We start from the raw sequence: 63,099 nt of genomic DNA, 5'->3' as shown, positions 1-63,099 counted from the left end.
GCTATTATCCATGCTAAAGGATTTACTTTGAAAAGAATAGTTCATTCATTTACAAAAATAGCTCATCATCAATAAAATCATTAGGCTAGTGATCGATTTTATGGTTACTAAAACTTAATTCCTTTCTTATCCTAAAGAAAGTATATGGATTGAAAACTAACATGTCAAGGAAATAGTTTGTTCTTAACAAAGCCTGCTTAGAGTTATGTCAAGGAAATAGTGACAGATGTCTACGCGCTCAAAGACTCAAGACTACCGTGGCTAATTTTCACTAACACAGCTAGGTTAAAAGCTTTTTACTCATAGTTGTGATCTAAATTCATGAAGAGCATTTATATTTGCTCGTTACATTTATTTACTTGTTCTTTCTTTTGTCCTTTTTCGAGAATTGCTTGTTCTTTCTTTGAAAACGATATTGAAGCTATCCACGAGGGGTTTTCAATACGGGTGGATAACTTGAGCATTAAATGTGAAAACTGGTTGTGACACGTTAGCAACGCAGAACACTTATGTTAGTACTCCCTCCGTTCCACTTTGATAGTCCTGTTTCTTTTTTTACACAGTTTAAGAAAAAATAGTTAACTTTATTGGAAAAGTAAATTTAGATTGCTATTTTTCTAAAATACCCTCATATTAAATATGGTACAACTTTATGAGAACTTGAATTGATGGTAAAAAAAGGATCAACTCTCATTAAATGGGGTAGATTTATAGTAATAACTACTTACATTGAATAAGGGTATTTTAGAAAAATTAAAATACAACTACATTCTTCAATTGGAAAGTTGACTACAATTTGGGACAGATGAAAAAGGAATACAGGACTATCAAAGTGGGACGGAGGGAGTATATAATTTATGAAATACACAAGTCTTAAAATTTTTATTCCTTTAACAGCATGGATTTTTTTTTTTCAATTTTCAACTGCTATTCATAAAATGATTTAGAAATTCAGATTGAAGAGATAACCGATTCATTTTGTTGATAATTAGATTTTGAAAATGGATTTCACAGCGAGGCAACAAAACAATCGTCCAGTGGCCAAGGCAGGACTTTCAAGGTGTTTTCCATTATTAAGTTCAACATTCGAATATTGGGTCTAACAGTCGAAAGAGGGAGGGTGTGGGGTGTGGGGTGGCAAGGAGGTGGGAGGGAAAAAAACAACAAAACAATCAGATTAAGCAAAATTAGAAAAGCATAAAGCTCATAATAATAAAATTCTGGACTAAAGTGCATTCATTTAGGTTGAAGAATATTCATTTACGTGAACAATGTCAATAAAGTTTTAGCTATATCAAAAACAGAGAAAAGAGACTAGAAGTCAGCAATAACAAGTGATAACACCCAGTCACCAAAGAGAATTTTTTTAATAATTGAATGGAACTATGTTTGAAAAATACTAGGGTGTAAGCAATTGATTTGAATGGTAAAAGATGGGACATCGAAAACTTAAATTCTATAATATGGATTCAAATGAATTTAGAATGGAAATACAAAACATATAAAACTCAAAAAGAATTTTTCGATTAGCTATGAAAATTAGGAGAGAAAGGTTGTATGAAATTGCTATAGCATATTAAAAGTAAAAGTATTTTGAAGGGATAAGGTAAACAAACTTTTAAAATTAATTTTTATACTTTTTTTGGGGCCCATCGGTAGCATTTATATCATTCCTGCTCTTACCTGTACTATGGGAAGGCCTCATTGAGCAAAGTTGAAGGAGGAGCAAGGCTAAATGGAGAGGAACTAACTTCTAGATCATAAGATTACACTACTAGATCTTTTGATTTTATTACAAATATAGAAATTTGAACCTCTAACTTGTAAGCTTACATATTATGTTTTCCATGAAAGCATTAGTTTAGTGGTTAAAGTTAAGATTTTAAAAATTCGAGGTTCTAGATTGAAATTCCTTTTGACATCTCTCTTTTTAAATTTCACCTTTTCCTTGCTAGAAAAAATAATTAAAAAAAACTCACCTAAAGTGAGTTTAATTTCGATTTGGATCAGATAAGTTTCCCCTTAATTTTTTTTTTTTTGGAAAGGATGGGATGGGCTCTGCTAACTTGAGTTTAGCTTATGCCCGACAAACCATCTAGTACGGTCAAGTCCTCTAAAATTTTGACATAAAAGCCAACTCGTCTTAATTATTTAACTTGGTTTAATAGTTAAGGTTGAGATTTCAAGAATTAGAAATTCAGTACTAAAATCACCATTTTCCTTCCTACTTCTTAAATCTTACTCCTTTCTTGCTAAAAGAACTTTTTTAACAAAATGTCTTAATTATTCAAAACTAGAAGGTCATACAATATTGACCTGGGAGCCGTGGTGGATTAACAAAGTACACTATGACTTAATAAATTACTCTTTGCAACTTGTTCCAAGAGCTAATAATATGTGAGGACGTTCAATAATTCAAGTCAAAGATTTAATGAGCAAAACTTTTATCGCCGAAATAACATAGGTAATCAATTGTACATATTAGAGCTTTTCAACAACACAAATATTTACAGCCAATGATTTCTCCAAGTAAAAATATTTGTATACGTTAGAGCAAAGCATGAAGAACAGAATTGCCACTAAAATTTTTTTTTTCTTTAAGTAAGATCATTTTAGAATTATGTTCGTATCACACGGATTACTCTAAAAAAAAGGGAAAAACAATTTGTTGCATTCTTCTTAGATGGTTCGGATTGAGCAACTCTCTTAAACTAAAATCGCCAACAAAAAAAGGACAGTTTCAGTAACCAGATCAACTGGTATCAAGTGGTTGGAGAAGGCATAATTAGATAGGGTGATGTTAGTTTGATATCACCAATTATGAATATCTTTTCCATCTTCCAAAAAAAAAAAAAAAAACCAGTAAGAAAACATTTTTCCTGCTTTCTACGACTAGCCTCTTGTCAATTATTGGTTTGCTAAGTTGAATGATAATATGCACAAATTGATCTAAAAACTGTATTGAAACAAACAAATTCCAAACATTAGGACCAAAAGCAATATTAAAACAAACTTACGTTCATTTCAAACTGAGTTTGACCAATCAAGCAATATGTGCACATCAACTTGTAGGCAATAGGTCCCAGATATATTATTGAGGTCAGGTCGGGCTGCTGCAGTATACAGGGGACTTCAAGTTCAATGTTTACCAGTTATGAGCTTTATATGCTCATTCAAAGGATGATTTTGTGGTTCCAAACTGTACACCTACCTATAAATAATGTTAGAGCCAATTCAACAGAAGCATTGATTGGAGATATTTTGATGCCATGGCTGTCTTAGGTCTAGTTCTCTTTTCTTGTTTCGCCCTTTCATTGCCACAATTGTCTTGCTCCAAAACTCATACTAGTTTAACAAAAGGTTCTTCCCTGACTACTCAAGATGTTCTAATTTCAAGCCCAGATCCTACTTTCACGGCTGGCTTTTTCAGCGTTGGTGGAAATGCTTATTGGTTCGCTATATGGTATACAGATGCACATGATGGTAACTATACCACAGTTTGGATGGCCAATCGAGACCAGCCGGTTAATGGAAAACATACTAAGTTTTTCCTGCAAGATTCTGGTAATCTGCTGTTGACAGATGCAGGGCAGCTTATTGTCTGGAAAAGCAATACAAGATCAAATTCGTCGTTACGGTTGGAACTTCGGGAAAATGGTAACCTGGTTTTAAGTACTTTTGAGGGTGAAAATCTTTGGCAAAGTTTTGATTTTCCTACCGACACACTCCTTCCTGGGCAATTATTCACAAGAAACACGATTCTTGTCTCTTCCAGGAGCACAACGAATCACTCTTCTGGCTTTTATAAGTTATACTTTGATGGAGATGGTATTCTTCGTCTTAGATACGAAGGTCCTGAAATAACTAGTGTCTACTGGCCCAACACTTGGATAACTATTGGGAGTGCTGGGAGGACCTCTTCAAACGGTAGTAAGATTGCGGTTTTAGATTCATCAGGCTACTTCCAGTCATCGGATCTGTTGCAATTTAATACCAATGATTATGGCATTGGACCCCAGAGAAGAATGGTTCTTGATGTTGATGGGGACCTTCGAGTTTATAGCCTAGATAAGCAGAGTCGGAGTTGGCAAGTTACATGGCAACACAGTTCTGAACCATGCAGGATCCATGGGATTTGTGGCGCCAATAGTTTATGCATCAATGATCCTGAGATTGGCAGAAGATGCACTTGTCTTCCTGGATACAAGATGAAAAATCGAATGGATTGGACTTATGGCTGTGAACCAGATTTCCAGCTCTCTTGCAATGATGAAAGTGCTTCAGGTTTCCTCCAACTCCTTCATGTGGAATTTTACGGCTTTGATCTTACCTTAATTCCCAACATCTCCTTTGAGGCATGTAAAAATGAATGTCTAAAATATTGCGAGTGTAAAGGTGTTCAATACAAATTCAACATAGACATTGGCTACTATCAATGTTACCCAAAGACTATTTTATTCAATGGATATCGTTCACAGAATTTTCCAGATCCCATGTTCATAAGATTGCCCAAAGTTGATCTAACCACAGTCGAAAATCCCAACCAAGACTTCAATTTGCAGTGCGCTAGTGTTGTCACGCCCTTATACAGGACGTACAAAAGAAAGAAACAAGATTGGATGAAGCCTTATCTATGGTGTACATTGGGAGTAGGGTCTTTTGAGATCATCTGTGCACTTGCTTACTTGTTCAAAACTCGAAAGCACTCAGATTCAAGAATACAAGGTTACTTGCAGGTTGCAACTGGATTCAGAAAATTCAGTTATGCTGAGCTTAAGAAGGCATCACGAAATTTCACTGAAGAAATTGGAAGAGGAGGGGGAGGTGTTGTTTATGGAGGTATCTTGTCAGATAATCGAGTTGCCGCAATCAAGTATCTCAAGGAAGCCATACAGGGAGAAGCTGAGTTCCTTGCAGAGATAGGCACAATAGGCAGGCTGAATCACATGAACTTGATAGAAATGTGGGGATACTGTGCGGAGGGGAAGCACAGACTTTTGGTTTATGAATATATGGAGAATGGGACTCTGGCAAAAAATCTGTACTCTAACAAACTTGATTGGAGGAAAAGATATGAAATTGCTCTAGGTACAGCTAGAGGGCTTGCTTATTTGCATGAAGAGTGCTTAGAGTGGGTGTTGCACTGTGATGTGAAGCCTCAGAACATACTTTTGGACTCCAATTATCATCCAAAGGTAGCAGATTTTGGGCTTTCTAAGCTATTGACTAGAAGTGGCATCAACACTTCAAGCTTCTCCAGAATAAGGGGAACTAGAGGGTATATGGCGCCTGAGTGGATTTTCAATTTGCCCATAACTTCCAAAGTTGATGTTTATAGTTATGGAATTGTTCTGTTGGAACTGATAACAGGAAGAAACCCCTCAGGTGGAAATGGAAATGATGACAGCAATTCAGTGGAGCCAAGGAGACTTATCAGTTGGGTGAAGGAGAAAACGCGGGAAGCTGATGTAAGAGAATCACCAATACCAATCATGGGAATTGTAGACCCTACCATGAACGGAGAGTTTGACATTGACAGGATGAAAATCCTGGTTAACGTGGCTCTGAAATGCACAGAGGAGGACATAGATGCAAGACCTACAATGAGACAGGTTGTGGACATTCTACTTCATCAAGAAAGTGTATAAGAATAAGTCTAGTTGCTCAAAGTTGATGCAGACGACATTTTTTTGCATCTTATTTTATCTCTAGCTAATCTTGTAAGGAATTTTCGTCCTACAAAGCTCACGCATGATTTATCCGACTTTTTGTGTAGAATTCACTGTACTTCTTTTCTCTTCAGTTAGTAGTTTCTTGGATAACTTTATAGTGACCAAATCATTTAGTTAGTAGTTTCTTGAATACCTTTATAGTGCCCAAGTCAGTTTTGTTGTCTAGATTTTGACAAGTTTATAAAGACGTGGCTTTTTAATCTCCTTCTTACATAGTCATTCAAATGTCGTATTCCCCATATTTCTCTCAAAATCTAGCTAGAAATGACAAAATAGAAAAATTGGTTGCTTTGGTCAGTAGTATTAGAGCAAAATGCATACACATTCCTTGGGGCAAACTCTTTTTTTTTTCTTCTGGGAAAAGCCACCTGTTGTGTGTAGGATTTGAGATGCATGGATCCCCATCTATTTATTTATAAGTTATAGAGTTAATCTTATATATATTGATAGTGTCTAATGCATCTAATGGTGAAAGTGTACATACTGTTAATGTGTAGAAGATTAATTCTAAATTATAACCAAGGATGAATAAAAGAAGGCAACATGAATCCATACCTCAAATAAGTTAAATAATGCAAATGTATGCAATTTGGGTGTCACCTAATCTAGCGAGCCCCCTAATATTACTAGGCAAGATTTGAGGGACTAAACAACCGTACTATGTCTCATATAACTAGCTTTATTAGCATGGAGGACACCATAACCGGCAGTGACTCGCTTGAACTTGGTCGGGTCGGAGACTCAAAAAATCAATTAACTCATTCATGCTGATTCGTTTGCACTCCGAAGTAGATCAAAATAGGTGATTTCTGGTTGTCTAAAACTGAGGAAAACACAACGAAAATTACCAAAAACTTATCAAAAACATTGTGTTTGGTTCTTGAAAGCAATTGGAGAATATGAAGTAAATTCATGGAATTAGTATTCTCATGCTTGGTGTCGTGGGAAATAACTGAGAGAGAAAGAAAGCGCATGAGAAAGAGGGAAAGGGAGCGATTTTGTGGCCAGAAATGTTACAGCTCTAGTTCAGATAAGGTTGTAGAAGAAAGCAGTTTCAAAAACTATAAAATTATATAAAACCCCATCAAGTTTTTTTGCAGGATTAATTTTTTTTTTTTTTTTTTTATGTTTGAATTGAGTCCTGGTTAGGTTTAACAAACATTATACCTAAGCCTAATTTACCACTTTGTAGCTTTAACATGGATATTTTACCACCCAATAACTAAAATCTCATAGGTCTTACTTTTATTAGTTGTTGGTAATCCAACCTATTTCATGAGAATTAGCACTAATATAGAATTTTACTTGGCTATTTGCCTTTCAAATCTCATATTCAAAACTATCATATAACCAAGTTATTAATAATTTAATTCTATACTCAGCCAACATATACAATTTTTTGATTGGATTATTTTAGATGAACGAAAGGATTTTTTCCTTTGTTTGATTTGTTTGTACAATTCTAAAATAGAAGAAATATGTGAAAAGTTACTCACACCACACGTATTGACCATATTTTAGTCCAAATCCATTTGGTCTTAGTGAAGAATAATGAAATCCATCTGGTCTTTAGTCCAAATCCGTCTGCTCAAGGAGGGGTTGGACAGCTATTCGCGAGTTATTGCTTTCGTATCAGTCTTTTTCTGGCGAAAAAGTGAATATTACCAAGCATTCGTTTATTTGTCCCAAGAAGATGTCATTGCTAGGATTCGTACCATTGGTTTGATTTTGGATATTAGAAGACAAAAGGTGTCCTTTACTTATCTCTGTATTCCTCTTGGAAAGGGTAGGCCACATAGAGTTTGGTTTGATGGAATTTTTTTGAAAATTCAGGGGAAGCTTTTTAACTGGAGTACCAAGTTTTTATCTCCAGGGGGTAAGCTGATCTTGATGAAGCATCAATTGTCTAGTATTCCTGTCTATTTGTTTCAAGTCTTGTTTCCTTCTAATGCTGTGTTAGTGAAATTCGGGAGGTTATTCAATTGCTTCCTCTGGAATGCGAATGTTGACCGAAAAACCGGATTTCAAGTCTTTTTTATCAGATTTGACCGAGTTTTATTCAGCCGATTTTTTAGAGTAACTCAGATCGGATACTTGACCGATTTTCGATTCGATCGATCCGACCGACCGATCCGGTCCGAGTTTGGAAACACAGATCAAAAGTACTTGCAAGGACTGCATTCAGTGCATCTTCAAGGGCAATTGGTTCGTTAGTTTGGAAGTGGCTTTAGTTTGTTTGTGAGCCTGCTGAGCTATTTGTTACATGGAAGTTGGGCGGTGGATTGGCTGATTTTTGGTTTGATAGATGGCTTATGGATGATCCTTTATATGTTTTTTGCTCCCTAAATGACCTGCCTCACGTGTTGGTAACTAAAAGTTTTTATATGGTCATGGATGGAATTTGGACAGAATAAGGCATTAGCTGCCCCCCAATTTCGTTTTACTTGTTTTTGGAATTTGTTTCTAGTATTTGTTTTGATTCTCACGAGCACATTTATGCCACCTCATTAATCATCTTCAGGGATCTATTGTTCTGATTGTCTAGCTGCTTTGTCACTTCAAGGCTAACATAATTTTTCCACTCAAGACTTGCCAATTAGGACTAAATCTTTTTTTTTTTTTTAATTTTTTAGTATAAGTGAGAGGTTTCGAACCCAATACCTCTTACTTGCACTCCCTGCCCCTATCATCTAACCCATCCTTCCCTTCAATTTAAATTGAATAAACTAGATAGTTCAATTTATTACTCAATTTAAATTGAGTAAACTACATAAGGAATTATATCTTATGAGATAAGATGTACCATGCAAGTTTACTAAAATAATTTTGGGGTTTGTCCTACATAAAATTGTATCCTATACAATAAATCTCGTTCCATACATATTTGTTTTCAAATTATACTATATGAGATATGGGTATTAAAGAATTCAAATCTTTGTGATAATTTCTGATTGCCTTGCCTATGAAGTAGGTATAATTAGATAGGTTGGAGTTAAGATCTGATTAAGACCTTTTGTAGAGCCTTCTTGAGAAATGAAAAGAAAAGAAAAATCATCCTAAAAGAAGAAGAGCAAATTTGTTCTCTCTACTTTATTGGTTTGATTTCTTTTTGCACATATACTAGAGTTTCCTTATTTAGTTCTAGAATTCTACTTCTATAATTCTATCAATTTCAAGAGTAAAAGTTTTTTTTTATCTCTAAAAAGGATAAATAGTTTATACTAAATAAAGTAGTGGGAGTAAGTTAGAACTTAACCTTGAAGAATTTCAAGTGCCATAAAAGAAAGTTGCACAAATGCATGGAACTGGAACTCGCATTTCATGATGATGTGGAGCAGCTAAACTCCTAGAGCAAGGTTTCACAAGTCTCAGAAAATATAAATCTCTTATGGAGAATCATAATGTTTGATCATGGAGTCTCTAATGACTTATGAATAGTTTTATAATTTACATAGATGGTTACGAATCATAAATCTAAAATGGATTCCATATTTGACAAAAGGAATTAATTTTTATCAATTCACCTAAGAGTATAAAAGCCTACTAGGTGCAAAAGAGTTTTTAGAGTAAAGACCAATATTGAAAGTAAAGTGTTACCTAAAAAGGATAATTGGTAGAGAGGTTGCCATGAAAGATAAGCGATTATTTTAAAAAAATGTCTTTGTTAGTCAATAAGTTTAAATCCATCTAAATTTACTTGGTCTAGTTACAAGTTATGGTATGGTAAATAGATGTTAAAATCACTTTCCTTAAATGAAAACAATAAATAGTTGTGCATGTGACGTAACTTAATGGTGTCTACATCTTGTGTGCCAATAAAGCATGTTTCCAAGAATTGTATCATCTGTTTTGATGAGATAATCAAAGAGTTTGATTTTATTAAAAGTGTGGATAAACCTTCTATTTATATATGATTTATGGGAGATATCATAGTATCCTTATTATATATGTGGTAGACATATGTTATATAGAAAGAGTATACCTATCCTCTACAATTATAGGTATAGATATCAAAATTTTCTCCATGTAATTAAAGAGAAGCAATCTTCTCTTTGGCAATGAAGATCTATGTTGATAGATCAAGACTGCTAGACCTTTTCAAGTACATAGATAAGATGCTAACAATGTTTAGTAATTTAAAAACGGGTTTTATCTATTTTATATAAAATATATAATCCTTTCAATGTCTCGAGCCTAATATCTTTTTTTTATTCGGCGAGAACGGGAAATTCGAGAATATACTAGCAAATAATCTTATAAAAATAGTTTACAAGTAATTATGTATTTACTCGTAATATTGGTGTTGTATGTTGAAAGAAGTTTCAAGCAAAGCCTAACATTTTAACAATTAAACCTTAACAAGTTGCTACTTGAGAAGTGCCAAAGGAAGCATTTGGATTTATAAGTTCAATTTTAGAGCTTAAATTGGTTCTTTCCATTAGAAGTCCTTTATTTTGTATTGTGATTATAATGGAAATTCAACCTAGCAAAGGAATCAAGATCTCATCATAGATCCATGGACTTGTTAAAGTGCTACCACAGCATCTTTTGGCAATCTTTATTAGCATGGATCCATAGACCCATAGACCTAATAGCCAGGCTCAAACACCATTTTTTGGCAACCTTTATTAGCATGTTTGGCATATTGCGCTGTGCATTTTCTCAATATTGGAACGGACCTTATCATGTAAATGTCTAACAAAATCTGCTCGTTTCTTACCATCCAAGTTAACACACTCATTCATAGGTAAAGGAACTAAATCTAGATGTGTCAAAGGATTAAAATCATAAACAATTTCAAATGGTAAGAATTGAGTGGCAGAGTGAATAGCACGATTGGAAGCATCCTCAACATGTGACACCCCCACTTCTCCCTAAGGCGAACCAAAGGGTATCGGCGGGACGCCTGCCCAGCTTCGCCGGGACTCAGTACAATTCCAGTTCAAACTTAAAGTATAACTGCAAGTTACGTGACAAACAATTAGCAAACGACTCGACACAAGAACTAGAAATTTTGGACACTAATTCTGGACTTTAAGGATGAGTTTAATGGCTGGAATTACTGGAAAAATAAGCTGAACAACCAACTCAAGAAAGCTATCAAGATTAGACTCAAGATCAATTGCCTAAAGAATTTACCGACACTTGTTCTTGTTGCTGTAATTAGAAGGCAATAATCAGCAGAAAATTCTTGGAATAAGCTGGAATTAAACCCCTTTTCCTATCCCAAACAAGGATTTAATAGGTTGAAATCATGAAATTTAAAGGAAATCTGGATAGCTTTATTCGAATTGGACTAGACTAGTCAAATTCAAATAGAACTTGAAATAAGGTTGGCGGCTACTGTTTACTGCTTTGATGGTCTAGCCATTTTCAAGATTCTTTAAGCACAAACAAGACTCAATTTTTGGAAGCTTTAAGAATTAGATTTCATGGCTGTATTGTTGTTTTTTTTGTACAATCAGCCAAGAACTTCGATAAACTAGGGTTTTCAGCGGCTGGAATTTTGCAGCCGTGTTTTTTAAGAAGGATTGGTTCCCACAACCCTAACAAACCCCAAGATTTTTTCAAGAATGTATGAAGGGTTTTCCTGAATTCAAGAAACGCAAATTGAGGATGATTTCCCCCCTCCCAAATAGTCCAAGGTTTCACGGATTTGACCAAAACAGATTTTGGGATTGTCAAAGCTTCAAAAATCTTGACTAAAGCTTCAAGAACTTCAAGATTTTGTTTCGATCAGTCAAGAACTTCAAGAAATCCATGCTCTAATTTCGATTTTCCAAGAATTTTATGAGGTTAATCCACTATTTTCCCTTTGCAACTTGAGCAATCAAGAACACAAGAAGACAGCTTCGATTTCTTCAAGGAAACTACAACACAATAGGTATGGTCAGATTTTTTTTACTCAAACTTCAACTAAATCACGAAAACAACAATAAAACAAGTTTCTGGAACAAGAAATGAAAATAAACAAGAAGGATGAAGTTCGAACAGCAACCGAACAAAATGAAACCCTAACGGCTCCACGCGACAAACCTAGGACTCTATTTATTTTTTTTATGGATTAAAACCGAATAATAACAAGACTCAAACACAACTATGAATCAAGAATAAGACTCAAAAGATGGAATTAAAAGGGATATAACTAGAATACCATCAACCTTGCTTTGATGCCAACTGATACGATCTCTGTTGCATACGAAGCTCGTGATCAACAAGCCTAGATTGGGATGGTGATATTCAAGCTTGGCAGTAGAGAACCTACTACCCAATCTAACCCCTAAGGTGCGAACTTCTTTATATGATCTTAACCCATGACCTAACGAGTTAGCGAACCAAGGTTTGATAGAGTGGCGCCACAATCAAGTGCGATTCTTGATTGATAAGCCAAGAATTGAACACTCAAGAGAACCTATAAAGTAGTCAAAGGGAGCTCACGAAAAACCAAGAGAAAAGCTCTCAATTTGCTGGAAATTTTTAATATATTTCTGAAAAAAAAAATTTAGCTCTTTTATAGAGTTTACAAGACACTTAAGCAACTCCAACTAGGAAATTAATTGACTATTTCAGCCCCTAAGACTTTCCTAAGCTGGCCGAGCATATTGACCTCAAAAATGACTAGAAAAAGTCACGAAAAATGTCTAAAAATAATACTAAAATAATTCGGCACCTAACTAAGACAAAGCTAACCGAATGCCACAACTTCAACTATTCCATCAAATGACTAAACAAACAATCTAAGGACTAGTTTGCTAGACTGTGAGGCCCCAAAATTCTACTCATCTTTATGGCTCTTATTTGAATTTACTTGCCTTAAATTCTTAGCTACTTTAACGGTTGCATCATGATTTTTCTCCTATTGCATAATTTATCTTGATGCATGTTTAATTTGGTGCATGGTAAGTTTCATAGTATATGATACTAGTGTGACCGACTGGTGAGACGTGTGCAATAAATTTGGTGGACGAGAATGGGTATGGTGCTAAAAGGATTATGTGATTAGAAGTGTTAAGAGTGAATTAGAGGAATACAAGATGGATTGGTTATTAGAAACACAAGAGAGACAAAGAGATAGAAATGAAACCATGTAGTGCCAAGTGTCAACCATCTAGGATACCATTTGACCAAGAGAAGTGATGCAAGAGGGATGGTTGACCAAGGCATGGCAAGTGGTGTTCAAGTTGAACTAGATGGTCCGATGACTAGATCACGTGCCATGAAGCTTAAGGAGTCAATGCAAGCTCTAGTTTGTGCCATACATGATGGAGTTGACCATGCAAATGTTATTCATAGGCTTGAGAAGGAAGAAACAACTCGTTATAGTCTCATTCAAGTCGTCGAGTCAAGTGAGGCAAAGTTGGAAGATTCGCTCGAAGATTAAAATGTTCAGCTCTGGTTTAGTCTATTAGCATTTGAATCATTTGTCTTGGTGTTGTTTAAGCAAGGGTTTTAATGTTGAATTACCTTGCTAAATTTAGTTGTTAATTATTTTAATAAATTCGGCCAAGATTAAGATTTCAAATTGACAAGTATATATTTTTCCTAATATTTTGTAAATATTTTGGATGGATTGTGATGGAATTTGGCTTAAAATGATGTTGAGAATGGCTATTTTGATGATTAGGTGATAACTAGTTGATGTAGTAAGCAAAGTATGAAAAATTGTGTGAAAATGGAAAGATTTATCTGTTAAATTGGTTGTGACAGGAAGACAAGATATACGGCGTCGGATACCTGGTCTCAGAGAAAATATACGACGCCAGAAAGAAAGAGTCAAGTAGGATAATCGAACCAGAGACTCGTCAGTGACTTTTTAGAAGAAGAGTGTTTAGCAGTATACGGCACCAGATAGTGAATTCGCTTCGGATACCGCATTGTATACTTGGGCAGGAAAAATCTCCAAGTTGCGCAATTTGCACGCCTAATGCCAACTTTTCAGCTCCTTTTCTAGTGACAACTAGGATGTCTTGACAGCTGCTAGTTGGGTCTAAAGCATCAATTTTTCTCACCTTTTTGCAACTTTAAGTCATTTTCAATATCCAATCATGTCAATAAACGATGGATGAAGATTTTTAGGGAGAAGAAGCTTCTTGAAGAAGAGAAAGGCACTTTTGTTAGATATATCAAGAAGTTAGAATAGAGGAGGAAAAAAAAACTTTCTTAGACTAGAAGTTGTTCTTTCTCTCTCTAGAATAGAATAGGACTTTTAACAATAACTCTTGATGAACTCTTGATGTAATCTTGGCACTTTGAAGGCAAAGGAGAATTTGGAGCTTGGAGATCCTTGTTCCTTCAATTGAATAAGCATTTTCTTCTCCCTTTCTCTTTATTTTGTTGGATATATGTTGGGATTCATCAAAGATTTAAACTTGATGTGTTTATTCTTCATGTCTAGCTAATACATTTGTTCTAAGAGTGGATGATGCCTTGTGTTTCTTGATCTTGGTTGGAATGAGTTGATGAATGTTGCCTTTTGTACTTGCTAGTTCATTTAGCCTGCTTGGACATTTGTGAATGATTGATCACCAATTACAAATTATTTTAGTTGTTGTTTATCAATGAAAGTTGGTAGATGATGACAGAACCAGCTTAGATGGAGCTTAGGATCTTGGCACGCAAAAGTAGTGTTGAGACTAGGTGGGCTTTAATACATTCTTGATTTTAATAGCACCATGCTTGTTATTTCACCATAAAAGTAGGGAAATACATGTATAGGTGACACTCGATTCATCGTGAAAGTGAGTTTCGGATACCTTATGTGAATGAACCCTTAGCAAGACAAGTAGTGTAATATTTATCACTTATTTGAACTATAGACAAGAACACTTGTTGATTCCATATCCTAGAGCTTGTGTTTTAGTTGAGTTCATCCATTAACTTGTAGTTATTACACATTAGTATCTAGAGTAGCTTTTATTCCTCATTGTTGTTGTTTGTCTAGATAATAAAGTAGGATTAAGTTCTAGTAGTTGTGAGTGCTCCTCGAGGGATCGACCTTAACTTTCTTGTACTACAAAGCGACCTGCATACTTGCAGCTAACAACGGAGTTATTGAATGAAACTAGGGTGCAGGGGAACCTCGTCACAAGTATGATGACTTTTGTCATTTAAATTTAGGAAATAAGTGGTTCCAAATCACATTAGGTTTTGAGTCTATGTAAGGCTATAAATAGCCAAACACTTCCATCGTTTCATTAGTTTTGGAATATATCAGAATTTTGTGTGTTAAACACCTTTTCTCTTGTCCACCAGAGTCTTTTTTGAATACTTGAGAATTACTTGAGAGTATTCATCGAACTTATCATTCAAGTATACACCCTGGTTGTGGCATTCTTCTACCTTAACATTGGTTCTCTAAATCATTGAATTGTGGGTTGAGATTCAATTCAAGGTTTGCAATCTAGGGTTTAGAAAGGTCAAGTGTTATTCCGCAATTCAACTTGATTTTTTTCGTCTAGATCCGGGAATACGTGGGATATGAGTTCATACCTTCGGGCAAGTTTGTATCAGCTGATAATCAGAACTAGTTGATGTTATCAAGTATATCTTATCAAGTCTTGTAAGTTTTCTTTGTGGCTCGAAATCTGATCGTTTGCTTTTTGATAGTTGGTTCGCTAGGTTTCTTTCTTGTTCTTGTTGCTTAATCCATGGTTGTTGTCCGCATCTTGCTTGTGTTAAATATCCAAATTGTGTCTTGCTTTTAACCTTGCAGCATCTTTCCTTAAGTAGTTGTCTAAATCTGGTTGTTGTTATTGCTCATAAAGTCGCTAGGGTTTAGCTAATTCCGTGCTATTCGTATCGTTACTTGTTGCTCGCATGGATTAGTCGCTGTCCGAATTCTTACTCTTGTTTGCATCGTGTTTTGATCTTGTTGGTGTCCTGTCGTTCTTGTTTCTTGGTTTTTAAAGTCATCTAAGAGTCAAAAAAAATATATCTGGTCACATAGTTCTTGGAAGATCCAAACACAACCTAGGGTTTTCCTTGACAAAGTGACTTGCATCTTGTGTTTCTTGATTCATCCGTGGCTATTTGTCTTATTTCTTGGAAGTTCTTGATCATTTTCTTGAAATTCTAGAAATTCTTGGTTAAATCTTGAAGTATTGGGTTGGCAATCTAGGATTCTTAAATTTTTGAAATCAAAGTTGCACAAATCTTGAATTTGAACGAACCCTAGTTCTTGTTTTTCTTGAAAGGTGTGGCTGTCTCTTATGCAAAAAGCTAAATCAAATCCGGTTCTTGAGTGTTTTGATCCAAATTAAAAGAAAAGAAAAAGAATCAAAGCTATTTGTGTGAAAGAAAGGAAAGAAAACGCAAGAAAAGAAAAAGGAAACAAAATTCGGATCACTCTTGGATTGGAAAACAAGAAGGCAGCCTGAATTGGGAAACCAAGTCAACTTGGGTTTGCAAAAACAAATCCTAGTTGCACTCAAACTACCCAAATCCAGATTGTCAGCCTTGCACAAGTGAGAAACCAAAAAAATAAGCAGCTACCTTCCAAAAACAAACCCAAGCAACCTTTGTTTGAACTTCCAAATTCCAGCCAACGTGCAAATCGGATAGAGTAATTTCTAGGTTTCAAAAATTCTACCATTTTTTCCTTGTGCTTGTTTTGGAAGTTGTAATCTGTCCAGCCACGTAACTTGTGTTGTAGGGTGTCATTCCAAGTCATTACAACGTCTAAAGGTTCACAAGAGAAGTCCAAATCAGTCTTGGTTTTCATTTAATTTTCTAATTTCCTAATTTGAGTCACTAGTGAAGGTCCAAAAGTTTCTAAGTTTTGAGTCTACTTGCGCAGCCAAGCCTGGTCATTTTCCAGCCCATTTTAAGTCCATTTTGAGCCAATAAATATCAGTTACTACCCTCCAAAAACTCCAGCCCATAATCACTACATTCCTGGTGAAGCTTGGTGAAGGTTGGTTAATACTCATTGAAGAATTCTTACTTCTTCAAGGGAGACAATCAAGTGACTTGAGAGGTATTTGATGAGATCATTAGAGTGAATTATACACTAGAGTGATACACGAGCACGAGTAAAATATGTAAGGAGTGAGTGAGACATTTTCTACTAACATTTGTTGAGTTTTGGAGGATTAAAAAATGGCTCACAAAATGAACTTACCATTGCTCAATTAGCATTTAAAATGGATGCTATGTGGACCAAAATACAAAGAAGATTCGATCGCAAGCTCGAGTCCATTCAGGAGCAGATTGAACAAATGGATTCATCAAAGAACTCTTCTAAGAAAGCTAGAGGGAAAATCCCATTGCATGAACTCAGTGACTCCAATTCGGAGAGGTGGTTCAAGGAAGATGAACATCGGCCGAGGGAAGATAAGCATAGAGCTAAGCATGGAGATGATCAACTCAAGGGGGTAAAATTGAAAATCCCTACCTTCCAGGGCAAATCGGACCCCAAAGCATACTTGGAGTGGGAAAGGAAGATTGAACTGATTTTTTATTGTAACCACTACACGGAGCCACAAAAGGTAAAGTTGCCAGCCATAGAATTCACGGATTATGCAGCAATTTGGTAGGATCAACTTTACATCAAACAAAGGAGGAACGAGGAACCAACCATCCGAACTTGAGAAGAGTTAAAAAGGGTCATGAGAAAGCGCTTCATACTTGGTTACTAGCATAAGGATTTGCACCATAAATTACAAAACCTCACTCAAGTTAGTATGACAGTTGAAAACTACTTCAAGGAGATGGAAATGACAATGATGAGGCTGATATTCATGAAGATTTAGAGGCAACTATGGCTCGATTTTTGAGGGGACTAAGGGCTGAAATCGCAAATGTTGTGGAGCTTCAACACTACCTTAGTCTCATTACCTATCCCAAATTGAGGAGTGTGTTTGCTCTTTTGTGTTGCAAACCTTAGTCTCATGAGGCCTTCGATTTGCTGTTGCTGAGGGGATTCCGTCTGGTCTCTTGTTTCTCCTGTGCTCATGCTTGAGATTTTTGTCAAAACTTCCTCATATTCCAACCATTCCTCTTGAGCTGTTTGCATTGTTTTCATAGGAGGGTGCTGCTTGGCGTTGAATTCGTTCGCATTTCTGCTTTTCCAAATTTGCCAAAGGATATTTGCTGTTAGGGAGATATGTTTGCTACCTTCGCTTCTCATTCTGGCTTCCATCACCGTAGTCTACCACTTACTGAAGCAACCCTGCTGGTCTTGAATTCCTTCCCACTGGACAGGTGACATTTTCCATACTAATTTGACATGGCTGCAGTTAAGCAACGCATGCTCTATGGTCTCACCTTCCTGACCACAGAACCGGCATATTGGGTCACCTTGTTTGGTTCTATCATAAATGAGTTGTCTTACAGGTAGCGCCTGGTTCAAACATTTCCACAAGAAAATCTTAACCTTGTGCTTGATGTTCAGCTTCCAAAGATATTTCCAACCTTTTTGTCTAGCCGAACTCCAGCTTGTACCTACTCTCTCCCTGGCTTCTTGTGCATGTTCCCTCTGGACATCAACTTGTAAGTTGTAAGCTGATCTCACCGAGTAATTCCCATTGGAGGTGTGACACTAGTAGTTGCTGTCCTCTCTATTGACCAGGCTTATGGGAATGCTTAGTACACTTTCTGCATCCTTGGAGTTGAAATTTCTGAATATCAAATTTTGGTTCCATCTGTTGTGTATTATCAGCTCCTCTACCTTAGCCAGCTTGCATCCCTTTGGTTTCAGTGTGGTGACCTTGCCTTGATGTTTATCTGGCAGCCAGCTATCCTCCCATATGTGAGTACTCTTTCCATTACCTATTCTTCTTCTGGACCCTTTCTCTATCAGGTGCCTTGCTCCCATCAGTCCTTTCCAAATCCAAGATGCATTCCCAGCTACTTTGCACTTGAGTAGTGAATCGCGTGGATGGTATTTGTCCTTGAGCACTCTGCTAACAAGTAGATTTGGTTTTGTGAGCAACCTCCACACTTGCTTACCCAGTAGAGCTGCATTGAATGTCACTAGATCTTTAAATCCCAAGCCCCCATCCTTCCTATCCAGTGCCATTTTACTCCATGATCTCCAATGCAACTTGTTCTTTCCATTTGCCTCTCCCCACCAATAGTTTACCATCACCGCATTGATCTCTTTGCATATCTTCTTTGGCAGCTTGAAACATGACATCGTATATGTTGGCATAGCCATTTTCACTGATTTGAGCATCACCTCTTTACCTGCGGCACTTAATATCTTATTTTCCCAATTCTTCATTCTTTGCTGGATGTTGTCTTTCATGAAGCCGAATAGTTGCTGTTTTGAGCTGGTAATCACCATTGGGAGTCCCAAATATTTACCTTGGGTGGCCACTTGAATATTCCCAAGTGCTTGACAGATTTCCATCTTTACTTCCCTCTCCAGATTCGGGCTGAAGAAGACTGAGGATTTGTCAAAATTGATGAGCTGTCCAGTACCCCTTTCATACACTTGGAGTAGTCTTCTGAGTTCAGTTGCATTCTGGGAGTCAGCTTTACAAAATATTAGCGAATCATCTGCAAAAAACAAGTGGGTTAATCTAGGCCCTTGCCTACTAATTCGCATGCCTGCTATTCTTTGTGCAGTTGCTGCCTTGTTGAGGAGATTGGAGAATCCTTCAGAGCAAAGTAAGAATAGATAGGGTGACAGTGGGTCTCCCTGTCTACTTCCTCTCTGCGGTATTACATACTCCTTCACCTCTCCATTGATCATGAACGAATATGAAACTGATGAAATGCATTCCATGATCCAGCTCCTCCATTTGTCATTGAAACCCATCTTCTGCATGATAGCTTCCAGGAATCTCCATTCCACCCTGTCATAAGCTTTAGACATATCTAATTTCACAGCCATAAAACCATCTTTCCCAAACCTTTTGTTTTTGAGATAATGAAGAAACTCATGGGAAATCATAATGTTATCTAGAATTTGCCTTCCAGGGATACAAGCTGATTGATTTTTGCTTATACAGGACTGAAGAGCTGGTTTCAATCTACAAGCTAAAATCTTAGCTATAATTTTATACACAGTAGAGCACAAGCTTATGGGTCTATAATGCGTGAGGGAAGTAGGAATCTTGACTTTGGGAATGAGGGAGATAATGGTATGATTTACTGACTTAGTTAGATGACCAGTGTGAAAAAAAGTTTGAATAGCACCAACTATATCCTTTCTGACTATATGCCAGAACTTTTGGAAAAAAAGGGATGGCATTCCATCTATACCTGGTGCCTTATCCGGATACATGGAAAATAATGCTGATCTGATTTCCTCCTCTCCCACAGGTTTAGTTAGATTTTCATTAATACTATCTGAGATCGTGTGTGGTATACCATCCAGAACCTCCTCCATTTCCCTTGTTTCTGATGTTAAGAAAAGGTGTTTATAGTAATCAGCAACTTCAGCACCAAGCTCCTTCTCACCATTAGTCCAGGTGCCATTCTCTCTTTGAATTTCCAGCATGCGATTCCTTTTTCATCTCCCCTCCACAGTAGCATGCAAGAAGCTGGTATTCTTGTCGCCTGTCTTTAACCATTGCACTCTAGCTTTTTGACTCCAGTACATCTCTTCATTTTTGTATGCCTCTTTCAAACTCTTTTTTAGACCATTCCTTACGTCCCTCTTGCCCTCAAAGTCTCTAGTTTTTAGCTCCTGCAATTGGCACTTGATTGCTTCAATATTCTCTCTAACATTACCTTGTATCTTGTTTTTCCATTGCAAAAGTGTCACCCTACACCTTTTCACTTTGCTTATAACTCTAAACATGCGTGTGCCTTCATCATCCTGGTCCCATGCCTGTTTGATAATGTCATTGATTTCTTTTCTTTGGAGCCACCTTTTATCAAAATAGAATCGTTTTTTCTTCCTGGTTGGACATGGCTTGGTGTAAAAAATCAGCATGCTATGGTCAGATGCAATTGTATCCTGATGTTTGCAGGTGACCTGCTCAAAAGTTTGTAGCCAAGGGTAGCTACACAAGCCTCTATCGAGTCTTTGTTTTACTTCCCCAGGACCCTCCCAATTGTTACACCAAGTCCATGGATGTCCCTGAAATCCCACATCCATCAATTGGTTGTCATTAATGAAATCCCTGAATGCCTTGAAGCTACCCTCCTCCCTCCAGATGCCACTCCATTTCTCGTCATTTGACACAATGTCATTAAAATCACCTGCTATTAACCATTTGTCTCCCCACAATCTTTTCCTCGCCTGTAACACCTTCCATTGCTGTTTCCTTACTTGATCCTCACTGTTCGCATAGACACCTACAAACCACCAATCACACTTGCTTTCCATATCCTCAATCTGAGCTTCAATAGTAAAGGCTGTTGTGATCACTTGTTTTATCCGTAAGTCCTCTTTCCATAGCAATGCCATCCCTCCTGCCTTGTTCATGGCATCCACAAAAATAGCTTCCTCAAAATGCAAATTTTTTTTTTAACTTTTTCCAGGTATTTACTTCTGTTTTTTGGTAATGGATGTATTTTCTTCTCATATACTTGGTAATTGATGTATTTTCATCATGTTGAATTAAGTCAAATGGTCCTTCACATGTAGCTAAAAGTATAAAATACTTCTCAATTATAACGTACTTCTCACTGTGCTTCCACTGGACCAAGTTTCGATTTTCTGCCATTGGTTAGTTCTGCCCTTATTTGTGCCTTTCTTGGTTACTGTACCTGTTATTCTTTCTTCTGCAGTTTCCATTTTTACATCGGCTTTCATAATCTCCCATTTCGTAGTTCCAAGCTAAAATTGATAGTTTGTATTATCATATTCGATATCATATTAGTAGCATTAGATATCTGAACCAATCTTTGAAAAGGCGAGGGTGTTGGGGAGGGTGTTTTATGTTCACCCAAATACTATGAAAGCCTCGAGACGTAGGGCGTAAGTCTCACAAAATTTGATTTTTTAAATATATAAAAAAATAAAATATAAAATTATACTATAAAATTATAATATTCATGCATATATTTGTGTATATATGTTATTAATAAAAATTTAAAAATTGATAAAATTAAAAAAATTATTGTTGTTTAACAAGTAAAATCACGACATAACTCTTAAGTCTTAACTCATACATTAGTTATCTAGAGTCATGTTAATAAAACATAGCTATACTTTGGAATCAAAGAAAAGAAAAAAAATAGGAAACAAAGTCATGGATGCTTTTATTTTGTATTTCTCGCAAACTATATCCAAAGAGAAAATAAATGGAATCATTTTTTGAAATTACTAAATAATAATAAGGACATGAAACAAAAATAAGAAAGATAAAATAGTAAAATTAAAGTTCAAAAATTTTTTAAAAGAAAGAAAAACAATACAAAAATGCTCCGAACGCTCCAAACATCCAACGCCCTAAATACCCAGGCGTCCGCCTCATACTATGAGGTGAACGCCCAACAATACTTATGCCCCATTCAAACACCTCAAGGCATTTGGGCCTCACCCGAAACTCGCTGCAGAAATGCCTTTTAAAGCAATGATTTGAACACCAAATCCGGGCAACCTCGCACGTCGCACGAGGCACAAGTTAACTAGTAATCTTAAGGATTCCAATAGTGTCATTTTTTGTCACACTAATTGTTAAGCTTGTAGAAAACCATTGAAAAGAAAGCTTGACCAGACATTCCATCTAAAATAATCTAAACAATGATGTCAGAGCATCACCTAGGTAGTTATAACTGTTTCATTAATCTTGCAGGCAAAAGGATTCCAGCATTCTATCTGCTCACACATTAGAGTAAAATTATCAAAATCTCAGTAAAAATTAAAACTTTAAAAAGAATTAGCTGTAAATCATACTTCTAACAACAGCTAAAACTCGAATACAGGGGTGAGATCAAATGATTACCCAATGAAAAACCCAATTGATAAACTCCAATTGCACTTGGCATTTAAGATTACGAAAGTAATCAAAGCCAAACTCAAACATGCAAAACCGAATTCCAATATTCATTATATGTACATGTGGAATGAAAGATTCTAAATTTTGATCAAACCAAGTAACAAATGTATAATATTCTGTAGGATCTGAGAAGCAAAATTGTCAAAGGGAAACAAAAAATTCATCACGCAATCAAAGAATTGATGGCAAAAATTTCCCCAACAAAAAGAAATATAAGGAAAGAAAGATAATAGTGAGAGATGAATGTATCTCGTACCTACTAAATAGAAAAAAAAAAAGAAAAAGAAATGTATATTGTACTAGATCTTAGGAGCTTGAGCCAAGCCCCTAATTCTGTGAAAACTCTGAGAATAATAGGCCAAAGTCAATTGTACTTCTTAGGTAGCGAAGAATTCTTTTTGCAACTTTCATGTGAATGGAAGCAGGAGTTTCCATAAAACGACTTACTACTCCAATTGCACAAAGAATATCGGGCCTTGTAACAATCACGTATCTCAAACTTCCCACAAGACTTTTGAAAAGAGTGGGATCTTCCTTTCTTCCTTTATCAAACTTCGACAATTTTGCTCCAATTTCCATTGGCGTGTTCACAGAATTACAGCCAAGCATTCCGAATTTTTCCAATACTTTCTTCACATAACTCTTTTGAGATATAAACATGCCTCCTCCATTTGCTTCACTTCTAGGCCCAAATAATATGTCAAGAGCCCTATGTCAGTCATCTCAAATTCAAGTGAAATAGCCTTCTTGAACTCTTCAAACCAACTTGGGTTGTTTCCAGTGTATACAAGATCATCCACATAAAGACAAACAATTAAAATATCATTATGATGAGTTTTAACGTAAAGAGTATGCTCATTAAAGCAACGAACAAAGCCATGATTTTGAAAATATTCATCAATCCGACTGTTCCATGCCCTTAGGACTTGTTTTAACTCATATAACGCTTTTTTCAATTTCAAAACTTTATATTCATGCCCTGCAATCATATATTCCGGTGGTTGCTCAATATAAACCGCTTCTTCTAGATAGCCATTTAAGAAAGCTGACTTCACATCAAGTTGAAAAAGTTTCCACTTCATTTGAGCTGCCAATGAGATGAGAAATCGAATTGTTTCCATGTGAGCTATGGGTGCATAGACCTCTTTGTAATCAACCCTATGCTTTTGCTTGTAGCCTTTAGTAACAAGTCTTGCCTTGTATCTTTCCACTTCTCCATTAGCATTCTTCTTCACCTTGTATATCCATTTAACTCCAATAGCTTCATGACCCTTGGCAAGAGTTGCTAGCTCCCAAGTGTTGTTCTTCTTTATTGCATTAATCTCCCCATCCATGGCTTGTTTCCACTTTATGTCTTTCACAGCTTCTTCAGAATTTAATGGCTCACTATCTGCAAGAAGACAAACAAATTATTATTATCAGGAGTAACTTCTCTAGCTCTTTCATAAATCTCACCTATATCTCTCATTTTTGGTGGTCTTTCATTTGAACTTTCACCATTAGAATGAGAGGTAGGTGAATTAGGAGGAGTAGATGAGGATGAAGAACTCATGGGTGCAATTGTCTCCTCCTTTTCTTCTTTAAAATATGGAAAGAAATTATAGGCTTTATCTACTTGAGCCTCCCAATTCCAGACTGCTTCTTCATCAAACTCAACATCTCGACTTACCATCACTTTTCCATTGCTTGGGTTGTACAACTTGTAATTTTGGAATTTGAATCATAGCGAATAAAGACATACTTGATACTTCGATCATCTAGCTTGAATCGCTCTTGTTGTGGCACATGACCATATGCAATGCTCCCAAAAACTTGCAAATGATTAGCACTTGGCTTTCTTCCACTCCATGCTTCTTGAGGGGTTTGGTCTTTGACATTTCTTGTTGGTGAACGATTGGATAAATAAACTGCACATGAAACAGCTTCGGCCCAGAATTCTTTGGGCATATTTTTAGCTTTCAACATAGATCTTGCCATGTTAAGAATGGTTCTATTTTTCCTTTCCGCTACTCCGTTTTGTTGTGGCGATCTCAGGACTGTTAAAGGACGGTGAATTCCATGAGTTTCACGAGAAACATTGAACTCTTTGGAAATAAATTCGCCTCCTCTATCGGACCTTAAAGCCTTAATTGCATAACCACTTTCCTTCTCAACAAGTGTTTTGAAATTTTTAAAAGCAACAAAAACTTCCGATTTTTGCTTTAGAAAATAAACCCAAGTCTTTCTACTAAAATCATCAATGAAAAGCAAGAAATATCTACTTTTACTAAGTGAAGGTGGATTGATAGGCCCACAGACATCAGCATGAACAAGTTGCAGCGGTGTAGTTGTCTTTGAAGTGAGTTCGTTTGGAAAACTTTTCCTAGCATGTTTCCCAAGAAGACATGCTTCACACAGTTGATTAGGATGGTTGATAGAAGGCAGACCATTCACCATAACCTTTAGTGCTCCAAAATTCAGATGGCCAAATCTCATATGCAAGCGCCATTCTTCATCTTGAACATTAGCCTTCAAGCATTTTGCTTCAACTGTCTTGAGATTCAAAACAAACATTCTATTCTGTGACACAAGTACTTTAGCAACCAGATTAGCATATTGATCTCTAAGCCAAAGAAATCTATCTTTCATATGAATCTCATATCCATTTTCAAGAAGTTGTCCCAAACTCAAAATATTACTTTTTAATTTGAGAATATAATAAACATCATGAATCAGCTTATGGCTTCCATCTTTGACAAAGATTAGAATCGTACCTTTCCCTTCAATTTGGATTCTTGATGAATCTCCAAAAGTCACTTAGCCATTCACCTTCTCATTAAGCTCCACGAATTTTTCTTTATAGCCACATGTGATTGCTTGCTCCATTATCCAAATACCACAAACTATAAGCATCGCTATCTTCCTCCATGAGTGCCAACAACAAAGCTAACTCTTCAGTTTGTTGCTTGTCTTCAAAAAGATTAGCTTTCTCTTCTACATTTGCTGCATCATAACATTCCCAAGCAAAATGGCCAAGTTTATGACAGTTGTAACACTCAATTTTAGATTTATCATACCTCCTTTCATTCGTGTTACGATAGTCACCACATCCTCTTCCTCTTGCTCTTCCATGACCTCTAAATGATTGGTAGCTTTTCTCCTCATTAATTTTGTTGTCACCATATTCTCGTCCTCCTCGGCCACGACCGCGTCCTCTTCCTCTGCCACGTCCTCTTTGGCTCTTTTCTTCGTCATGCTTCAAAGATGCTTTGGCTTTTAGAACTTGCTCCAAAGGCTCTTCAATTCTTCATTTGATCCTTTCTTCATGAGCTTGTAGGGAGCCCTCTAATTCTCCAATGGTCATTGAGTCTAGATCTTTTGACTCTTCAATGGCACGCACCACATAATCAAATTTGGGAATTAATGACCGGAGAATCTTCTCAATCACACGAACATCTCTTCTATCTTTTCTCCACATCTCTTCATTTGGTTCACAATAGTTTTCACCCTTGTACAATAATCTGAAATTAACTCGGACTGCTTCATCTTCAAAGCTTTAAACTCACCACGTCGGGATTGAAGCCTCGCCTTCTTAACTTTGTCAACTCCTTGGAAAACAGTTTTAAATATCGCCCAAGCTCCTCTTGATGTGGTTGCATCAGCCACCTTGTCAAACATAGAACCATCCAAAGCCTGATGGATGAGTGTGAGTGCTAATTGATCCTTCTTTTTTGCCTTTGACAAAGCAGCTCTTTCATTTTGTGACAACTCATCTATATTTGTTACCTCCTCATAGCCATTTTCTACACTGTCCCATACATCTTTTGAGCCAAGCAAAGCCTTCATATGAATACACCATCTTTTATAATTTTCTTTTGTAAGTTGAGGAACTTGAAGATAAGAACTTCCACTATTTGCCATTTCTTTCTTTCAGTAATTCACTCTCCCTCTTATATTTTTCTCACACTTTGGAGCCAAGCTCTGATACCACTTTGTTGGGAGGAGAGGATTTATCATAACTCACTTTTCCTTCTCTTATTAAAATTTGACAATTACAAGGGGTATTTAATCATGCATAAGTGTTTTCTTAAGCCCATTGTATGACTCTTAGACTTCGTACATTCATGAGAGCTACTAAATATTCCAACAATGACTCTTAAACTTCATACACTCAAATAACATAACAATGAACCTAGTCCCTTAGAACACCATAAGACACTTCTATGAGAAATCTAAAAAATTCAAATTATTTCTAACAGGCCATCTTGGAGAACTTTAAAACTCTCCTTGGGTGTAGGTCAAAGAATTGAATCGCTTGACTTACATTCTTATCTAAGGTTTCCTTAAAATTTTACCAGTGGGTTCAAAGACACCCATTTAGGGTCTGTTTGGTTGGAAGTAAAATATTTTCTCAAGGAAAATATTTTCCGTGAAAGTAATTTTCCATGAAAATCATTTCCCTTTCATCATTTTCAGGTGTTTGGTTAGTTTATTGAAAATATTTTCTTACTTTATTTTTCTGGTGTTTGTTTAACTTTTGAAATATTTTCACTTTTATCTCTATCTTTACTTTCTATACATTATAACTACATACTTCTTCCCCATGCAAAATAAAAAAATTTATCTCATTGTTTAACTTTAAAAAATCTTAGAGAAATGTATATATGAATAAAAAATATCTCCTTAAGCAATAAACAAATTGCTGGCCATTTAGTGTCAAATATCAATCACATGCAATGCTTATTGTGACATATATCTTGCACTCTCACTGTTGAAAGTTTCTCTAGAAAAGAATGTCCCTATTATACATAATTAATTATTAGCATAGGATGAGCAGGATGAGGTTTTTTTTTTTTTTTTTTTTTTTTTGAATATACTAGGGGGAGGGTTGGGTTGGGTGGTACGGGGGAGGGAGTGTAAGGAAGAGGTTTTGGGTTCGAATCCTCCTGTTTATACTAAAAAAAAAAAGAACAAACTACAAGATGTTTTCAGTAAGTTTGAAATATACTACAGGTGGGATGCATGCATTTCGGAAAACAACTTCAGTAAGTTTGGAAGGAAAGTTGTTTTCCATAAGATGAGTGAAAATATTTTACATAGGAATATATTTTCAGTAACTTTTGTGCAACCAAACACGGGAAATTAGGAAAATATTTTTCTGGAAAATATTTTCACTCGAAACAAACGGACCCTTAGTTCGGTGGCGGTTCAATCTCCTTCGACTTCTCCATTGACCACCTTGAGTCCATCTCTTCCCCTTAGAATTTATCGTGTTCAGAAAAAAAAAGTTCCCTAATTTACATGAGCATGAATGTTGTTTATACTCATTGATCTGACCGTTTGATGAGGTGCTCCAATTCATCACACGCATGAAAAGAACAGGCAGCAGTACAAAACTCCACCGCTCCGCCAACCGCCAACCGCACTGCTAAATTGGAAGCTGACCATGTCATAATACAGTAGGCGTCTGACAGAGCTGGACCGAACCAAAAGACCGTAAAGCCAACTCTATTTCTTTTTGGCTAATTACTCCATCAGGGTTAAAAGTGAAATCCAAGGGTAGCATCGTCAGAAACAAAGGCACAAACGAATTGCAGCCACAAAATATGTGCAATTATAGCAACCCATTAGCATAAAATCCATGTGAAATGACCAAAGAATCCACACACTAATAGTGTTGATAGGGGACGAATTCACTGTTCATCCAACCTATTTGCACCTTTGTATTGTTAGGATATCACCAATTATTAATAACTTACCTACCTTGAACACACACACAAAAAGGCAAGTCAAAAATCATTTTCCTGCTTGATTGGACTACCTACTGGCCAGTTGTTGGATCCCTAAGTTGAAATTGTGTGCACAAATTGAGCTTAAAATTAGCACCATAAGCAAATTCCAAAAATTAGCACCATAAGCAACATTTTGACATTTTCTTATTCGAAGTAAACAAAATGTACAATTCATGCTGAGTTTGACCCATTAAGGGATATGTGCACATCAACCTGGCGGTCCCAAATATATAAATCAAGATCACTTCTGGCTGCTGCAAATATATAAATCAAGATCACATCAGGCTGCTGCAATATACAGAGGACTCCAAATTCAGTGTTTCCAGTTATGAGGTTATATGCTCATTCAAAGGATGACTTTCTACTTGCCAATTGCACACCTACCTATAAATTATGTTAGAGCCAATTCAACAGGAGGATTAATTGGAGATATTGATGCCATGGCTGTCTTAATTCTAGTTCTCCTTTCTTGTTTGGCCCTTTCATTGCCGCTGCTGTCATACCCCAAAACTTATACTAGTTTAACAAAGGGTTCATCCCTGTCTACTCAAGATGCTTTAATTTCAAGCCCACATCCCACTTTCACGGCTGGCTTTTTCAGCGTTGGTGGAAATGCTTATTGCTTCTCTATATGGTACACAGATGCATATGATGGTACCTACACCACAGTTTGGATGGCCAATCGAGACCAGCCCGTAAATGGAAAGCAAACTAAGTTTTTCCTGCAAGATTCTGGCAATCTTTTGTTGACAGATGCAGGGCAGCTTGCTGTCTGGAAAAGCAATACAAGATCAAATTCGTCGTTACAGTTGGAACTTCAGGAAAATGGTAATCTTGTTTTAAGTACTTTTGAGGGCGAAAATCTTTGGCGAAGTTTTGATTTTCCGACTGACACACTCCTTCCTGTGCAATTATTCACAAGAGACACTATTCTTGTCTCTTCCAGAAGCAAAACCAATCACTCTTCTGGCTTTTATAAGTTATACTTTGATGGAGATGGTATTCTTCGTCTTAGATATGAAGGTCCTGAAATAACTAGTGTCTACTGGCCAAACACTTGGATAACTATTGGGAGTGCAGGGAGGACCGCTTCTAACAGTAGCAAGATCGCAGTTTTAGATTCATCAGGCTATTTCCAGTCATCGGATCTGTTCCAATTTAACACCAGTGATTGTGGTGTTGGACCTCAGAGAAGAATGGTTCTTGACGTTGATGGAGACCTTCGAGTTTACAGCCTAGATAAGCAGAGTCAAAGTTGGGAAGTTACATGGCAACACAGTTCTGAACCGTGCAGGATCCATGGGATTTGTGGCTCCAATAGTTTATGCATCAATGATCCTGAGATTGGCAGAAGATGCACTTGTCTTCCTGGTTACAAAATGAAAAATCAAACGGATTGGACTTATGGGTGTGAACCAGATTTCCAGCTCTCATGCAATGATGAAAGTGCTTCAGGTTTCCTCCAACTCCTTCATGTGGAATTTTATGGTTTTGATCTTGCCTACTTTCCTAACATCTCCTTTGAGGCATGTAAAAGTGAGTGTTTAAAATATTGCGAGTGTAAAGGTGTTCAATACAAATTCAACTTAGACTTTGGCTGCTATGATTGTTACGCAAAGACTATTTTATTCAATGGATACCGTTCACTAAATTTTCCAGATCCAATGTTCATAAGATTGCCCAAAGTTGAACTAGCCACAGTTGAAAATCCCAACCAAGATTTCAATTTGCAGTGCGCTAGTGTTGTCATACCCTTAGACAGGACGTATGAAAGAAAGAAACAAAATTGGATGAAGTCTTATCTATGGAGTACTTTGGGAGTAGGGTCTTTCGAGATCATCTGTGCACTTGCTTACTTGTTCAAAACTCGAAAGCGCTCCAATTCAAGAATGGAAGGTTACTTGCAGGTTGCAACTGGATTTAGAAAATACAGTTATGCTGAGCTTAAGAAGGCATCACGAAATTTCATTGAAGAAATTGGAAGAGGAGGGGGAGGCATTGTATATGGAGGTGTCCTGTCAGATAATCGAGTCGCTGCAATCAAGTATCTCAAGGAAGCCATACAGGGAGAAGCTGAGTTCCTTGCGGAGATAAGCACAATAGGCAGGCTGAATCACATGAACTTGATAGAAATGTGGGGATATTGTGCAGAAGGGAAGCATAGACTTTTGGTGTATGAATATATGGAGAACGGGACTCTTGCAAATAACCTGTACTCCAATAAACTTGATTGGAGAAAAAGATATGAAATTGCTCTAGGTACAGCCAGAGGACTTGCTTATTTGCATGAGGAGTGCTTAGAGTGGGTTTTGCACTGTGATGTGAAGCCTCACAACATACTTTTGGACACCAATTATCAGCCAAAGGTAGCAGATTTTGGGCTTTCTAAGCTATTGACCAGAAGTGGCATCAACACTTCAAGCTTCTCCAGAATAAGGGGAACTAGAGGGTATATGGCACCAGAGTGGATTTTCAATCTGCCCATAACTTCCAAAGTTGATGTTTATAGTTATGGAATTGTTCTGCTCGAATTGATAACTGGAAGAAACCCCTCAGGTGGAAATATAAATGATGACAGCAATTCAGTAGAGCCAAGGAGACTTGTTAGTTGGGTGAGGGAGAAAATGCAGGAAGCTGATGGAAGAGAATCACCAACACCAATCATGGAAATTGTAGACCCTGCCATGAACGGAGAGTTTGACATCGAAGGGATGAAAATCCTGGTTAAAGTGGCTTTGAAGTGCACAGAGGAGGACATAGATGCAAGACCTGCAATGAGACAGGTAGTTGGCATTCTACTTCATCAAGAAAGTGTGTAAGAACTAGTCTAGTTGCTCAAAGTTGATGCAGACCAACAATACTTTTTGTATCTAGCTAATCTTGCAAAGAATTTTCGTCATACAAAGCTCACCCTTGATTATCGAACTTTTTGGGTAGAACCCACTATACTTCATTTCTCTTTAGTTAGTAGTTTCTTGAATAACTTTATAGACACCAAATCATTTCGATTGTTTAGCTTTTGATGAGTTTATAAAGATGTGTCTTTTTTAGCACATTCTTACCTAGTCATTCAAATGTCGTATTCCCCATATTTGCCTCAAAATCTAGCTAGGAACGACAAAATGGAAAAATTTTGTTGCTTTGGTGGTTATTATTAGAGAAAAATACATATATACTCTGATAAAGTATAAAGTAAGAGGTATATAAAATAAAACCGATTTATCGTCTATAACATCTACCTATTCTAACCTTGCTACTAAGGAGGATGTTCACTTCTTAAAATATCCTATATACGTAGGCAGGAAAAAGGAAAGGATCGGGTTTGTTTGGATAGTGTATTATTTAAAATATTATTTAGAATAACAATACAAAATTTATAATGCTTATAATGCTATAGGAGTAACAATACAGTTTATAATGCTACAGGAGCAGGTATAGTAAGCAAAATTATACAAAAAGAAAATGGGGGATATGAAATAACCATAACAGATACGGATGGACGTCTTATCCCTCTAGGACCAGAGCTTCCTGTTTTAGAAGGCGAATACATCAAATTGGATGAACCATTAATGAGTAACCCTAATGTGGGCGGATTTGGTCAGGAGATGCAGAAATAGTACTTCAAGATCCATTACGTGTCCAAAGCCTTTTGTTCTTCTTGGCATCTGTTATTTTGGCACAAAAGTTTTTGGTTCTTAAAAAGAAATAGTTTGAGAAGTTTCAATTGGCTGAAATAAATTTCCAGACTTGCGCTTGCTTTTTTATACTTTTCTACGAGGTGCTATAGGAATTTCTTCTACCATTTTGCTAGTCATAGTATGTAGATTTTGAAGAATCCTACTTGACTTTCACCCTATTTCTTTATTGTTTTAGTCAAATTGGGGCGACATGGCTATATTACTATTGCCCGATTTCAATGTTATATAATAGATCAATAGTTTTAGATTCTAAATAGAATCCAATTGGATTAGATACTTGATAGAAGTAACCGAATAATAGAAGGGATATATGGGAAACAAACAATCTCTTCTAGAAGAGATTATTCGTCTTCCTAGTCTTCGACACAAGAAAGGGAATTTTCTAAACCCTTTTTTTGTGGCAAAAGAGTAATGATTCTTGATCCTATTCTTCAATGATTCCTAGTCTTACTTTCATTTTTTCCAGATGTATTAGACCTTTTTTCAATTTCTTATGAAATGAAAAACAAGAGGGGTTTTATTGATTAAATAGAACTTTTTATAAAAATTTTTAAATTGGATGAGATATTAAAATAAATAGAATAAAGTTCTATTGGTATAGAAAGTATTTGCAAATATCTAATCTACAAAAGTATACACTCTGTCATCCAAGAAATTGAGTGATTCCTTCTTTCTTCTAACTTTGAAATGAGAGTACTAATATATACTGTCAAGGGATAAGTGTTCTGAATCACTTAATGAAGTTCATTTTTCAAAAATATCATCAGAAAAAAGAAATGAAGGTTTTTTGAAACAGTAGAAAGGTAAATCTATTTTGTCATTTAGACCAAAAAAAAGTATGATTCTTAAGAACTCAACGGGTCCTTCCCATTCGAATGAACCAAAAAAAGAAGAAAATCTCGCCAAGTTCTTATGCTTTTCATGTAAACCGTGAAAATGGGGTTGTGAGAGAGCAATACAAGTGTTGTGCTACTAGGTGAAGTAGCCCGAATGCTACACCCTAGATGGCGCAAGTTCAATAGCCAAAAGCATCACTAGTGTCTCTGTGTGTGTGTGTGTATACATATAGATATGTATGTATCACTACAAGGAAAGATGGCCTTTAGTGACTTGTAATATTGTGGGGGTCATAAATACAAAACCTTTTATGACACCACTAAGCATGTTACATAAGACGGAATAAAACTATGTCGTTTAGCAACTTTTTGTGACTTGCACGAATTCAAGTCATAAAAAACCCAGCTTTATCTGATTTCTTTGGTAAGTCAAAACAAAAAAACAAAAAATCCAATGACATAAATAAAGTATCAAATTTCACTTGCCAGATTTTTCCCTTGTAAAGTATCGAATTTTCACTTACCAAATAAAATAGAAAACATATAGGAAACATTTCTTCTCCCCTCTTTCAATTTCTCGTTTTGCGTTTTTTCTTTTCCTCTCCCTCCATATCAATCTCCATATCAACCTGTTTCAATTTTTTTTCTATTTTCCTCTTAATATTTTCCAAATTTTCCTCTGTGTCAAGCTTTGAGAGTTTTCTAATTGTCCTTTGACCGATTTCACTTTGAGTCGAGTTGAAACCATTGTAGTGGATGCTTGGGAATTTTGTTTGATCTGAGAAGTTTCCTAAATCTGGATAGGACCGAGATTCTTTAGGTTTTTAAGTTCGTTTTTTTTATTAATCTTTTTTTGTTTGTTCTACTGTTTTTTTTCAAGAATTTTAGATTGTTTTTCTTTACTTTTTATCACATTGTAAATTTATAAAATAGGAATATGTTATTTCCTCACAATTCATGATTTTGTTTTTGGATTTTTTAGTTCAATGATCTTGTTCGTTTATTTTCCTAAAAAGTTGATGAAGTTAGGTTTTTTCAACAAAACTGATGCTATGAAATTAGGTCTTCGATGCATGTACAAGAGATTAGGTTTAGTAGAAATTAGGTCTTGGATCATGTGTATGAAATTAGGTTGATGCAACAGTATTAATTAGCAGTAATGCAAATATTTTGAATAGGGCCAATTTGATGTCTGGAGAAGAAAATTGACAACTAAAAGTCATAATTGTCCTTCTTTATAGCAAAAAAAAAAAAAAAAAAAAAAGTTGACACGAAAGAAGAACAAATAGTTCAATTATCATACTAGTCAACTAATCATGCTAGGAAACGTGACAAAGTTTATTAACTACTACATTCTGGTTTACATTGTTGTAAACTAGTGAGCTTAATCACGACAATATTATCATTGTTGTAAACTAGTGAGTTTTCAAGGTAACTAATCACGTGCCTTCCTCCACATCCACATCCACATCTAAATGCTAATTCAAGAATTGCATCCTTGGATGGCCACAAGATAAGATTAGATGATTTGGTACATTTAATCTTTAACAGATTTAATGTGAGGACCCGAATTTTTATTTTCTTACTTTTATTTCATTTTACTGGTTTATTTAATTATTTATTCACCCGTTTACTCTGAATAATTTATTTCATCCATTTTAAATCTATTTGCATGGAACAATGTCTCAATTATATTTTTAAAACGTTCCGTTAGTGAATTTAATTTTACTGCGGCTCGTTTAGCAAGAAATAGTGAACGAGCATTTTTCGAGATAAATTCGATCCGAGAGTGCAATAATCTTGGAGAATTAAATATTGACCTTGGTCCCTAACTTTTGATGTTTACAAAACAATGGATAATACTAATATTTCTTCAAGAAATACTTTCAGCTATGAAGCAAATCAGATTCAAAGATTAAGCATATTTGAAAGGGACAAAGTATTGTGAAGACTCACAAAATTTATCTATTTTAAATTCAATTTCGAGCTTATTTAAATATTTAATTGCTCGTTTGTCCTGAATATTATTTTCTAGGCTCTTTAGACCTAATTACATGGGTTTATAACTCAATTATATTTTTAAAGTGGTTTATTGCAAAATTTAATTTTTGAAGGCTCGTTAAGTGAAATAGTGAATTCGCGATTGGAGTCAATAATCGATTCGAGAATACAGTAAGCTTGGAAAATTGGAGACCTGTACAATGGTTCTAAAATAGGTAATTTTATGTTTAAGTACTCAAGTGATAGTTAGTAATACTATCGTTATCAGAATTTCTTGAAAATTTCACTTTATCGCGCTTAAATTGGAATTACGTGTTTTCACGCGCGCGACTTAATTAAGGGACTTTAGACCTTTATTTTGGGACAATTAAGTGGGAATAATATTAATATGAATATAAGCGTATTAGAAGTTTAGTGCACTAATGAAACAAATTCGAGAGGTGTGTAAGAGATGTATGTGAAAGTGAAAATAAAAGGCCGTGGGATTGTGAAATGCGACGGTTTGGCCAAACAAAAAGGGTTTTAGATTGAAAAGGAGTCGCCACTTGGTATAGAGTTAGGGTGTACCAAGTCACCCAAAAAATGATTTTGTTTTTGGAAAGAAAAGTAAACAAACCCTTTTTAAAGAACTTTAGGTCTACGTAACCAAAGAAAGGGATCGGGGGTCACATTTGATAAGGGAGAAGGCAAAGGCAAAGCCTAAGGCACTCCCTTACCCTAGCCAAAGCTAGTTGCGTGACTTAGCCCTTCTTTTTCTGATTCTTCTACCCAAAGTATGTGTTGCATGTTGGATATGACTAATGGATGCGAAAAAAGGAAAAATGCAATCATAAATCTAAAATGTCTCTTATGAGGCTTTTTGGTCCCAATCAAATGAGTTGTGATGGCCAATAAGGAAAACTCTCATAGAGGTCACGGGTAATGCAAATGAAGACCCAAATATGAGTGCAAGTGTGAAAATGTAAGAAGAATGCAAAATAAAATAAAAATACAAATACAAATGTAAGTGCAAGTGTGCAAGTGTGCCAATTGAGAAAATGAAGGTGTTTGTGTGCAAGTGGATGAAAATATAGTATAATGGTAGTAAGTGCATATAAGTGCAATTGGGTGCAATTTGTGAGGTAGAAAATAAATAAGTGATAGGGAAAGAAGAGAAATGTGTGAACATGGCATGTGGAGTGAGAAAAATCTAAGTAGTGAGAAAATGTGGATAAAAAAAGTGAGGAGATGATATGATAGAAATGAAAATGTATGAACCTAGAGGAATGCATCAAGTCGGGTATGGGAATGACTCCTAACTTTACGACTTTAATTTTCCCTTTGATTAGAAGGAAGGACTAGCGTGCTAAGGCTATTTTGTAGCCACACTCGCTCGTTTCCCTTACCGAAAGGGGACTCTCAAGCAAATGTACCCTACAACTAGCATGAAGATGCAAAAACCTAAAATGAAGGGGAAAGGGTTGGAGGGGCATGCCAAATGATAGAAAACTAAGAAAAATGCATGAAATGTAGTGAAACATGCAAGTATGTATTAACAAGAGGAGACGGCCTATTGGGTCTAGTATTGGACTAACCCTTATCTATGAATTCCTACTAGCGTTGGACTAGTGGAAAATGGGACAATGAGCCACAACTAGCGTTGGACTAGTGTGGTGACGTGCATTCATCTATCACATTCATCTATGACTATGGAAAGCAAGTAGACATGCCAATCACCTATAAACACGTAGCACATAACACTTAGCATGCTCGACTAAATGCAAGAGCCTAATAAAGCAAATTAACACGTAGCAACAAAAGCAAGCAATCAAGCTAATGAACCTATTACATTTGCTAACTAAAACAAAAGGGGAAGGGGAAAAATGGACAAAATTGCTCTCCAAGCCCTATCTATTACAAGCCAAGAGGTGTACACGTACCTCATAAAAAAAATAACTTAATAAAAGCAAAAGTAAATGAAATAAGTGAGAGGAATTAAAGAAAGGCAAGGAAAGCAAAGTAGACATGCAGTTCTCACTTAGCACGTTGGATCACATAGGAGAGAGACAAAAAAAGGATAAAAGAAATTATACCTCCCCGTTTATGATGTTAGTAAAGTAAACACGACTTAACTTGGGCTAAAGTCACCAAACAAAGGGATAACTTGAGCTAAAAACCATCAAAACAAAGAATTAATGCACTAATTTAGTGGTAAAATGTAAATAAGCCAATTTGAATCCACAAAATCATGGAATCCTTCTTCAATTGCAACTTAAAAATGATCAAATAATGCATAATTTCCAAGCAAAAGTGAATCATTGATCAAATTTCTAAAATAGCAAAATGACTAAAGACCCAATAGCAACCATTAATCAATCAATCAAGGCCAATTGAAATATTTTAGGAACTCTAAAGGTCCAAGAGCAAGAAAAGGTCAAGTAATGGCTCAAATTGCAATAATTCTAAGACCTATTTGCAAGAAATTAGAACCTAATTGGGTCTTTGTAGCATTGCTGCAAAATGACAGGGACCAAATTGATTAGTTTTCCCAATTTTCTGGGTCATAATGGCATAAGGGGAAACTTGAGGGGGTTAAAAGGCAATTTTGAAAAGTATTTGCATGCATGCATACGTAGAAAAGAATTTCTGCAATTAACACTTTCTGAAATTGAAAGACCGCCGGTTGCATTTCCATTTCATAAGCAAATTCTAAGCAACTTTGACTAAAAACCCTTTCATCTATCCAAACTTTGTATTAAGCAGCAAAACAAACAAATTCCACATCCCAACAAGCAAAACATGGAAGGAAATTATGCAAAAACTTATGAAACCTTTATGCAAGATGGAAGAAGATTGCTGCAATTGAAAGCTTTGGCAACTAATGAAGCCTTTTGGCAACAAAACCAGTTGCGACTTTCATTTCCAAATGCAAATTTCAGACCCAATCAACAAGAATAACAAGAATGCAGCAAAGAAACTTAGCAGTAACATATGTTCATGCCATTTCCTTATTCAAATTAAATGCATTCATGCAAGCAAACCAAAAAGAAATGATTGATTTCTTAACTAAATAGAAAGTACTAGATCTTGGAGCCAAAAAGAGATAGAACCAGATCACAACATGCATCCAAATAAGACTTTCGGCAAGCTGATGTTGATTTTCCAGCAAGCATCGAACACGATTCAAGTGTTTTTGAGACTCCAATATGCAAACTCAACACCACTCATCCACTTCCCCTTTTCACACAAGATTAACTAGCAAATTAGGATGGCCAAAGCTTGGTGAGTGGTCGCGGAGAACAAAACAGCAAAGAAGATGCAGCAGCCTTTTACTTCTTTTATATTCATCTAGAAATATTTGCACGCACAGAGCTCAGACCAACTCTACTCAAATAACAACCATACCAACCTGTTAAACTTCAACCCATTTGTGATTAACATCACCTCAAACAAGATCCTCTGTTTCTAACAATCTAACTAAGGCAAGTGAGAATACGGCACAACAAAGACTACAAGCATCCACGCAACCCAATCAGAATTTCAGTTATTCTAGAAAAATCAGTCTACAAACATCCACATAACCAGCCGGACACTTTCAAATTCGTTGCAGCAAAAATTTTACTCTTAAACTTCAGCAAGACACCGTGTGAATCCAAGCCATGGCATCAGACAAGTGTTGTTTTTCAACCCTTAACATAAAAACTCTAGATTTAGACATGCTAAGAGATTCTAATCACAGAACAATCAAAGCTGCAAACTTTTCTGCAATTTTTGTTTGGCCACAACACAATCATGCAGTATAATGCAAACGAGACCTACTGATTTATCACGGAAGCTCCGAATATCATAACTTTATCAGCAGAGAACCATCAACTAGTCCGAGAAGCAAAAAATAAAGCCAGTAGACAACAAAAGGGAGCAAACATCAACTAAAGAAAACAACTTTTGACCATAAAAGATAAGGATCTTACCTTAAAACACGAAATGAGGCGTGGGATGACCAAGAAGAAGGCTCAGATGGTTCTGCCGGAGCTTAAAAGGAACGCCAATGACGATGACTCCGTCGCTCAACTCACTTCTTTGCTATTTTGCTGGTTCCTCTCGATGTCCTTTCAGCCGCCGCCCCCTTTTCCTTCCTTCCCTTTTTGCTGCCTTTCCCCAGTTTCCTTTCCTTTTGCCGTAAGCTCTTTCTATCCCTTACTCTTGCTCTCCTCTCTTTTCCTAAACCTAGCCGCTACCTCTATATGCTCTCTCCCTTAGCAGTCCTCCCTTTTTTTTTCACTCTCCCGCCGTTACTCCTTTCTTCTCCTCTACCTGGTTTCTTTCTTTTTGCCGTCACTCTCTCTCGGCCTCTCCCTTCTTACCGCTGTTGCTTTTTTTTCTTTTTATATGGAAAACCTATAACTCTAAACCCTCACCTCAATGGTGAGGATGAAAGGTTTATTCTGCCCTCTCCCCCAGCCATCCGATCCATTGAGCCATATTTCTCCTAAAAAAAACTTCATGCCGCTGCATGTGCAGCTCTTGTCCCCCCCTTTTTTTTTCTTCATTTTTTCATTTTTATCATTTTTTTCTTTTTCTTTTTTCCAAGAAAACGTTGAATTTAAATAAAAAACAACTAAAGTATATTTTTTGAATGCTTTTTCTTTTCTTTTCGAAAAATTCTATGCTAAAAAAAAACTTGAAAATAATAATAAAAACTAAAAAACTAAAACTAAAATAAATGAATAAAACTCACACGACAAATAAAACTAAAAAAAATAAAAAGTAAATGAAATTATACTAAAATTTTGGTGTCTACAATAGGAGCTATGGGAGAGTGGAAGCCTAGATTGGAACATAAGAAGATAACCTTTGGAAATATCCGTGTGACCTCCACTCTATTGGGACGAATCAAAGAAGCCTAAACTGAGGATCCGATGGTACAGAAGTGGGTGGAAAAGGTGAAAAAAGGGGAAATTTTTTATTTTAATTTAAGTTCTGAGGGAATTTTGAGATTTAGAAATCGAATAGTAGTGCCTGAGAATGAGAATTTGAGGAGGGAGATTCTGGATAAAGCCCATCAATCGAAATATACCATCCATCCTGGTAGTACTAAGATGTATCAGGACTTACGACGGTTATACTGGTGGGATAAGATGAAGAGGGAGATTACTCAATATGTACAAACTGATACGGAATATGGGCCGCTTATGGGCCATGTTTCGGGCTGCAAGATAATGAATCTTTTAGTAATAGTTTAGTAGCTTATTTTTCAAATTTCTATTTTATTTGGTAGGAATAAGTTCAGTCCAAGACCTCATGTTGAGTTGGATCCGATTTATAGAGTCTAGGCTCACTATTACTTAAGTTGGTTAATTAGCTTTTATTGGGTTATGTTGGGCCAGCTTAAAGCCTTCATTGGGTCGATTATAAGCTGTCCATTAGTTAGCCCTAACTATGATTAGTGAGTCATTAGTTTAGTTGTCAAATCGAATAAGGAAACTTGCATTGTTTCCAACTTAGATTAGGTTTGCTTCTTTGTAAGGCTATAAATGGCCAAGCTTTGATAATTTAAGGGAGACACTTTTATAACAAAAATATTGAGAGAGTTTTCTCCATAGCTTTCGAGCAAACCTTGAACAACTTAGAGTTATACTCTAGTGTTCTTGTTCGGCTTATCAATTCAAGAATCGCACTTGAATTGTGACGCCTTCTACACTTGCCTGAGGTTCACTAACTCGTTTGGTTACGGGTTGAGATAATATCAACAAGTTCGTAGTCACGGGGATTAGAGGGGTCGTAGGGTTTCCGCTGCGACCGTTCTTGCGTTCGAAGTCAAATCCAACAAGTGATCTTGGGTCGCGAATCTTCTCTCCAACGAGATTCGTATCAGCTGGCATCAGAGCTAGGTTATTGGTAACATCGTTTATCCCTCTTTTCATGTTTTTAATTCATGTCTGTCTCGTTAGTTTCAAAAAAAAAAAAACATAGAACATCCGCTAGGTTTCTTTTGCTCCCCATCGTACTCTTTGTGTCTTGGTATTGCATGCAATCTGTTTTGCTGTCTCTTGCTGTTGTTTGCCCAGATCATAATCCTTTCGTTGTGTTGCAGAGTCATTCTGGGTGTGCAAAACAGCCACCAAAAGAAAACAAAAAAAAAAAAATAACAGCCGCAACTAGGGTCTTCTTCCCTTCTTGCCGCAACTAGGATTTTCCTTTTGGCGTTGTGTTGTGCGTCAATCTGTCCAGAAATTACAGTCACTAGATGGCTCTAGTTTCTATCCAGTTTGTAGTTTAATTCGTGTGGGGTCTTGTGTGTTTGGATTGTGTACAAAAAAAAAGAAAAGGAAACAAAAAAAAACTCTTTGCACGTCGCGTTCTGTCCGTGAGTTTCTGTCCGCGAGCTTCCTTTGTTTTCAAGTCTGGCCGTCATTGTTTGGGTCTGTCCTGTTGTCGTCTTCAATTTCTGGGATTTCGGGGAGTCAATTGTGTTGTGTCTAGACCTAACCGCTAGTGTTCCTAGTGTCGCTTCCGTATTGCTGTGTCCATTGAATCTGGTGCAATCTGTCCCGTTATTGCCAAATCCTATTGAGTCTTGTGTGACAACATCTGGTCGTGTCTTGTTGTTGTTATCTCCACCGCTTGGGACCAGCAAATCAAAGTATCAAACGGTGCTTATAGTCATAGGAATTTCTGTGCTTATTTCTTCTGTCTTGCCGCACTTGGTGTTGTTTTCCTTGCACTGACCAATCTGACAAATTGTATCCTTATTGTTAGTGCAAGTCTATTGTTCAGTGTTGTTGTCTATTGCCTTCGTGATTAAGTGCCAAACCTGAGAAAAAAAAAACAGAAGCAAGACCCGAAGAGAAAAAAAAAATATTACAGCCGCAAGGACTTTCTCTTGCTTCTTCATAGTGTGTCTTGTGGTATTGTGTGCAAACTTGCCCAGAAATTTCGGTCACTAGTTGGCTCTAGTTTCTGTCCAGCGCCTGGTTTAATCCGTGTAGGGTCTTGTGTTGTTTGAGTCGTGAACCAACAACTCAAAAAAAAAAGAAAAAAAAAGAAGGCCAGTAGCTAATCCTTTTCCCTTGCTTGTTCGGTTGCTGTCTGCAATCTCCAGGTTGTGTGCCTCGTGTCTTGCGTTAGTACAGATTTGTGTCACCACGTTTTGTGCCTAGCTATTGTTTATTGTTGTCCAGGCTTGTTGTCATTGCTGTTATTGTGTCCTGCCCAGAAAACAAAAAAAGAAAAAAAAATTCATATATAGAAGGAGTCGCACCATATTGAGTCAATTGGGATTTTCTGTTTTGCCGCACTTGTCATCGTGCAATCTGTTCGTATCTTGTTTTTTTTTTTTGCCAATTTCTATTGACTATTGTGCTAAACCTGCTCGTGTCTTGCTGATATTGTGCAGCAAATTGAAGTGTCAGTCAGTATTGATAGTCGTGTCCGAGTCGCACCATATTAAGTCAATTGGAATTTTCTGTTTTGCCGCACTTGTCATCGTGACTTGCATTGGTAGATCTGACCGAATTGTCTTCTTATTGTTTGTGTGTGTTTATTGTTCAGCAACCTGCAATCTTGTTGTTATCGTGATTAAGTCCCAGCTGAGTCAAAAAAAAAAAAAACAACAAAACCAAAACAAAATCTGTTTGTGTCGCTAGGAGAAGGTTAGCCGCCAACTTGATTCCTGTTGTTGTTTGCACAAAAAAAAAAGGGGAAGGAAGGGAAGAAGACCGCAAATAATCTCATTAAGTTCTTGGATTGCGATATCAAAATCTGAGTTTCGTGGAACTCTTGGTTGTTCACAACACGATCTTGAAGTTTCTTGAGGCTTGGGTGGAGATTCTTGAACCCTTGAAACCCCAAACTGTCTTGAACCAAAAGCCGAGGGACTTGGGCTGTTGTGAGAGAGAAACCTTCATCAAAATCGTGTTCCTTGAATTCTAAAACTGATTCTTGAATTCTTGAACAACTCTTGAAGCTTTTTAGAGGTTTGGGAACCAGATTTCGGACCAACCAGGGCTGCCAAGAACAAAAAAAATTCAAGCCGCAACCCTAGTTGTTTCGAATCCTTGGCTGAGGTATAAAAAAAAAAAAAAAGAGAAAGGAACCATCAGCCACGAAATTACCTTGAAACCCTTCAGAAAATTGAGAGTTGGGAGTATCTAAAACCAATCCAAACGGCTGACTCTTCACCAGCCATAAACCCGCAACTAAACCCTACTCCAAATCCAAGTTGGATTAGGTTAGCTTAGTCCTAATTGAACCAGCTGTCCAAGTTGTTTTGAATTTCGTTTTTGATAGCCAATCAAATCCTTATTGAGATAGGAAGGGGGGGAATATTTCCAGGATTAATCCAAGAGCTTTCGCTTGTCGATACTTCCTAAATCTGGTGCAACAATAACAAGCGGCAACAACGTTCTTCGGCTAGTGTCTTGAGTCCAAACATTGTAGTTTTCTTTGAGTCGGTTGTTAGCCTATATGTTCCAGAAATTCCAGTCATAAACATCCGTCTTAAGGACCGGGTTTTGTGTCTCAAATTTCCAGTTTTAAGTGTCGGACAATTGCTCATTATTGTGTCATTCAACTAGTACTTCTTGAGTCAATCATCTAAGCACTCTTCCCGCAAATGTCCAGCATTATTTATTCCATTTTCCAGCCTCGTTTACTTCACTCCAAAGCTGATCGAACCACATTTGAGTGGGTCTTGTGCGGAGCTAGTTGACTTCTTGGGAAATTCTTCTAATTTCTTCAAGGGAAGCAAGCGGGGCCTTGAGGACAAATTTGTGAGGACTACTTGAGGGAAAAATTAGAGTGAAAACACGAGTGACGAGTGCATACACGTGAGCTTGTGTGTTGTGAGAAATTTCTCTTCTCTGCTAACTAATTTTGCAGGTCACTTAACCATGCCTCGTGGAGTTGCATCTCATTCATATCATCAAGAATTCTTAGAGAACGAGCCTCTTAAGAGGAGGGGTTCCAACCGAACTACTTCCAAGTACTCTAGTTCCACGCGTTCCATCTCCGAGCATTCACAACATGAGTTTCATCCACTTCAGGAGGAAATGGATCATTTTCGTGCCTTGTGCGTATATGAAAGATATAAGCGTACTTGTAATGAATATGAGGAGGAGCAAAGGAGTTTGCGTTGAGCATCTAAGCCAAGGTCTTCATCAAGCAAACGAGCATCATCTAAGGAGTGTTGTGACAATCGAGTCATGAATTCTCGAATTGAATCAAAGCCTCGTGAATCAAAGACTGATTTCCGAAGCCGGAATAAAGAATTATTTGACTCTATGATGGGAGAAATTCGCCAAGTGCTGAATTCATATTTTGAGCAACTTACTCATGTGTCAACCAATGGTGGTAAAGATGTTCCTTCTAGTTCGCCATTGATTGAAGAAATATCTATGAATGCTAGCAATGAACTTGAGATTGAAAGCCTTGAAGTACCATCTACACAAGTTAGTTGTCTTGAGCTAGTTGAGAAGGAAGACAATGGAAAAAGTGCGCTGATTTTGGGAAACAATGCGAGGGCTTATTTTTCTAACGAACTTGCCTTTGTTATGTTTAGCTTTTCTTCTTTTATACAGGTTAAGCAAGGAGAGATTGAGTTGATCATGGCATGTTCTATCCCTATATCCATTGGCGAATATCAGAATTTTCGTGGAGTTTGCATCTTAAGTGTTGTATCCCTTTACTATCCATTGATATACAACTTCACCCATGAGCCTGCTTTGCTTGTTGGGGGGAGTGATGAAGTTTCAAAGGGAGTCCTTTCACTTGAATTTTGTCCTTTAACTCCTTACCATTTTGCAACAAGTGTCCCAAGTGATGATCAATCTAATGAAGTCGGTCATGTTCAAAGTGTTCTTCAGTTTGTCAGTTGCATTATGGAGGATCCAAGAAGATGTGAGCTTGCTGCCAATGTACCATACATTTTACCTTGCATCATGGAACCGAAGCTATATGCGTTATCTTCGAGGAGTCGTTGGAGTAAAGCCTTGAGTTTTCCATGGCTGATTGTGAGCATTTTCAAGCTGACCAAGAGACATGTGCACCAAATTATAATAATCATGACGTATGCAAGTATCATTCATTCTAAGAGAGCCAATATGTGGAGATTTGAGGTTTCATCCTGCCAACTCTTGTTAGTACCATTCATTTCCAACCACGATTTGAGGACAAATCTTTTTCAAGAGGAGGGGAATGATACGGAATATGGGCCGCTTATGGGCCATGTTTCGGGCTGCAAGAGAATGAATCTTTTAGTAATAGTTTAGTAGCTTATTTTTCAGATTTCTATTTTATTTGGTAGGAATAAGTTCAGTCCAAGACCTCATGTTGAGTTGGATCCGATTTATAGAGTCTAGACTCACTATTACTTAAGTTGGTTAATTAGCTTTTATTGGGTTATGTTGGGCCAGCTTAAAGCCTTCATTGGGTCGATTATAAGCTGTCCATTAGTTAGCCCTAACTATGATTAGTGAGTCATTAGTTTAGTTGTCAAATCGAATAAGGAAACTTGCATTGTTTCCAACTTAGATTAGGTTTGCTTCTTTGTAAGGCTATAAATAGCCAAGCTTTGATAATTTAAGGGAGACACTTTTATGATAAAAATATTGAGAGAGTTTTCTCCATAGCTTTCGAGCAAACCTTGAACAACTTAGAGTTATACTCTAGTGTTCTTGTTCGGCTTATCAATTCAAGAATCGCACTTGAATTGTGGCGCCTTCTACACTTGCCTGAGGTTCACTAATTCGTTTGGTTACGGGTTGAGATAATATCAACAAGTTCGTAGTCACGGGGATTAGAGGGGTCGTAGGGTTTCCGCTGCTACCGTTTTTGCGTTCGAAGTCAAATCCAACAAGTGATCTTGGGTCGCGAATCTTCTCTCCAACGAGATTCGTATCACAAACCTGTCTAGTCTGCCAGCAGGTTAAGGCTGAACACCAAAAACCTTCTGGATTACTACAACCTCTTGAGATACCTGAATGGAAATGGGAGGACATTACCATGGACTTCGTTTCCGGTTTGCCTAGAACACAAAAAGGACATGATGCCGTTTGGGTGATCGGTTAACCAAATCGGCTCACTTCGTATCCGTGAATATGAAATATTCCATGGATAAGTTGGCTCGGGTGTATATGGAGGAGATTGTGAAACTACATGGGGTCCCTGTCATTATAGTGTCCGACCGAGACCCTCGTTTTGTGTCAAGGTTTTGTCAAAAGTTTCAGGAGACCTTGGGAACTAAACTGAACCTAAGTACCATGTATCACCCTCAAATGGATGGGCAGTCGAAGCGAATGATTCAAACTCTTGAAGATATGCTAAGAACTTGTGTTTTAGACTTCGGGGGTAGTTGGGGCCAACATATGACATTAGTGGAATTCGCCTACAACAACAGTTATCATTCATCGATTCAAACGGCACCGTATGAGGCTCTTTATGGACGAAAGTGTCGATTTCCGTTATACTGGGATGAGGTAGGAGAAAAGAAGGTTTTGGATCCAACAATTATTCCATGGATGGAGGATGCTCAAGAAAAGGTTAAGTTGATTTGTCAGAGACTCCAAACCGCTCAAAGTTGCCAAAAGAGCTACGCGGACATTCGAAGAAAAGGTTTGGAGTTTGAAGTTGAAGATCGTGTTTTTCTCAAAATTACACCACTACGAAGTGTTACGATGGGTAGAGGAAAGAAACTTCAACCCAAATTCGTAGGGCCTTACCCGATACTCCAACGATTTGGGAAAGTTTCATATCGGCTTGAGTTACAGCCAAGCTTGTCCCAGATACACGATGTCTTCCACGTGTCAATGCTCAAAAAATACTACTCTGACCCGAATCATATTGTGCAACCAGAGGAGATTGAGATAGATGAACCTCTTACCTACGAGGAGAAACCTGTACGTTTACTAGATCGAAAAGTGAAGGAGTTGAGGAAACAAATTCCATTAGTGAAAATCCTGTGGAAGAACCACGGAGTCGAAGAAGCGACCTGGAAGATGGAGGAGGATATGAAAAAGAAATACCCTGAACTGTTTGTAAATCATTGTGAGAAATTTCGAGGACGAAATTCTTTTAAGAGGGAGAAAGTATGAGAACCCGTGAATTTTCTTATTTTCTAGGCTTTGTTTTATTTAATTACACACCTTTTATAGATTTCCTTCATTAGGAAAATTTTCTAGATAATTTTTATGAGTAAATATGTTTTTAAAATCATTTTCTAGTATAAAGTTAGTTCATGAGAAATTAGGAGTGTATACCGGATGTGGGACCCGCTAGTGCGGAAAGTTCGATTAAATTCCGCCGATTAGGTTAAGCATAGTATTCTGGGATTAATTTATTAGGTGTTATGAGATAATTAGGGGTTAGCTAGTTAATTAAGTCTTGGAAGACAAAAGAAATGAGATAAGCTTGAGAGAACCACATGTTGCATTTTCATTGGACGGTGGACATTTGACTAGTCTTTCTTCACCTTTACTAAAACAATTTTGACCAAAAACCATCTTCATTTCTAAGCTTCTTGGCCGAGCAACTAGAGAGAAAAGAAGAGAGAAAGCTTCTTCCATTTTCCTTCCTTTCTTGCTTGAATCTTGCAAACCTACCGTTTAAATTCCAAATTCCTCCACAAAAGTGAGTTGATAAGCTAGTTTAAGGCTTTTAGTGGAGCCATTTGTGAAGAACAAGCTCTAGTTATCTTGCTTCTTGGAGTTGCAAAGGTGAGTTGTCAAGATATCTTCCTTCTCATGATAATAATGATCAATTAAGGGTTTCTAGTGGTGAAGCATGTCATTTTGTGGATTATTTCATAAGTTATGGTTGAGTTGTCTAATTTTCCTATTTATTGAGGGTTTTTCTATTTTAATATATAAATTATTATTTAGTCATGGATTGATGGTTTGTTATGGTGTGAAATGGAGTTTATATAGGTTAGTTACGATTGTTTGCGGAAAATTTTGGTTTTGTACGGAAATTTCAACTTTAGGGTTCCAAACAGGCCTGTTCTGTCCGGATTTATTTGAGCATGTTAGAGATCGAATCGGGCTTAGGTTAAAACATGAAAGTTGTAGCAAATGATGTTAACTAGTTTCCTGTAAAATTTCAGCCAAGTCCGAGTTGTGTAGCCTAAGAAAAGACAGAAATACCGTAGACTACCATAGGAAGAGTTTGCTGGACAGGGTGGACATTTCACCCAATCTGGCCATGACTTTTCACCCTGATCCTTACCGAATTAGATTTTGGCCAAAAAACAAAAGTTGTAGTGCTAGGTCTTAGATTTACAACGGTGCTAGAAACACCTCAATTGGACTTCAGTAGCCTGAGTTATGGTCGTTTAACCATACTGTGGTTAGTTAACCTGTTTGTGTGATACTGGTTTGGTACATTGAAATTTTGACCTAGCTACACTACGAACTGGACTGAGTAGTTTTCTTCAAAGTTGTTTGTCTTAGCTTTGAAACGGTTTAAATTACACCCCAATCCGATAAGTGTAGCTCCAGTTGTGTCTGTTCCGCTAAATGATGTCAAAACTGTCTTTTGGTTTTAGGTCGTAAACTTCATTTCCGGACTCTCCCTAACTTGACTATGCACTTATACGTTCTATTGGACCTTATTTTTTGGTAGTGTGTGGATTTGATTTGATTCGTGCTCGAGTCTTAATTGTGATATTCTTGTTGTATAGGTCGTGCCGGTGATCCGACGCCTACGCCTGAAGCTAACTTGTGAATTTGCTTACTTGCCTTGGTGAATGTACCATTATATGGTCGAATGCTTAGATGGTTATTTATACTTGTATGTGAACTTGAATGGCTTGAATGAGAAGAAAGTGTACTTTATCGCTCCCGATCTCTTATCTGTACTACTGTTATTGTCAAATGTGAAATTGTATATATGTGTGATTTGATATGGCTTGGGGTTTTACCCGACAACTTAACTGTGTTATTTGAGCTCAAACCCCATTGGTTTTTAATCGAGTCGAGCCAGCAAGGGCTTAATGGACCTTGGGTTCACTGCAGTCGAGTGGAGTGTTAACTTCTCGACTTTATGGTATACTCGAGTACTACCCTCTCTGTTACTGTGGGGTGTTCGGGCCCGATAAAGAGGTGACCGGTGAAAGGGATATGGAGTAAAGTGGGGATCTACGGGATGTTCTTCTCTTTAAAGGTTGACGGAGTGTGAACGGGTTGGTGATCAAGTGCGGCAAGTGAAAAGTGGCTCTTGAGAGCCAATTGTATCCTTTTATATTGACTTGTTGTGTTTATGAGATTTGGGGTCACTATGTGATAAAATGTGTTTACTGTTGTGTCTTGTTGGTACCTCAAGAGCGTAAGCTCACCCTCGTTAATTTGTTTTCCTTATAGGGAATAACCTTTTGGAAACTATGATGTTTTGAAGCCGAATTGAGCTAGTTTTAATATTCTTTTGTATAGCTTCTCTATAGTTGAGAAATCCATACATGTACTTGGATCCAACATTTCTTTTGAAATGTAAATTTGTAACTATGCGTATATAAAAGTGTTTGGTAATGTTCATATGTTATTTTGGTTTGAAAATGTCCCTTTCTTGGAGTATATAAAGTTATTGCACTTATATAGGTTTCGAACAGGTACGGCACTATTCATGTGCAGCTCCGTTTTTCCCATTTTCGTTTCGTGATTTTGATTCATTTGAGCGCGGTAAAATATTCCGAAAGGTTTTAGTTTGTATACAACCGTTCTAGTAGTCCTGGCGAGAGTTGGGCAGGCAGTCCGCTAACCCCTTTGGTATGCCTTAGGGGAAGGTGGGGCTGTCATAGAGTTCGGTGGATTGAGAAATGACGAAAATACCCTCAACTGATCAGAACTCTGTTTCAGCTTCTAACAATGAAAATGTACTTCTATATTTCAACTTTTTGACAAGAAAAATGACTGAACTCAAAGTGTATATATTTCTATTAGTTTCGAAATGGTACAAGAATCATCTCAATCCGATACTTATAACTCAAGATATAGTCAAAATATCACAAAGTGTCAAAGCTGAAAAACTTGCACTTCATCTTTTGAGTATTTTGCACTTCATCCTTTGAGTATTTTGCACTTCATGTTCTCTTTTTATCACTTCAAACTATCGTCAATCATCCAATTATCTTCTCAATTCATGCCATTTGATGACTGAATCCTTAAACCTATAAAAACATGAAGTTTTCACGATTAAAATCCATAGAAATGCAATTTTTACAACTTAAACCACAAAATGCATATTTTCACTATTTTCACTAAAAACTTAGGTCATTAGCTATAAAAGTAGTTAAAACACACCAAAATCAAATAATAAAATATTAATCATGATCAACTAGCTATTAATTGTAGTTATCTAAAGGTGTTGGATTGTTAATGAATGTTGTGATTCAATGTTAGTTCAAGGAAGTGCACTCATGAAAGTAAAGGTGCACCTTTGTGGTTTGTTGTACAGTAATTTCATAGAATTTCATGAGATTGTAATTGATTTTATAACCATGAAAGTAGGTATGGATTAACTATAGGTAGAGTTGGTACATCGATAAAAGTAGGTAACACATACTTTAGGAAATTATACCATACCTAACCTGTGAGGACCAGAAAATTTTCTTATTTATCGAATATTACAAGTTTACTTAAATATTTATTTACTCATTTTCTCCGAATTATTTATTTCGACCATTTGAAAATTCATTTATATGTAACAACGCCTCTTTTATATCTTAAAACGTTTTGTTGGAAAATTCACTTTTCGAAAATTCGTTTAGTTCGGAATAATGAGTACACATTTTTCTAGGCTATACTTGAATCGGGAGTGTATTAATATTGGAGAATTAAGAATGATCAATAATAGATTAAGAAAGGTTAATTGAGGAATTAATACTCAATTCACGTGAGGACTCGCAAATTTACGTATTTTAAATTCCTATTTCTCGCTTATTTAATTATTTACTTGACCATTTACTCCGAATATTATTTTCTAATCTCTTTAGACCAAATTACATGGATTTATAGTTTTGTTATACTTTTAAAGTGTCTCGTTTCAAAAACTAATTTTTGAAAGCCCGTTAAGTGAAAATAGCGAATGCGCATTGGAAATAATAGTCGATTTGGGGATATAATGTTCTTGAAAAAAATTGAAAAATTGTACATTAGTCTTGAAATAGATATTTTATGTTTAAGTACTCAAGTATTAGTTAGTAGTACTATCGTTATAAGAATTTCTTGAAAGTTTCACTTAATCGCGCTTAAATCGGAAGTACACGTTTTTATGCGCGTGATTAATTGAGAAACTTAAGGCCATTATTTTTGGACTATTAAGAGTGAATAACAATAGTATGTATACAAGTGCATTAGAGGTTTAGTGCACTAGTGAAATAAACTCGAGAATAATCGAGCACGAAGCGCGCGTGTACGCGCACTATCCTTAGTTGACTTTTGGAGCATTTTGGGCCACACATTATTAAGCTTCTTATGGGTGCATGTTTATCTCAACTCATATCTTTTGACGATTACAAAACAAATGGATGTTTCTAATACCTTTTGTAGAGATCCTTTTCAGAAATGAACCAAACAGGTCTGTGGATTTAAAGCAGAAAAAGAAGATAAAAAAGAATGAAGACTGCTGAGGATGATGTCGGACGCACAAAAGGAGAGTATCGGACGTCTGAAGAAGACAAGCCAGGAGTTATTTGACTACTGATCATGATCGGACGCTCAACACCTGTGTATCGGACGTCCGACAAGTATTGCTGCTCTTCGGACGAGTCACTCCGGACGCATCGGCCGTCCGAAGGAGTTGAAGAAGAAAGTCCAAGTATACATCCTACCCTCGGACGCATAAAAATCAAACATCGGACGTCTGACAGCACCAACGGCTAGTTGACTCTTTAGTTGCCTTCTACCCGTTGACAGCATTAATTGAAGAACTTTCAGGCCTCCTATAAGAAGAACAAAGTCAACCACCTCAAGACAACTTTGCACATCAAGCCTACATCAGATCGTGAGTGATTCAAGTGTTAGAATACTCAAAAGGAACATTTGTACTCTTTGCTTGTGCAATTTTCGTGTAGTTTTTCAAGTGTGACATAGCTTCTTCAATAGTGTAGCATAGTGAGGGTTTGTGAGTGTTTGTAAAACTTTCTTGCTTGACCAAGTGTGGTTTGGGGCAAGAAGGAAGTGATCCCTTCCTTGTACACAAGAGATTGGTTGTAAGTTTGTTCAACTTGAAGTAACTTGGTATATAAAGTGGTGTTCAAACCTCAGTTGTGTTTGAAGCCTGGTTTGTTTCTTTACTTTCATTTACTGCTGTTCTACATAAACTGTTCCTCTCTTCATCTCACGAATACTTGTGCTCTTGTGTTAATCTTGTTCATTGGGTGGTCTTTGAGAAAAGAAAGGTAGGCTGTGAAAAAGTGGCCTATATCTTAGCAGGTTTTTGAAAGCCTAATTCACCACCCTCTTAGGTTATCTTCGATCCTTACAATTGGTATCAGAGCTTGGTCTCCTAGAGATTAAGCTCAAGCGGCTTGGAGTAAAATGACAACCAATCATGCCATGTTTGTTGAGGGACAATCGATCACTAGGCCTCCCATATTTACTGGTTCCAATTATGTTAGTTGGAAAGAAAGAATGATTATCTTCTTGCAATCCATTGATATTGAACTATGGTTTATTGTGAATGAAGGACCGCATGATGCTAACTTTCTTGATGCAGAAACAGGTGTGTTGCGGCAAAAAACAAGAGTTGAGATGAATGCTCAAGATAGAACCAATCTCACACTGAATGCCAAAGCCATGAATGTTCTCTATAGTGCCTTAGACTCAAATGAGTCAATCAGAGTAAAAGGATGTAAATCTGCCAAGAAATGTGGGATAAGCTAAGAGAAATACATGAGGGTAGTGACAACGTGAGAGAACAGAAAAAGTCCATTCTGGTCACTAAGTATGAATCTTTTAAGATGGAGTCTCATGAAAACATCGACAAAATGTACTGTAGATTCAATGATCTGATCAAGGATTTAGAGGTGCTTGAGAAGGAGTACTCTCTAGGTGAAAAGAACAGAAAAATTTTGAATGCTCTATCAAAGGATTGGGAAAGCAAAGTGACTGCCATAGAGGAAGCCAAAGATCTAAATTCCTTATCCATTGAATCTCTGATTAACTCTCTAATTTCTTATGAACTGAAACTTAAATCTAAGTTGCAGGATGAAGAAGACGCAAAAGGAAGAAAGAGTATTGCTCTGAAAGCTTCACAGGATGAAGATGAACCAACCTCACAGGATGAAAATGATTTGGAATGTGATGACAGTGATATTGCACTCATCCAAGAGACTTCAAAAGATTTCTCAACAAAAGAAGACTTAGAAAAGGCGGATCCAGCAACTCCTTCCCAAATCAGTCCAATGACTTCAGAAACAGAGGAAAACTGGAGTTCAACAAGAAGCTAACTGATAAATATTTTGAATGTGGCCAACCAGGACACTATGCAAATGAGTGTCCAATGAAGAAAAAGAAGGAAAATAAGGTTGAACGAAAACCAAAGTTCAACAATTTCCAGATTACCTGGAATGATTGCAACTCAGAAGGCGAAGTTGAAAAAGAAGAGGAATCTGCTCAAGTGGCCTTCATGGCCATTGGAGATGAAGAGGTAACACAATGCAACTCTCAAACCGATAGTGATAGTGAATCTGATGATGATGTTAATTCTTTTCTAGAAAAAATGCATAACAACTTGAAAGAATCCTATGTTAAAAACAAGGAACTGAATCAAAAAATTAGCTTTCTAATACAAGACAATACAAATCTTTTTCGACAAAACAAACGTCTTAAGCATGAAAATGATAACCTGAAAAGGACTGAAACTGATGTGCTTGCTGAACTTTACAAAAAGAAAAATTACTGTGACATACTCAGAAGTGAGCAATGCAGCTTAAGAAAAAGAATGGATGATTTATGTCAATTGCTACATCATTTGAAACAGAACCATTTTCAAAAGAATGACACTGTACCCTATGTTAATACTCATCAAATAAGACTGAACCAAAATACAAATGAGTTTGCTGTCCACAGAAGAAGGCATGTCAGATTCATTAAACCTGTTCATTTGATTGATCCAATGTCAGTATGCAATTTTTGTTGTCAATCTGGTCATATGAATAGCAACTGTCATGTTAAGAAAAACATGAGGAATGGCATGAGATGCATGTGGGTAGTTAAACATAAGACTAACTCTCAAGGACCCAACATGTAAAGGGTACCAAGTATTATCTTGTGGGTTTGTGTGTAGGTGAACCAGGATAACATTTCTAAAGAATCAAAATGGTTCATTGATAGTGGATGTTCAAGACATATGACTGGTGATGCATCACAATTCATTAAACTCAAGCAAAAAGCAAGTGGAAAGGTAATGTTTGGAGATGATAACAAAGCCAAGACTGTTGGTATTGGCGATGTTGGTAAGAATGATCAAACTTTTATCCACAATGTTCTTCTTGTTGACAATTTGAGCTACAATCTGTTAAGTGTTAGCCAATTGTGTGATAGGAATCTGTTTGTATTGTTCAAAAAGCTTGAATGTCTCATATTTGACTCAAAATTTAACATTGTTTTCAAAGGAAAAAGAGTTAATGATGTTTATGTAGTTTTTCTTGAAAAAATTGATTCCTCATATCTCAAATGTCTCAAAGTAGCAAATGAGGACCCATGGTTGTGGCATAGAAGGCTGTGTCACTTCAATATGGATTTGCTGAAAGAAATTTCTAAAAAGGAACTTGTTAGAGGTCTTTTAAAAATTAGATTTGAGAAAGACAGAATTTGTGATGCTTGCCAATTTGGAAAACAAATCAAGATTTCTTTTAAACCCAAGAAATGTGTTTCTACTTCAAAACCACTTGAACTTCTGCACCTTGATCTGTTTGGTCCTACACAGACTGCAAGTATTGGTGGTAAGAGATATTATTTTGTGATTGTTGATGATTATTCTAGATATACTTGGGTGATATTCCTTGCTCATAAAGATGATGCCTTTAAGAATTTTACCTCATTATTTGCTAAAGTACAAAATCTGCTTGGCTTGAAAATTGTCAGGATTAGAAGTGATAATGGGACAGAATTCAAGTTCTGTGGTTTTCCAGAATTTTGTGATCATAATGGTATTACTCATGAATTCTCTATTGTTAGAGTCCCTCAACAAAATGGAGTTGTAGAAAGAAAAAATAGAATTTTCCAAGAGGCTACTAGAACCATGCTTAGTGAATGCAACTTACCAAAATATTTTTGGGTTGAAACCATAAACACAGCCTGTTATACCATGAATAGAGTTCTTCTAAGACCGATTTTGAACAAAACCTCCTATGAGCTCATGTATGACAAAAAGCCTGTTGTTGGTTATTTCAAAGTATTTGGTTGTAAATGTTTCATTTTGAATATCAAGGAACAATTTGGAAAGTTTGACAAGAAATCTGATGAGGGAATTTTCTTGGATTATTGTGAAAACAAAAGAGGTTTCAGAGTTTATAATCGTAGAACATTGATTATAGAGGAGGCTATACACATTACTTTTGATGAATCTAATGGTGATATCTATATGAGTTGTGGTGAAGATGATGATACAGGTGTTCAAGAAGAACTGAAAAAGCTAGCAATCAATGATCATGACTCTGCCTCACCAGAAACTGATTCAAAGGATACTGATGCTCAGGTCAGTCCAGCTTGAAGAAGTGAACAATAGAGATACCACTACTTCTAATGATCTTCCAAAAGTCTGGAAATTTGCTCATAATCATCCCAGGGAGCTTATAATTGGTGATCCTTCTGAAAAGGTCAGGACTCGTTCCTCTAGACACCTAGTAGATAATCTTGATTTTGTATCACATATTGAACCTAAAAATGTTGTTGATGCATTGAATGATGAGCACTGGATTTTAGCTATGGAAGAAGAGTTAATCCAATTTGAGAGAAACAAAGTTTGGACCCTGGTTGCCAGACCACTAGGCCATCCTATCATTGGCACAAAATGGGTTTTTAGAAACAAAATGAATGATAAAGGGGAAATTGTTAGAAATAAGGTTAGACTGGTGGCTAAGGGATACACTCAAGAAGAGGGAATAGACTTTGATGAGTCTTTTGCACCTGTGGCCAGGCTGGAATCCATAAGAATGCTTTTAGCATTTGCATGTTTCAAGAATTTTAAATTATTTCAAATGGATGTTAAGAGTGATTTTTTAAATGGATTTATAGATCAAGAAGTCTATGTTGACCAACCTCCCGGTTTTGAAAATGAATCTTATCCAGATCACGTGTTTAAACTCTCAAAATCTTTATATGGATTAAAGCAAGCTCCTAGAGCATGGTATGAACATTTCAGTGGATTTTTGATTGAAAATGGTTTTAAAAGAGGCATTGTAGACACTACACTTTTTATAAAACAAAGCTCATGATATCTTTTGATTGTGCAAATATATGTGGATGATATCATATTTGGTGCTACTAATGAAAAATTGTGCAAGGACTTTTCCATCATCATGCAAAAAGAATTTGAAATGAGCTTGATGGGAGAACTGAACTTCTTCCTTGGACTCCAAGTGATTCAAACCCAAGATGGAACATTTATAAATCAAACAAAATACACCAAGGAGTTGCTGAAAAGATTCAGAATGGAGGATTCAAAGCCTGTTGGAACACCTTTGTGCACATCCACCAAACTTGACAAAAATGAAGAAGGTACAAAAGTTGAGGAAAAGAAGTACAGAGGTATGATTGGGAGTTTACTTTATTTAACTGCTAGTAGGCCTGACATCATGTTTGCTGTGTGCTTATGTGCTCGATTTCAATCCTGTCCAAAGGAATCACACTTGAATGCGGTAAAAAGAATCTTAAGATATCTTAAAGGAACCTTAAATTTTGGTTTGTGGTATCCAAAATATCATGAACTTCCTTTGTGTGGATTCTCTGATGCTGACTTTGGTGGTTGTAAAATAGATAGAAAAAGTACTACTGGCATATGCAACTTTCTTGGAAATTGCTTGGTCTCTTGGTTTAGTAAAAAACAAAATGCTATCTCATTGTCCACTACTGAAGCTGAATATGTTGCTGCTGGTGCTTGCTGTGCTCAATTGTTATGGATGAAAAACACATTGAATGACTATGATTTAATATATGAATGTGTACCCATGTACTGTGACAACACTAGTGCAATTAATCTAACAAAAAATCCCATTCAACACTCTAGGACTAAGCACATTGATATAAAGCATCATTTCATTCGTAATCTTGTCTCCAAGGGGGTAATCCGTGTTGAGTTTGTTTGTTCTAAAGAACAAATAGCTGATATCCTCACAAAAGCTCTTCCACTAGATCAATTTGTGTCCTTGAGAACAAAATTGGGCGTGTCAAAAAAGATATTCTAAGTCTTATTTCTAGTCAATCTTTATCGGACGTCCGATAAATTGGAACGGACGTCCGACAGTGTTCTTCGTCCAAATCCAGAAAAAACCCTGGTTCGGACGGTTGTGTCGGACGCTTCACTTCGTTCGGACGTCTGACACTCAAAAATTGAGTCTTATAAGGCAGTTACCCATTCTTCTCAGTTCATTTTTTTTAAAAGTCTTGGACGCAACCTTTCAGTTTCCTCTAATATTTGAAATTCAAATTCTTCTCTCCTCAAACCAAGTTTCGAGAAATTGAACCAACCAACTCAATTACATTTCTATTGCGCATTAATCACTCATAAAAATCACTCCCAACCCCCAACTACCACAGAAATCCCAATTTACATACGAAATCCTAACTTCCCATAACTCCCTCCTTGCGGCTTCTCAGTACACATTAGTTGGCTCTTACTGCACTCTTTCTTTGTACACCACATTCCTTATCCAAAATCATATCCACATTGCATCATGGTTAGAATCAGAGGAGGATCTACTAGTGTCGGACGATCCTTTAGGCTTAGGGATGAAGACATTGAAATTTTGGAATCACCTCCTGTGGCACCCAAAAAGAAGATTGCAACCCGTGGTGGTAAGGTGAAGGAAACCGCCCAAAGAAAACTGAATATTCCAACTGCTGAATCATCTGATGAGCAGTTGGAAGGATAGAACTCTGAAAAAAATATTGTTGGTGGAAATGAGGAAGCAGAACAGACTGTCCAAGGTGATAAAGCTGTCACAAGGTCCTCTGCTAAAAGAAAGAGGTCTGCAAAGAGGAAGAGCACTCCTCAATCCAAGAAAAAGCAGTCTGCTGATCCCTCTGATGATCAGCAGAATGAAGGAAACACTATTGGGAGTCAGAAAACTCCTGAACCCTCTACCAGGAAGTCTCCAAGGACAAGAACTGAGGCTCAAAATATAGAGGTATCTGCCACACAAACCTCAAACAGGAAACGTTCTGGAAAGGATCCTGTGTCTCAGCCAGTAGAAGAACCCACTCCTCTTCCAAAATTCATTGATGATGAAGCCAGAGACAGATTTGAGTTAGTCTCTCAAAAAGGGTTCATCACCCAAAGGCTCATCCTTCCCTATGAATTTCGTAAGCTTGATCTTGAACCTGTTATCAAACTATTTGAATTCCAGAAATGGACTCATATTCTGACCATTCCTAATGTCTTTTACCCTGACATGCTGTATCAATTCTTTGCTAATCTTAGAAAGGGTAAATCACACACTGAACTCATCTCTAGGGTCAATTCTGTAGACATCATGTTAACTCCTGACATTGTGAATTCCATTCTGAAAACCAGTATTGAACCGAGTTTCAAAGGAAAAATTGTAAATTTCTTTTCATATGAGGAATTTCCTTCTACCTACCATCATTTTTACAATGCTAAACTCATGACCTATTTTCAAACCACATTCAATACTCCTGCTGAGGCAAGACTGGATGATCTTAGTCCTCAGAACCTGATCATCTTCACCATCATTTCAAATCTGTTTGTGCCAACTGATGGCCACAGAACAGATGTAAACAAAATGGAACTCTATCTGTTCTACTGCTTTGTTGAAAAAATCCGCATTGACTTTGGATTTGTAATGTGCAAGTTTTTGCTCAAAATTAGCACTGACAGCCGTAGGAAACTCTCTTATGGCAGATTTCTGACCCCTATCTTTGCCCATTTTGAAATTTCTTTTTTTGAAAAATCTCCCAAAGACAGTGCTTCATCAGTTTTCTCAAAAGCTTACTTTGAACGAAAGAACTTAAAATTTTTTGAAGGCCATTGGTGCTATAAGGAGACTGTTGCTGAGTCTAGAAGAAAAAATTTTCATGAAACCCCTATTACTCCTAGGACTCCTCGTGATCAGTCAGACTTTGTCTCTCCTTTCACCATTCATCCTAGGAAGTCTGTTAGCAGGTCCTTTGCATCCAATTCTGAAGTCATTTCCTTGCTTGAAGACCTTAAACATCATGTCTTGCTTATTGAAGAAGGTCTCATGATGACCATGACCTCTGACCAAAAATTCTCCTTCATTGAAAAAAGAAACCTTCTTGTCCCTCCAATACCTGAGAGCAATGTAAATGAGCATAGAACTGAGCCCACAGGACCAACTACTGGTACTGAGACTACACCAGCTTCCAGTTCTCAGCCCAAGGATAAAGGCAAGGCTCCAGCAACTGAGGAATCAGATGAAGATAGTGATGAAGAAACTGAGGAAGAAGAGGATCTTGCACAGTATCGTCTTGCCAGGAGAAGGCCTGGATCATCTAAAATCACCATCTAGGCACTACTAGGTCACTGCACCTTTATCTAGAACTATAGTTCATCTTTTGCATTGCACTTTTGTATTAAGTGCTGAACACCTAGTTTGTACAACTGGATATTTTTTTACTGTTTATGAATGTTATAACTAAGTATTTTGTTATGAATGTTTTGAATGGGTGTTATGATTGGTTATGTGTTTGTGCAATCTGCTGATTGAATGAATGTTTCTGATTGATATCTGCTAAATGATTGATTCCAAACTGTGCTGTACATTGTAAATGTGTATACTGATTTTGTTTCTGATGGGATGCATTGCTGGTACCAAACCTGATATTAAATCTTGTGATGACAAAAAGGGGGAGAATTGGAATTGGATTTGGTTTAACACTGATGGTGTAGAGTAACTAGTTAGGGGGAGTCAGTCTCAGGGGGAGTTGAGTTGGATCAGCACTGATGATGTGGATTGCATTTCTTCCTGTATACTACTCATGCACTTCGTTAGGGGGAGCTACTCATGCATTTCGTTAGGGGGAGCTGTTATATTTTGCTCTATCCAATTGTTTTGTCATCATCAAAAAGGGGGAGATTGTTTATCTCAACTCATATCTTTTGATGATTACAAAACAAATGGATGTTTCTAATACCTTTTTGTAGAAATCCTTTTCAGAAATGAACCAAACAGGTCTGTGGATTTAAAGCAGAAAAAGAAGATAAAAAAGAATGAAAACTGCTGAGGATGATGTCGGACGCACAAAATGAGAGTATCGGACGTCCGACATTCTTTGAGTTTCTTCGGACGAGTGAAGAACTCAGACTCGGACGTCCGAAGAAGACAAGCCAGGAGTTATTTGACTACTGATCATGATCGGACGCTCAACACCTGTGTATCGGACGTCCGACAAGTATTGCTGCTCTTCGGACGAGTCACTCCGGACGCATCGGCCGTCCGAAGGAATTGAAGAAGAAAGTCCAAGTATACATCCTACCCTCGGACGCATAAAAATCAAACATCGGACGTCTGACAGCACCAACGGCTAGTTGACTCTTTAGTTGCCTTCTACCCGTTGACAGCATTAATTGAAGAACTTTCAGGCCTCCTATAAGAAGAACAAAGTCAACCACCTCAAGACAACTTTGCACATCAAGCCTACATCAGATCGTGAGTGATTCAAGTGTTAGAATACTCAAAAGGAACATTTGTACTCTTTGCTTGTGCAATCTTCGTGTAGTTTTTCAAGTGTGACATAGCTTCTTCAATAGTGTAGCATAGTGAGGGTTTGCGAGTGTTTGTAAAACTTCCTTGCTTGACCAAGTGTGGTTTGGGGCAAGAAAGAAGTGATCCCTTCCTTGTACACAAGAGATTGGTTGCAAGTTTGTTCAACTTGAAGTAACTTGATATATAAAAGTGGTGTTCAAACCTCAGTTGTGTTTGAAGCCTGGTTTGTTTCTTTACTTTCATTTACTGCTGTTCTACATAAACTGTTCCTCTCTTCATCTCACGAATACTTGTGCTCTTGTGTTATCTTGTTCATTGGGTGGTCTTTGAGAAAAGAAAGGTAGACTGTGAAAAAGTGGCCTATATCTTAGCAGGTTTTTGAAAGCCTAATTCATCCCCCTCTTAGATTGTCTTTGATCCTTACAGTGCATCACACTAGATCAAAACACTTCAATTCATCATCTAAAGTGGCGTGCAACACTCTCATTTTCTTGCTCTAAGACAGCCGTGCACCTCAAGAAGAAAACCCACCAAAGTTCTTCATTTTTCCTTCATCAAATCTTCACTAATTCTTCACCAAATCACACCAAAATTTCACCATACATAGCTAATCACTTGGAGACTACACTAAGCTAAGAAAAAGGGGTTGTTTTCACGGCTTTCTTGGGCCAAGGAGGGACCGAAAATTTCTGCTTTGGACATTAAGTAAAGTAAGTAACGATCAACTATCGAAATCTTGATTTGTAGAAGTTCTAGTGCTCATATAAGCTCTTGTATGTATGTGGGTAGTCTTGTTTATGGTGGATTCTTGTTGTGTGGGCTCTATGAACATCCACTTGGATTGGATGGACTGATTTGGTGAATAATGATGAAATTAATGTTGGTTTAGTGCTTAAATTAGTGGATTAATATTGTAATGTTGGTAGAAAATCAAAGGAGGTGCTTGGAGCAAAAGTGACCATTTTACCCCTGTCTTGTCCTACCACTTTGTGTACAATTTTGAGGTTCTAATGGCTTGATTATGTTGTTTGTATGTTATATTGGTTGTGTAAAAAGTTTCATTGAAAAATAACTTGATTTGGTCACCCAAATGTTGGATTTACGAAAGCTTAGCAATCTGGAAATTTATCCCGTATTCACCTAGGCAATGTATTTGTTTTGGCTATATCTTTCTACTCCGATGTCAGAATCGAGTTCCGTTTGTGGCACTGGAAAGTAGACATTCCCAGATTTCTAACGGTATAAAATTCACATTCTGGTTCCATTTGAGGGAGCCAAACCATTCGTTTGAAATCCACTGTCCTGTTTCATTGCTTCCTGGAAGGCAGCACACGAGTTGCAAATTGATGCTCATGAATGAGCTATTTATGGATAGATTTTGAAAATGGTTTCTTCTGAGAAAATATAGCCTTATGAGTCTATTTTTTAACGCCACCAACTACGCTCAATTCCGAGTTGAATTGAGTGATTTATGATCAAAATTCAAAACTGACTTTATGAATGAAAACTGTGTTTTGGACAGGTTTGAAACTAACTACGGTTTGGGACTTGTTATCCAAAGCTTCTTATTGTAAATCATCTATTGAATGGACCTTGAACATATTTTGGACATTTCCTACTAGAATGGACCATGTTGGAGATGTTCCTTGACCAAATGTTTGGAAACGGCAAAATGGAAGTTGAAAGGCAGCTTAGCCTTAGAATTTCTTGTGATTTCAACAGTTTTGTTAACCCACTTTTTGTGCTTATTTCTCCATGAAATTTGGTAGAGGAACAACCCTTATATGGTAGTATTATACTGCAAATTTTGGTGTTATTCTGAGACTGTTTCATTTCTCAACTAAACTTCCAAAGTTCGTGACTTCATTTTGGAAAACCCTTGTTTAACAAGGAAATTTGGGTAACTTTGAGCTACCATATCTTGGTGCTCGAAACTTCAATTCTCATTCTGCTTGTTTTGTTTTAAACCTGGATTACAACTCTAATAGTGTTCCAAATTTCAAAGACTAGTTCAAATTGAGTGAATTTTTCTGAATTTCCAAAGTTGGCCAAAAACCAACCTTGAAAGCTGTCTTCATGTTCAAAACAGCAATTTTGAGCCAATTTTGGAATACTTTCCGTCTGGAATCATGGTAAAGTGTATTCTATGAACTTTTAGTACATTGGAAGAGGTTTCCAATGGTACCAAGTTTTCCAATTTTCAACTTGTAAAGTGTGAGATACGATTTTTCTAATGTATTATATCAAAACTGAAATTTTCCGAATATCAAGGAAATGGAGTTTTTCG

The 63,099-nt window shown here is 36.8% G+C and overlaps 3 protein-coding genes across 4 annotated transcripts; 2 read left to right on the top strand and 1 right to left on the bottom strand.

Moving 5' to 3' along the window:
- The first annotated feature begins 3,269 nt into the window (after positions 1–3,269).
- On the top strand, positions 3,270–5,648 carry LOC113698121 (putative receptor protein kinase ZmPK1). The gene has a single exon (XM_027217822.2). It carries the CDS (start codon positions 3,270–3,272, stop codon positions 5,646–5,648), a length of 2,379 nt encoding a protein of 792 aa, XP_027073623.1.
- A 14,542-nt stretch (positions 5,649–20,190) lies between these two features.
- On the bottom strand, positions 20,191–21,093 carry LOC140010664 (uncharacterized). Its single transcript, XM_072057969.1, has one exon. It carries the CDS (start codon positions 21,091–21,093, stop codon positions 20,191–20,193), a length of 903 nt encoding a protein of 300 aa, XP_071914070.1.
- A 7,266-nt stretch (positions 21,094–28,359) lies between these two features.
- LOC113699818 (putative receptor protein kinase ZmPK1) lies at positions 28,360–31,456 on the top strand. Of its 2 annotated transcripts, XM_072056728.1 has the most exons (2): positions 28,360–28,734; positions 29,044–31,456. In XM_072056728.1, the coding sequence occupies exon 2, from the start codon at positions 29,076–29,078 to the stop codon at positions 31,218–31,220; it is 2,145 nt and encodes a 714-aa protein (XP_071912829.1). In that variant the 5' UTR covers positions 28,360–28,734; positions 29,044–29,075; the 3' UTR covers positions 31,221–31,456. The 2 variants fall into 2 exon arrangements, with proteins under 2 accessions (XP_071912829.1, XP_027075968.2); XM_027220167.2 differs by having other exon boundaries at positions 28,361–31,456.
- The last annotated feature ends 31,643 nt before the right edge of the window (positions 31,457–63,099 follow it).

The sequence above is a fragment of the Coffea arabica genome, chromosome 7c, assembly GCF_036785885.1.
Source record: "Coffea arabica cultivar ET-39 chromosome 7c, Coffea Arabica ET-39 HiFi, whole genome shotgun sequence".
Lineage (NCBI taxonomy): Eukaryota > Viridiplantae > Streptophyta > Magnoliopsida > Gentianales > Rubiaceae > Coffea > Coffea arabica.
This window is presented reverse-complemented; position numbering and strand designations above follow the sequence as displayed.

What these genes read in the sequence shown, in the direction of transcription:
- LOC113698121 (XM_027217822.2), top strand. Translation starts at nt 3,270, where the DNA reads ATGGCTGTCTTAGGTCTAGTTCTCTTTTCTTGTTTCGCCCTTTCATTG.
- LOC140010664 (XM_072057969.1), bottom strand. Translation starts at nt 21,093, where the DNA reads ATGGCATTGCTATGGAAAGAGGACTTACGGATAAAACAAGTGATCACA.
- LOC113699818 (XM_027220167.2), top strand. Translation starts at nt 28,740, where the DNA reads ATGCTCATTCAAAGGATGACTTTCTACTTGCCAATTGCACACCTACCT.